Source organism: Peromyscus leucopus, chromosome 3, assembly GCF_004664715.2.
Source record: "Peromyscus leucopus breed LL Stock chromosome 3, UCI_PerLeu_2.1, whole genome shotgun sequence".
NCBI lineage: Eukaryota > Metazoa > Chordata > Mammalia > Rodentia > Cricetidae > Peromyscus > Peromyscus leucopus.
Window position 1 is genome coordinate 126,800,739 of NC_051065.1, and position 58,870 is coordinate 126,859,608.

Below are 58,870 nucleotides of genomic sequence, written 5' to 3' on the forward strand. Positions count from 1 at the left end.
ACAGATGCGCAACCCCAGGTCCACCTGCTCTTGAGGACACATCGCCATGACAACTTATCCTCTAACACTGGAAAACTCCCGGACCACGGTGCTGTCCCCTAAGGAAGTGTTGGCAGACGCTCTCCCTGCCGGACTCCTCAAGTGGCATCCTTCATGCTTCAAGGCCGAGGCTCTGGCCACCACTCCCCACCACCACCCACCACCCACCACACACACATTGGACAGGGTTTCTGTAGCTTATGCTGGGCCCAGATGTCTCTCAAGTGGATCCTGTAGGGTGCTGGCCCTCAACATCAAGGACACAGTGTCAACTCCAGTGGACAGTGGGCTAACACATCCTTATGTACCCAGTCACTGCAAAACCGAACACCAGGCACCTGGCAAGCTGGTGACACTTGCCACTCACAGACCTGACGAAGTTCTGCTTGATCATCTATAGCCTGAATGACTGGCACACAGAGTTCCGAAAGGACACAAGGGGAGGAGCTCAGAGTGCTGTTCGCTGGGAAGATGTAGCTCCACAGAAAAGGAAGACGTGGATCTGAACCTGCTTTAGAGTTCGAGGGCTTCCCTGATCCTCCCCAGCCTGAGATGGCTCAGTGGTTAAGAGAACCGGCTTCTCTTGCCCAGGGACCCACAGGGCACCCATAACTGTCTGCAATTCCAGTTCCAGGGGATCTGATGCCTTCTTCTGACCTCCACAGGCACAGGCATGCAAGTGCTGCAGGGTCACACACGCAGACAAAACACTGATGCACATAGAATAAAACAGAGTGTGGTTCTTCAGGAAGGCAAATAGATAGAATTCTAAATGATCTTTTTATTTTATTTATTTTTAAAGACAGGGTTTCATGGATTGCAGGCTGGCCTTGACCTTCTGATCCTCCTGTCTTTACCTCCTGAGTGCTAGGATTACAGGTGGGCGCCACCACAGCTGGTTCACAATGGTAGGAGCTGAACCCGGGCTCCCGCATACTAGGCAAGCATTCTACCAACTGACCTGCATTCCTAGGCCAGATTTTAAACCATCTTAATTCTTACATCCCTTTTGAACCATCTCTGAGCTAATTACTGTTTTAAAATGTCTTCTAAAATTTTAATTATTACTAGAAAATTAGCTTTTAAGCGATTTTTCATTGCTTTGTGATTTAAAGAATTGTTTTAAGCCAGGAATTGTGATATTTTGCTTTAATCCCAACATCTGGAAGGCAGCAACAGGTAGATCTCTATGGTATCTATATAGGCCAGCCTAGTCTACATAGTAAGTTCCAGACCAGCCTGGGTTACATAGATTCTGTATCAAAAAACAAAAACAAATAAACAACAAAAACAAAACAAAACCCATACAATGAAACAACAACCACTAGCTCCATTTACCATCTGTCTCATGGGCCGGCTGCAGGCAATGACTAACAGCCAATTATCTAGCAGGCTCCAGCTGTCTCCCAGTCAGCTCGGTCACTAGGTAACCAGAGTCCACTGCCTTCACAAACGCAACTGGCTTATATACATTAAACATCAACAACTTAATGTTTAATGTATATAATGAATTTAAGGTGGGACCTTCCACAGGGCATTTCATCTGCCTGGGCCTGTTTTATCCTCCAGGCCTAATCTATCGCTAAGCAGCTTTAACAGTGGAAAACTGCAAGGCAGTTCTAGCTACAGTGAAAATCCTTAGCGGTTAAATATCTTCTTGAAAGGTTCACTGCCAAGATCAAGGGCTCAGGGTCCACCCTCTTCTGTAAACAAAGCTGGAACTTAGGCCTTTTCTGTGTTTTAAGAAGTCCTCTCCCTCGGAGTCCATTGTAAAGTGCTCAAGGGAGCCTCAACATCCTAGCAATCCTTGCCAAGTTCTACAAAGGCTGAATGCACAGTGCCCGTCGTCAGGATGGCCATAAGCTGTGCTGCCCCTTTAAATGTTCAAGTACTCACCACATCCCAGGAGCACCAAGCTCATTTGTCAATTAAGGAAAGGCTTGAGGTGTGGGAATATGTCTCGGCACACAAGCCCACATTATCAGTCTCATAGGCCACAGACAGGGAAAATGTCAGTATATTAAAATTCCCAAGCTCAAAAAACAAAATTATACAAAAAACAGAAGCAAAGCCCAAACAATATGGTTGGCAGCATTTTTTTGGTCAGAACATTTTAGCAAAAATATGGCAGCCTGACCCCAGGCTAGCTCACTGAGTAAAGCGCGTTTGATGAACTTGACTGTTTCACTGTGGAAGAAAACACTCACTCTCCCACAGCCCTGTGAGAGTAAGGTGCAGATGTATAAAAATCGGTAGACTATTAACAAAAGATGGGAAGTATCGACACAGTGTAGAAGAATAGAATGTTTCGTAAATGGGACACTCTGAAATGATTCCCATTTAGTTCAAATGCTAGAGTGTCCACTGGATGTCGCTGAAGGCCCCAGGGTCACCCAGGCCTGCCTCTGCTTCAAGGTAATTCATGAACGCAGCCATGGCTGAGTCATCATTGTCACATAGGGCATCGAAATCCAGCTGGGTACCATCACCTGGAAGTTAGAACACAGGCTTATGAGTAAGTACAGGGAGGCCATGACGGAAGTCATGTGTTAAAATAACTGTGGGCAGTCTAGAAAGCTGGCTCAGAGGCTAAGAGCATGGGCAGCTCTTCGAGATCCTCCACATGGCGGCTCACAAACATTTGTAACTTGGGGGATCTGGTAACCTCTTCTGGCCTCAGTGGGCACTAAACACGCATGTGCACTGACTTACATGTCAACAAGTCTCTTGTTGCTAGAGTTTTCCTGCCTTGCCCACAGTCAGGACAAATCTCTGTGACCCGCCAGTCCCACAGCCGCTCAGACCCAACCAAGTAAACACAGAGACTTATATTGCTTACAAACTGTATGGCCGTGGCAGGCTTCTTGCTAACTGTTCTTATATCTTAAATTAACCCATTTCTATAAATCTATACCTTGCCAGGTGGCTGGTGGCTTACCGGCGTCTTTACATGTTGCTTCTCCTGGCGGTGGCTGCAGTGTCTCCCTCCTCAGCCTTCCGCTTCCCAGAATTCTCCTCTCTCCTTGTCCCACCTACTTCCTGCCTGGCAACCTACTTCCTGCCTGGTCACTGGCCATCAGTGTTTTATTTATATAGAGCAATATCCACAGCAGTCTCTCATACACATAAATATAAAACATAACTGTAGTCAAGAACAGCAAACTAATGGGAGGGCTGAGGGTCTGGTGCGGAAGTGCCTGTCTAGCATTCTCGAAGCCCTGGGTATGATGCCCAGCACTGTACAAGTCAGGTGTGGAGATGCACACCTGTAATCTCAGCATGAGGCAGGAGGACCAGAAGTTCAAGGTGAACCCTAGCTACATACATATTTGAGCCCAACCTGAGATACAAGAGGTCCTGGTGACACTTAGCTTTATTTGTCAACTTGCTACAATCCGTGACCTGGGAAGAGTCTCGATGAGGGAGTGTCTGGACCTGTGGGAAGGCCTGTGAGGAATGTTTTTAAGGAGCCACCCTGACTGCAGGTGAGACCCTCCCGTGGACAGGGCCCTAAATTGTGTCAGCATAAAAAAGCAAGCTGAGCAAGTGAGTGCGCAGCTGTTTCTGCTCTTGATGGTGGATTGGACTAAGCTTCACGTTCTTGCCTGGATGTCCCCTCAGTGATGGACTGTGACGTGGAACTGTGAGCTGAAATAAACCCTTTTGCCTTAAGGCGATTCTTGTCAGGGTATCATATCACTGTGACAGGAAGGAAATTAAAACATCTTAAAAAAAAAAAGATAAAGCCAGGCAGAGGCCACATGGTGTGAATCAGGAAGGTGAAATACATGTCTTAAATTGCAAAACTGGATGTATTTTTATATTATTTTATTTTACGTGTATGGGTGTTTTGCCCACAAGTATGTCCATGCATCATGTACATGCAGTACCAGAGGAGTGGCCATGTGGTTGCTGGGAATTGAACCTGGGTCCTCTGCAAGGGCAGTCAGTGCTCTTGACCACTGAGTCGCTGCCTCTCCAGTGCCCTGACATATTTCTAAAGGAGCGAGTCTTGTGATTTCATAGTAGAAAACAACACTGATGGATGGAGGGCACAGACTCCCGGGCTGTTGGGAGCCCATAGTTATTTGATTCATCTGTACTGAGCAAGGTTCTACTTGCTTAATGCTAAAATGTGAAGATGGAGAAAGCGTCAGATTCCAAAATGCTGAAATTTTCATGTGAGAAACCAGGGACTGAAAAAGGATGAGGATGCAGCTGGAGGTGAGATTTAAATTCGAGATACAACAGGTTCTGAACAACAAAGGTTAAAATACAGTAAGAAGTAATCCAAGTTTTTTGGGTGTTTTCAAAGTCAGCAGAACCTGAGATGAGGAGGTGTGAACCTGAGCTACTGCATTTGGGACAGCAGTGCCTTCAGGAGGTGTGAACCTGAGCGGCTGCATTTGGGACATCAGTGCCATCAGGAGGTGTGAACCTGAACTACTGCATTTGGGACAGCAGTGACATCAGGAGGTGTGAACCTGAGCTACTGCATTTGCATGATTTGGATTTTGCATGAACATCTTAAAGTGAGTGATTAAATCTTACACTTTAAAAAACTTTTTATATTTATTTATTTTATATGTTTGAGTGTTTTGCCTGCATGTATATATGTGTATGCCTGGTGACTGAAGAGGGGGTTGATTACTCTGGACTGGAGTTACAGATGGTTGTGAGCTACCCTGTAGGTGCTGGGAATCGAACCAGAGTCCTCTCCAAGAGCAATAAGTGGCTCCTAACCATTGAGCCATCTCTCCATGACCCCCTACCCTTTAATTTTACTTTTTTTTTTTTAGCACAAGTCTTTACATTTCTTAATTCTTGAAAATGGTCTTTTTTTTCCTAGATGGAAATACTTTTAAGTTTTTATTTGAATTATGTGTATTCAGAAAAGGCCAAAATTGGCTCCATTGATGACTGAATCCTTCAGGTTCAGTGAACGACATACATCTTAATATCAAGAGTAGCGATTGGAGCTGTAGCGATGGCTCAGCAGTTAAGAGCACCAGCTGCTCTTCCAGAGGACCCAGGTTTGGTTCCCAGCACCCACATGGCAGCTCACAACCATCTGTAACTCCAGTCCAGGGGAGACGACACACTTTCTGAGGGGACTGAATGCCTGTGGGGCACAGACATGCATGCAAGACAAAACACATACACATAAAATAAAAATAAATCAATCTTTAAAAATAATACCTGCTGATTATTGTACTAGGATTCTGAGTGGGGGAGTCTTGGGGACATTTCAAGGAGGTGGTGGCTGTCTTTCTCTGAAGCCCTGGCTGGCCTGCTATTCACTATGTAACCCAAGATGGCCTTGAGTTCATAGTAATTCTCTGCCTCAACCTCCCATATTTTGGGATTGTAGGTAAGTGCCACCATGCCTGGTGGAAAAAAAAATTATTTTAAAAACCATTTCCTTTTTCAAACATCTCATGTGCATAAGAATACAACGACAAAAAGGGGACTTGAGAAAGTTCACGTGGTGGCTGGTGACAGGGATAACTTACTGAGGAGGGGCCCGTGACTGTGAGCAGCTTCAAAAGTCCCGTGCTGCCTGGCAGCCTCCAGGCCCCCCGTTTCAGGACTTGGTGAAAAGCACTCCTTTGTGGACACCTGGAAAGGCAGGACAGGGCAGTGAGCAAGCCTTGAGCACAGGAGAACCACTGGGTGATTTCAGCGTGGGCCAGCACCAGAACCTCCATCAGCAGTTCATAAGAACCCACCCCGTGCATCTTCCACATCTGAAGCTTAAAGAGCCAAGAGCTGTTCTCTGTCGGCACCAGATTCCAAACCAAGGCATCTACTGCAAAGCTGAGATCCTTTCATGTGATGTGTGTGTGTGTGTGCAGGTATGCACAGCTATGCACATGCGGAGGCTGGAAGATTTTATTACAATGGCTTATATGTCCATTTCTATGAGATCACTTCATTTGCTAAATGTATGAATAAATGACTAAATAAATTAATAGGAAGACCAGTTATATTGTCATACGAGTATCATGTGATGTTTGTACTATCAGGCCCCTGCTCCCCCGGTCACACATCGTCCTCCTCCTGTATTATGAGAGCACAGAGCTGACCCCCCACCTCACGATGTTTGGTCTACACCACACTAGGATTATAATGTATGGTGATATTTTAATTGTACTGAAATGATATTTTATTTGTATGTTAATAAATAAAGTTGCCTGGGGATCAGAGCTAATAGCAAGCCATAGCAGAAGCTGGGTGGTGGTGGTGCACGCCTTTAATCCCAGCTCTTGGGAGGCAGAGCTAGGCAGATCTCTGTGTGTTCAAGGATACAGCCAGCATGGAGACACACGCCTTTAATCTCAATACCAAGCACAGAAGACCTAGAGGTCTATACAGACAGGCAGTGACAAGGAGGTCATGTGGTTGGGTTTACAACCAATGAGAAGGCAGAATGGAAAGTCTATAAAAAAGACAAACAGACAGGAAGTAGCTCTCTTGCTGAAGAGGACAATGGTAGCAGTGAAGGGTAAGGTTTTTAGCTCTGACCTCTTGGGCTTTCATCTCTGCATTGGCTCTGTATTTCTTATTTAACAAGACCGTTCATCTACATTAATGCATTTCAGACTCCAGATAGCATGAGGTTTAGTGTCCCCAGTTACAGGAATCAAACCCAGGTCTTTCCATATGCTAGGCAAGGGCTCCACCACTAATCTGTATTTCCATTCCTTATTTTTTTTTTTTAATTTTTAAAACTTTTTATTTCAAGACAGGGTCTCACTAAGTTGCCTAAGCTAGTGCTGAGGTCACTCAAGTGACAGGTGTGCACTGCCAGCCCATGCTGTGATTGTTACAGGTGCAACATGCATTTCCGTTGGCTGGAGTATGTCGGTGTGACCACAGAGCCTCCAGGATTTATTTCATGGCTTATCTTATTTAAAGCTCTTTCAATCTACTGGAGTGTTCTTCAGTCACCAAGTTAGAATCTGTGACAATCATAACAGCTAACACCCAGTGAGCCCTTAGTTGGTGTGACAACCACCATTTGAAGAGTTTTTGGTTTTATCTGGTATGGTGGTATATGCCTGAAATCCCAGTACTTGGGAGGTGGAGGCAGGAAAATCAGGAGTTCAAGGTCAACCTCAGCTACACCGTGAGTCAGTCCAGGCTATATGGGACCCTGTCTCAAAACATGTTTTTGGTTTATATTCCATTACCCAATTCTCATATTCATCCAGGGGATATTATTATCATACCTGCCTCACAAGTCAGGGAACTGAGGCAGAGTTCAATTTTGAACCCAAAATTACAAAGACTGGGTATTGAAGCCACAATCTGGAACCCTCCTGTGTTCTTCTCTCCATGGCTCCTATAACCACTGACCTGGTTACCTGGTGACCCTCCAGGCCACCAAGTCAGCAGAAAGGTTCATTTATTTTTCTAGAACAGCCTCTTTCTCAAAGGAAGTCATGAACAATGAACATTTACCTCACTCACAGGCACGCTGGCATTCCTGCAGTTTATACCATGGCTATCTCTCACGACTTCTGAAGGATTTGAATCCTCTGGGGATGAAGAGTGTAACCTAAGAAGGGAGACAAGAGATGTTTATCCCTCTGGCAGGATTCTAGAAGGATTTTTTCTCCTCTGAATGCATCACAAGTGACTGACAGATAAACTACAGCAAGGAACTCCAGACCAGACACCTAAGTCTTCACAACCAGGCTGACTTGTTAGGTGCCAGGCTTGTTTATGACTCTGGAGTGCTGAAGACAGGCAAGCAAACAAGAAATAGTGGCCGTGACCGTGGCTGTGGGGGAGCAGGCCGGGGAGTGGGAAGATTAAATGAAGAAGCCTCAGGTATGTGGTGATGGTTGCACCACAATGCACTGAGTGCTGCTGAGCTGTGCATTTTAAGATTTTGTTTCTATGTATATTTATGTGTGTGTGTGCACATGTGTGTGTGTGTGTGTGCACATGTGTGTGCAAGTGCCTACAGAGGCCAGAAGAGGGCATCAGATTTCCTGGAGCTGGAGTTACAGCTGACTGTGAGCTGCCTGGAGTGGATGGTGAGAACTAAATTTGGGTCCACCAAGTATTCTTAATCACCAAGCCATGTTTCCAGCCCCTGTGTATTTTAAGACAGCAAATGCAGGCAAGTGAGATGGCTAAGGGGATAAAGGCCCCTGTCATCAAGCCTGATGACCTGAGTTTGATCCCTGGGACCCACAGGAGAACTGACTTCCACAAGTAATCCTCTGACCCTGACACATGCTGTGGCATGCACTCACCCACACACATGCACTCACCCACACACATGCACTCACTCACCCACACACATGCACTCACTCACCCACACACATGCACTCACTCACCCACACACATGCACTCACCCACACACATGCACTCACCCACACACATGCACTCACCCACACACATGCACTCACCCACACACATGCACATACACAAAATAAGTAAACAAGATGCAAAAATTTTTTTTTAAAGTAAGACACATAAGCAGATCCACTATTACCTAGACCCCTGATTACAAACCTTCAATGGAAGGAGAAAGAGAACTTGTAATTGAGACTACGATGCCAAACAAGCAAGGTGTGGACTCACATGTACTATCCTTTTCTTCCTATTTCTCCATTTCTGTCCCTTTCCCCATATGCCATACACATTGATGTGTATGAGTGATTCCCTGTATGTATGTCTGTGCACCACGTGCATGCCTGGTGCTTTTGAAGCCCAGAAGAGGGCGTCAGATACCCCAGAACTGGAGGTATAAATGGCTGTGAGCTGCCATGTGGGTGCTGGGAACTGAGCTTGGGCCCTGTTAACCACTGAGCCATCCTTCCCGCCCCACCATGCACTGAGAGCACCGACTGTACGGACGCATCAGAGGGGACGACCCAGCTGGGTAAGGCCCTACTGCAGCGTCGACAGTCTCGGTCTTCCATAGCTGGCCAAGACAGCTTGGTATGAGCCTCGTATTAAATAGACTTTTTTTTTGAGACAAGGTCTCACTCTGTAGCACTGGCTAGCCTAGAACTCTCTATGTAGACCAGGCTGTCTTTAAACTCACAGAGCTCCTTTTGCCTCTATTTCTCAAGTGCTAGGATTAAAGGCTTGCACCACTATGCCCCACCTAAATACATTTTGTTTTAAAGATAAGGTCTCTGAATGAAGCACAGGCTGGCCTGGAACTCGGAAGGATCATCTGGCCTGAGTGCATAACCATGCCTAATTTACCCTAATATTTTTGATGCATCTTGTCACACTTAAAGGTGTGCACCACTACCGCCTGGCTTAATTTATATTTTATAAAGAATCAGGAATCTGTTTCTTTTTCACACTCTCCACAATATAGAAGATTATCAAACTTTCAAATCTTTGATAAGCTAAGTGAAAAAGTACATAACTCATTGCTTAATTATATGTGCATATATTTAAATATGAGTGGAAATGAACAATTTTAAAGTTTCTTGGGCTATTTGCCTTACACTTTTTCTCTTCATTTCCACTATTTAGTCTCAATACAATATGGCTATTCTAAGACATTGTTTTATTTTATTTATTTTCAGTTTATAGTTATGAGTGTTTGCCTGCATCCATATATGTGTACTACATGTGTGCAGTGCCCTCAGCAGCCAGAAGAGGGAGCTGGATCTCCTAGAACTGGAGTTACAGACCATTGTGAGCCATTATGTGGGAGCTGGAACTGAATGTGGGTTTTCCTACAAGAGCAATAAGTACCCTTAACTGCTGAGTCATCTCTCCAGCCACTTACAAAATTATTAAATAATTCTTCTCGATGCTATACATGAAGTTTAACATAAACTATATAAAATTTATATATTTTAATATATTTATGGTATAAAATTCTTTATAAGTTAAAGCTAATCTATTTTATTAAACAAAATACACTCATTTTCCAGTTTATGTTTTTAACTTTGTTGTAATGGTATAGTTTATACTTCAATTTTGAACTTTCATGCAATTAAATTTATCAATTCTTTCTTCTTGAATTCTGTATTTGGTGTAATGTTTAGAAATAACTTGGCAAATTAAGATTATAAAAGTCCTTATCTGGGTGGCTCCCAACTGCTTGTAACTCCAGTTCCAGAGGATCTGATGCCTCTGACCCTGTAGGCATGGCACTCATATGCACATACCCACCCACCCCCCTGCCCACCCTGAATGCTTACACACACACACACACACAGGGGAACAACTGATCTGTGTACTGGTTTGTAGCTAAGACAGCCGTTTACTTGAGAATATTTGCAGTGATAAAACTTTACCTCCGTAGGCTCAGAACCTCGTTTGCTATCTCCGTTCCAATACTCCCAGCATCAAGTACGGTCCCCGTGGTCACGCCAGGCACACTGACGCAGGGCTGTCTGAATGAGTCTAGGCAACAGCACAGGAGAAAACTCAGCCGGGTGTTGAAGAGCACACAGCCCAGCTGGGGCTTTCTTTCTATTTAAATAACTTCCTAGTTTCTCCTGAAAAGAAATGGATGAGCCACACCTTAAAACGCCAAAAAACATCTAACCTTTCATCACATAGTTCCCAGTGCTCGAGACACTGTGAGTAGCACCAAGGGCACAGCCACCACCCATGACCTCCAGCATGGTCTTTTCCCCTTGACCTTTACAGCAGAGCCATAGTTCCTTTTGTGCTGTTGTTTTATTTATGTGTATGAGTGTTTGCTTGCATGTATGCAGGTGCATCAAATGCTGCAGTGCCTGTGGGGTGGAGTCGGGCAGTTGTGAGCCCCCGTGTGGGTGCTGAGAACCAAACTCAGGTCCTCTACAGCAGCAGCCATGCTCTTAGCCATCCAGCCATCGCCCTAGCCCAGGTGCTTGGTTTGTTTATTTGTTTTTACTTTCTGTTTTGAAAAATGATTTCTCTGTGTAGCGCTGGCTATCCTGGAACTCACTCTGTGGACCAGGCTGTTCTTGAAATCAGATCCACCTGCCTCTGCCTTCTGGTGTTTTTTGTTTTGTTTTTTAAATAGGGTCTCGTGTAGCTAAGGTGATTACTCCTGATCTTCCTGACCCTGCCTCCCAAGGGCTGCGATTACATGCATGTGTCAGCACCATATTCAGATACTTGAATATCTGTGGAGAGAGAGAGAGAGAGAGAGAGATGCATAACACACCCTTCGTGTTGTCTCTCATTTGTCTGGTGGTTGTAACGAACACAGTCGACAAGGAGGAATGCTAGCTGCAGGGGACCATGTGAAAACCCCTGACCTGTTCATGAGGAGCTCCGGGCAGTGGGAAAGCATTCATGTGAGCAACTACTTACGTGTGGTGCCATGTTACACTACAGCGGAGACATGAGCTGGTGCTGGGACACCTCAAGGGAATAATGGGGGGTCCTAAAAGTTCCTATGGGACCTATGTGCCCTCTGAACACAGTCTCTTATTATTGTGTGTGTAAACGATGTATGTTGCTGCACCCATGCTACAGCATACACTTGGAGGTCAGAGGACCACATATGGAAGTCTGTTCTCGTCTACCTTGTTGGTCCTGGAAATTGAACTCAGGTTGTCACATTTGGAGGCAAGAACCTTTACCTGCCATCTCACAGCCCCTTGTGTTTTTAGTTTTGTTTTGTTTTTGTATGTGTGTATGTGTGTATGCATGTATGTGTATGACGTGTGTATATGTGTTTATAATGTATGTATATGTGTGTGCATATATGTGTGTATATGTATTGTGTTTGTGTGTATGTGTATATGTTTATATGTATGTATGTATGATGTGTGTACAAATGTATAATGTATATATATATGTGTGTACATATGTATAATGTGTGTGATGTATGTACATGTGTATAATGTATGTGCATTTGATGTGTATGATGGTGTATATGTGTGTATATATGTGTATATGATACGTACATGTATGAAGCATGCATGTGGTGGTGGAGTTCACAGGACAGCACCATGGTATCTTTCCTCTTCTCCACCTTTATGTGTGTTTTCAGGGTTGAACTCAGGTCACTATCTGTGCGTGACAAGTGCCTGGACTCGCGAGTCACCTCTCCTGCCTTGGTCTCCTTCTTCTGTAACCAAACATGCAATGTCTGTCCAGTCAAAATGTCGTCTAACCTCCCCAGAAGTCTCCTCTCTTAGATGGAAGACCATGTATGTATCTTCACAGGAAACACACCAGATGATGAAACTCCAGCTCACCTTCCGAGGACTTGCTGCCACAGTGAAGTATGGATGGGTCCCCAGTCTCGCTGCGCCCCCTGGAAGTCAGAAACAGCACACATGACATCCCTGAGGTGAGGGGAACCTGTGCATCTGCATCGCTCCATGCGTGTGATCACACCTGTGACTGCATCTACATCGCTCCATGCATGTGATCACACCTGTGACTGCATCTGCACCGCTCCACGCATGTGATCACACCTGTGACTGCATCTGCCCTGGCTCCACGCATGTGATCACACCTGTGACTGCATCTGCCCTGGCTCCACGCATGTGATCACACCTGTGACTGCCCCCCCCTGTGATCACACTGTGACTGCATCTGCCCTGGCTCCACGCATGTGATCACACCTGTGACTGCATCTGCCCTGGCTCCACGCGTGTGATCACACCTGTGACTGCATCTGCCCCGGCTCCATGCGTGTGATCACACCTGTGACCGCATCTGCCCCGGCTCCATGCGTGTGATCACACCTGTGACCGCATCTGCCCTGGCTCCATGCGTGTGATCACACCTGTGACTGCATCTGCCCCGGCTCCAGGCGTGTGATCACACCTGTGACTGCATCTGCCCCGGCTCCACGCGTGTGATCACACCTGTGACTGCATCTGCACCGCTCCATGCATGTGATCACACCTGTGACCGCATCTGCACCGCTCCATGCATGTGATCACACCTGTGACTGCATCTGCCCTGGCTCCATGCGTGTGATCACACCTGTGACCGCATCTGCCCTGGCTCCACGCGTGTGATCACACCTGTGACTGCATCTGCCCTGGCTCCACGCGTGTGATCACACCTGTGACTGCATCTGCCCTGGCTCCATGCGTGTGATCACATCTGTGACTGCATCTGCCCTGGCTCCATGCGTGTGATCACACCTGTGACTGCATCTGCCCTGGCTCCACGCATGTGATCACACCTGTGACTGCATCTGCCCTGGCTCCATGCATGTTATCACACCTGTGACCACATCTGCCCTGGCTCCATGCATGTTATCACACCTGTGACTGCATCTGCCCTGGCTCCATGCATATGATCACACCTGTGACCGCATCTGCCCTGGCTCCATGCATGTGATCACACCTGTGACCGCATCTGCCCTGGCTCCATGCATGTGACCTGACCGTTCCCATTCATTTGTATCTTATTGTTCACACCATCGGATAAGACTGGGATCTGTGCCAGATGCCACCCTGGCGGGTCTATTTTCAGAGTGACGTGCTCGGTTCCTGTCCAGTGCTAAGGTCCGCAGCTGTGTCGGGACGCTGGCAGGGACACAGGCACACGTGCCTCCTGGTGCTGCTTAAACTAAGGTTACAGACCAGCAAACGGAACTGGTGTGACATGAAGCGCTTACATAATTATTCCTCATCAATAAACTCAGGAGTCAGATGTCGAGGTGAGAACCTGACTGATCAGAGAAACAGCAGAGAAGCAACCACTGACCTCCTCGCTCCCCCCCCCCCATCCAAAAGGGCCAAGCCTTTCTCTCAGCCCCTCCCTGCTACTTCCTGCATCTGTCTGCACTCGGTCCTCCAAAACCTCTATGGCTGATTCTGGTCAGCTAGTAGCTAGCTCCACCCTCCGATTCAAAGTAAACTTTATTGGCAGTCTTGGGAGTGTCAGAGTGTGATCAAATATCCCAGCACAGTGACGGAACTTTACACCCACTAATAAACTAACAGAGCAACAAAGCTCAGGCCAGGCTGAGCTGACTAGAGGTAGGCGCTTCCCTCAAAGACACGGGCCAGATTTCTGTTCACTCTGTGGTTGTACCGGCCATAGTTCTATGCCGGAAACAGGTATAGAAGATACATCCCTCTTTTTTGTTTTGTTTTTGTTTCAAGACAGGGTCTATGTAGTCCTGGCTTCCTGTTCATGCTACGTAGACCAGGTTGACCTCAAACTCAGAGATCTGCCTGCCACTGCTTCCTTAGTACTGGAATTAAACGAGTGTGCCCAGCTCCCCCCCCCCCCCCAATGCTGGGGAGACTGAACCCAGGGCTGTGTACATGTTAGTCAAGTACTCTACCGTTGAGCTGTACCCCAACCTAAAATTAGAAGTGCTGCTTCTTCTTTTCCTCTTCTTTGTTGTCATTTTGAGACAAGGTCTCAAGTAGTCTAGACTGGCCTCAAACTCTCCATATAGCTAAGAATGACTTGGAGTTTCTCATCCTCCTGCCTCCACCTCCAGAGCCAGGATCATAGGTGTGCAAACCACACCTACCTTCACCACCAGACATTATACCAAGCACACAGGGTTTCATCACATTACATTACAAAGGGCAAACTTTCAGCTTCACTTGAGCAGCTAACATCAATGAAGAGTAAAGGAAATTCTCAGACACCACTGGCCACCACAGACTTGGGTTTTGTTCTGTGGAGTCACCAAATGTGGACTAAAAATATTTGAGGGGAAAAACTTGTATCTTTCCCAAACACATAGAGGCTTTTTTCTTATTATTATTCCTAAATGGTCTGGTACAACTACCATTTACATGACTTTACGTTGTCCCCTGGGTTGTAACTAATGATGCTCTGGGGATAGACATGGGAGAATCTAACACCTGTGCTAGATCCTGGCATCCATCCCCAGACTGAGGATCCATACAGCCAGAGGACCATGCAGTTTTAATGACTTCTTGGGAAAAGCAGAGATACTCATCTGAAATTAGTTCAAAGGTTTTAAGAAGACAGAGCACTACTCACAAGACCAGTGTGTTGACAGACACGATGTACTCCAGCTCTTTGGTCCAAGGGTTAGTAAAGCTGAACCACTGGCTTCTCAGGGTTACAAAGGAGCCATCCTTCACTCTGAATTTGTATGAGTCTGTAAGTATTTTCTCCTTACTCTGCAGAACTTCATAAGAAAAGACAAGATCAACAGAGTGGCCTTTAAAATCAAAAGCCTTCAAGCTGGGTGTGATGGCCCCTGCCTGGAATCCCAGCACTCAGGAGGCTGAGGAGAGGGTAGCTGCTGGTTTCAGGCCAGTCAGAGGCCCATACTGAATCCCAGACCAGAAGCAAACACCAAACCCAAAACCAGCACCTTGAGAATCAATTTGAGTTTGGGACTTAATAAGGAACAAGAAATTGAGAGTTGATGCTACAATAATTTAATTATTTATTTAGTCAGGGTTTTGCTATGTAGCCCAGGCTATCCTGGAACTCCTGCTCCTTCTGTTTCTACCTCCCAAGTACTGAGATTTTGAAAATGACCCATCACACCTGGCTGAAGTTGTCATTTTAAGTTACCCTCAGAGCACCTCACTCAGTGAATTACCCACCTGCTTTGTGCTTGTCCGTCAAATTACTGTGGTCATCTTGATGAAAATATTCATAACAGGAAGTTCCCAAAAGTTCCTGAGGCAGGTATCCTAAAATTGCAGTTGCCCTGGTTTTGAAGAGAAGATAAACATGTCACTTGCTGAAGGTGAGGGTTCCCAGAATGCTGCAAATCCAGCGCAGGTGGGACTTGTGGCCACAGCCCGGGAGAAGAGCTACTCACGTGGACCAACGGGCACGTGGACCACCGGGCTGCTATGGGCTGCCCTGGTCCTCCCCAGCCACAGGCCAGAGCTGCAAACAGGCCAGCCAGGTGAGGCCCCATGAGGTCCAGCTAATGTCCTCACAAAGGTGCCACCAGCACTGGCCATGAAGCACGTCCATGTTTGTCCGGCTTGACAAAAATCACCAACACAACCATATCCATACGTCACTTAAACCATACTTCCTATTCTCAAGCCCTAATTAGAAGAAAAATCCAGTAGAGCTACCGAGCCACAACTTGAACAACCTCAACTGCCTCAGTGGCTTCTAACAACCACCGCCTGAGTGTTTACCTTTGATCAACGTAGACAAATTTTCCATTCATTGCAAAGCGGGTTACGAACTCAGTTGGCCTCAATCTGATCTTGCCGCTCTTCTGAGGGACAGAATACGGATGTAACTGTCCCAGGGCTACAAGGCAGGTAAGAGGGCCACTATCTTTCTCATTGTCCCTCTCTTTCTCCATGCCAACAACATTCGGAGGCCAGCTTCTCAAGTATCCAGTGCAATGGACAGTGTAGAATTTTTTGTGGTCTAATGAAAAACCATAGAAATACACTTAGAACATGAACGCCAATGTTACCACCATTCCCTTTTCCTTTTTTTTTTTTGAGACAAATTCATCCTGTAGCCCAGGCTAGCTCCTAGCTCCCTATGTATATCAGGCTATCCCTTAACTCCTGAATACTATTGCCTCAGCCTCCTAAGTAGTTAACAGACCTGCACTACCATGTCTGTCTATTATGAAGAAAATTTCTTATTGTTGGTTGTGATGATGATTAATAGACATATATTGTCATAGTAGGACCACTGAAATACTTGATGAGCATTTGGAAACACAATAAAAGTTTTTTTAAAAGGACTGAAAACGTTGACTTTTCAGAAAATTCTAAGCCATTAATTCCCATGAAACGGCTTGTCAAACCAGCCCACCAAAATGAAAAACGAGACAGAAATCATATGCTCAAAATGGGAAAAGTTTAGGAAAACAATGAACTATCACACGGGCTCAGAAGATGGGTGGTGCTCACATCACACACGCCTAGAAAAAGTGACTTAATGTTAAAAAGCAGAGAAAACCTAATACAAATTCTGTAAAACATTCTGTTGTGTTGCAGAAGACCAGACCGCCATTGTTTTCAAGTGCAGTATTCGGGAAGACTGACAGGACAATAGATTTCATCATTCCCATTATCGTGTGTATGATATGTGTGTGGGCACATGTGCAGCAGCCTGCCTGTGGAGCTCAGAGGACAGCTTTGAGAAGCTGATTCTCTCTCTCCACCATTATGTGGGATTAAACTCAGATCACTGGGCTTGTGCCACAAATGCCTTTACCTATCACAACATCTTGTTCGTCCCCAACAATGAATCTTTTTTTTTTGTTTTTTTGTTTTTTTGAGATAGGGTTTCTCTGTGTAGCTTTGCACCTTTCCTGGATCTCCCTCTGTAGACCAGGCTGGCCTCAAACTCACAAAGATCCTCCTGCCTCTGCCTCCTGAGTGCTGGGATTAAAGGTGTGCGCCACCACCGCCCAGCCCCCAACAATAAATCTTAAAAAAAAAAAAAAAGTTTGTTTTTCTTTTAACAGAAAATGCTGCATGTTGTCTGAAGGGTTACAGTTATAGCAGGGTAGAGATGAAGAGGGCGAGCCACATGCCAGATGATCTTATGGCTGGGAATGTATAACTCGTCTAACATCCTTAATAGTTTTGTGAGGTGCTCTAATAGTCTCCATTTGCCTTTGGAAACAGGTAAGGGCTACAGTCACAGCATGTTCAGGGTGGAGCCGAGGACCAAGTGTCGACAGGCTGGCTCCAGAGCTCATCCTCTGAGCCTCTGTGCTGTTCACATTCTTTTCATCTACACGTGGAATTGTCTCTCAAATAGACTGTGTGTTGGGCCACAAAATGATCTTAACAAATTCGTGCAGAATTAAATCATATCCTGTATCTTTGCTGGCACAATGGGATGAGCCAATAAGAACTAAAAAGTGTGTATCTGCGTCGAGGCAGGACAGTGCGCTTTCATTCCGAGGGGGATTTAAGACGTTCTTGAAACAGACAGAATGGAAATACCTGTGGTAAGGGAGCAGAAGAGGACTGACAGGAGAAGGAAGGAACCTAGGATGGGAGGGGCACGAGGAGGAGAGGAGCAAATGGGAACAACCAACGTATAATGTATACATGGGAAAAGATGCACAATGACACCCGGTACCTTCTATGTTAAGGATTCTTTAAAAATTAAAAAAAAAATACAATGGGCCAAACTCTTTGGCATAGAACAAAAAGTACTGAGAAGGAAGTTTATAGCAATGAGTGCTTACATAAAAATAAAAGGTCAAGAAGACAGAATTCAAATACAAAACCTAATGATTCATCTTAGAAAAGCAAGAACAAAACAAACCTCAAATCAGAATAGCTCCACTTATGTTCTTTTGGTTCAATTCAATGCAGTCTACAGATTCGAGGCAGTGTAGCTAGAGTTTTCCTGCCTTGCCCACAGTCAGGACAAATCTCTGTCACCCGCCAGTCCCACAGACGCTCAGACCCAACCAAGTAAACACAGAGACTTATATTGCTTACAAACTGTATGGCCATGGCAGGCTTCTTGCTAACTGTTCTTATATCTTAAATTAATCCATTTCTATAAATCTATACCTTGCCACGTGGCACGTGGCTTACCGGCGTCTTCACATGCTGTTTGTCATGGCGGCAGCTGGCAGTGTCTCCCTCCACCTTCCTGTTTTCTCTGTTCTCCTCTCTGTTAGTCCCGAGTATACTTCCTGCCTGGCCACTGGCCAATCTGTTTTATTTATTGACCAATCAGAGCATTTGACATACAGACCATCCCACAGCAAGGCAGTCCCCGCATCAGAATACAAACGACACCCTCAACAGAGCTGAAAAAAATACCTAAAATTCTCATGGAAGTACGAAGGGGCCGAAGAGCGAAGCTGGAGGGTCTAACTTCAGAATGTAGCTAGCACTGCGCCCCAACAGCATGGTAACGGCACAGCAATGCACACACGGGCCACAGGACAGAACGAGGAGCCAGAAGAAAACCCATGTCTGCAGCCAGCTGATTCTCAGCGCTGGTGTGGAAACAACAGCGTCATCAACAGTGCTGGGGAAACTGGACATCCACATGCAGCACTGAGACTCAAGCCCTGTCCCTCACCCGGCACAGAGGTCAACGGGCACACGCGTGAAGACCTCGGTGTAGGACTTCCACAGCTACTAACAGGAGACAGAGCAGGTGCCTCAGATGGGGACAGGCAATCTTTTCCTGGACGGGACCTCTGGGCTCAAAGTCAACAAAAGAAAACAACACAGAAGCTGAGAGACTATGGCTGGTGACTCGTCTGACAAAGGGTTAATATCTAGCATATATGAAGAGTACAAACTTAACAAAACAGAAATCAGTCCAAAGAGTCTCCACATGTGCTGGGTAGTTTTGTGTCAACTTGACACAAGCTAAAGTCATCTGAGAGGCAGGAACCTCAATTAAGACAATGCTTCCATAAGATTGGGCTGTAGGCAGGTCTGTTAGGCATTTTTAAAAGATTGGTGATTGATTGGGGAGAGTCCAGCTCCTTGTGGATGGTGCCCTCCCTGGGCTGGTGATCCTGGGTTCTATAAGAAAGCAGGTTGAGCAAGCCATGGGGAGCAAACCAGTAAGCAGTGCCCCTCCAGCACCCCCCACCCCATGGCCTCTGTATCAGCTCCTGCCTCCAGCATCCTGCCCTGCTTGACTTCCTTCAATGATGGACAGCAATGAGGAAGTGTAAGCCAAATGAGCCCTGTCCTCCCCAAGTTACTTTTTGGTCATGGTGTTTCGTCCTAGCAATGGTAACCCTAACTAAGACACCATCCGAAAGAAGAAATACAAATGGCCAAGAAATATATAACACAGTGATCAGTATCCTTTGCCACCAGGGAAATACAAACTCCAAGGTCAATAAGATTCCGACTCACCCCAGTTAGAACAGCTGTAATCAAAAGGACAAATAACAAAATGCTGGGGAGGCTGTGGAGAAAGAGAGCCACACAGTCATGGGGAATCCTCACTAGTAGCTTCTGTGGAAAACAGTATGGAAATTCTTCAGGAAGCTATAGCATCATGAGATCCAGCTACCTAACTTCTGGGTGTATATCTAGAGAAACAAAGTCAGGGTACAAAGAAACTCCCAAAATGCTCATGTTTAAAGCACATGGTCACACCAGTTAAGATAGGAATCAGCCTAGGAACCCATCGACAGACAGGTCCAGAGGGTATATAAACAATGGAGTGATGTGCGCACATAGCAGAAAATGGAATCCCGTTATTTGCGGCAAAATGAAAGAAATCAGAGAACATTATGTTCTGTGAATTCAGAAAGACAAGCAACATGTATTCACTCTCAGACATGAAAACAAGAAATAACTGCTCTCCCTGTAGTGAAAAAACAATTACTAGGGACAGCCCCTGCCTTAGGCTCTGCACCACACAGAGCCATGGCAAGAAGGAGGTGACTGGGTGTTTATTAAGCCTCTCAAGTGTCTCCTCCTTGATTCTAAGACAGATAACAGAATACTTTCATGAGAATTAAAAATTCTCAGCACAGTATCATGAACAGAGTAAATGCTTAACATGTCAACATGTGTGATTTCCTTCATATCTTTTTTTCAAAAAAAAAAAAAATTTGGACTAAAATTTATAAATACACAGAACCACACAGTCCTATATAAAGATCACTTTTTAGCCAGTGAGGTGGCCCACACCTGAAATCTCAGTGCTAGGGAGGCTGAGGTAGGAGGATGAAGGCTGTAAGCTCTAGACCGGCCTGGACTCAGAGTTAGACTCCTCAAAAGGCAACAAGCCAGAGGCTGGAGAGGTAGCTCAGTAGTCTCAGTGCTTGCTGCCTTTCAAAGGACCCAAGTTCAGTTCCCAGCATCCACATCAGGCAGCTAGCTCACAGCTGAGTGTAATTCCAGCTCCAGGAAATGTAATGGGCTCTGTGGGCACTGTACACACACACACACACACACACACACACACACACACACACACACACACCCCTAAGATTAAAAATTACTTGAGGGCTGGGCACAGTAGCATGCACCTTTAATCTCAGTGCTTCAGAAGGCAGAGGTGGGTAGATCTCTGTGAGTTTGAGGCCTGCCTGGTCAACATAGTGAGTGAATTCCTGGCCAGGGTTATAGAGTGAGACCTTGTCTCAAACAAACAAACAAACAAACAAACAAAAAACAAAACACAAGCAAAAACCACAAAAAAATGTTAAAAAAGAGATCAAACTTTGTCGTCATTTGAGTTTGTTGTTCGAATCTTAGATGGTCTTATTAATAAAAACAAAAACCCAGAGCCAGATATCAGGGTGAAAGCTGAATGATCAGAGAAGCAGAGCAGCCAGCCACTAGTTCTTACCTCTACGAAATCCTCAGCCTAAAGAGAGTGGGTTCCTGTTTCCTCATACCTTATATGCCTTCCTCTGCCCTGCTACATTGCTTCCTGGGATTAAAGGCGTGTGTGCTTCCCAAGCAAAGGCATGAGATCTTAAGTGCTGGGATTAAAGGTGTGTGCCACCACTGCCTGAACTCTATGTCTAATCTAGTGGCTGGCTCTGTTCTCTGATCCTCCGGCAAGTTTACTAGGGTACATAATATATCACCATATGAGTTTTTATTTTATTTTTAAGACAGGGTCTTGCTATGTAGCCCTGACTGGCCTTGAACTCATAGAGATCCACCTGCCCCTTTTTCCTGAGTGCTGAGGTTCAAGGCCACCAGATCTGGGCCCAAATCGAACTTAGGCTCTTCCTACTACAAGTTTGGTGGCACCAAGGAAATCCTGGGCAGAAGAAGGGGTGCCTTGTGGTGAGCCAATACGGACAATCTTGGTTTAAAACGATCTCACTCAGACGTTTGCACCTCTCTTTGCCTTGACTGTGAAATGTACTTTTTCTTGTATAGAAGCTAATTAGGACCTTGTGTTTCACGCCAGGCTCTGAATCACCAGCTCTCCCAAGAGTCCCACCTTTCTTCTTTGAGCAGGGTGAGCATCGAAGCTCTTCTTTGACAGGGATTTTACAGCTCTTCATTCTGAAGAAGAAAGATCGTCTGGAGCCAGAATGCATGTGTGGTCGCCCAGTGTGGCCGTGACCGTAAACCTGCAGAGGGGCTTCCATAGCATCAGGAACAAGAACAGAAGAGTCACAGACATGCTTAAAACCCACCTCCTCCCATCCTGTCTTCTTTCCTTCTCTTAAAAAAGAAAATAATCACAGAGTATGCCTTTAAACCCAGCACTTGGGAGGCAGAGGTAGGAGGATCTCTGAGAGTTCAAGGCTAGCCTAGTCTCCATAGGGAGCTCCAGACTAGCAAAAGCTACATAGTGAAACTCTGTCTCAAACAAACAAACAAACAAACAAACAAAACTTAAAAAATTAATAGCTGATTAGATAATTTTCTTCCCTTAATTTTTAAAAACAATTTATTTTTATTTTATGTATGTGTGTTTACCTGAGTGGATATATGTGTACCATGTGCACACCATGGAGGCCAAGAGAGGGCATCAGACCCTCTGGAGCTGGAGCTGCAGGCAGGTGTGAGCAGCACTGTTCATGCTGGGAACAGAACCTGGGCCCTCTGCAAGAGCCGTAAGTGCTTTTAACCGCTGGGCCACCTCTCCACCCCAAACCACTGTTTCTATACCATAAATAACTGTTTGGCACTAAGCATTTTCACAAGTCAAGTATCTTTGGATAATGAATAAATATACTTCCCAAGCCCAGTTGTACAAGATCTTTCATACCAGAAAAATCTGGGCCACATACGAAAGAGAAGAAAACTCCAGCAACTTTTTAGCCTCAAATATTGTCTTATGAAAGTTTCATTTCGATTGAAAACTATAAGTGATCATGTATTTCCACACATCACGTTCATATGAATACATTTATTGTATATGTCTGTAAAGGAATTTTTTTTCTCTCTCTCTCCCCCTCTCCCTGTAATCGGCCTGTTTCCTGTCCCTGCCTCCACCATGTCTTTCCCACCATGACAGACTAAAAGGGTAAACTTAAAAAAAAAAAAAAAAAAAAAAAAAAAGCCCTTTATTCTTAGTTTGCTTTTGTCTATGGTAATTTACCATAGTGACAGAAAATTAACCAGTACTACAGAGGTGAGCACCCTGAAGGGAGAACTCACTTTTGGTGTCTAGAGATTTCTCTCTTGGGAAAACATCACAAGAAAGTTGTTCCTTTACTTTGGCAACATCTTTTGGGTGTAAAAAGTCAAACAAATTTTGTCCCATCAAACTGCCCTGTTAAAAAAAAGCAGACACACATTTAACATCAGTTACGACATTTTTTAGACATTTCTTCACACGTAAGATAAATACCCTTTCCTTGTTAGAGGTTGATCCCCCCCCCCCCCCCCGCCGCCCCTCCCACGCTGGAGATCAGACCCAGGGCCTTGTGTGTGCCTGGAGAATGCTCTACCAGTGGGTTTTCCTTAAGCTTAAATATACATACATCTGAGGGGCTGGGGAAATGGCCCAGTTGTTAGGAAGCACATGCTGCTCTTCCAGAAGACTCAGGACTCATAGGGCAGCTCACAGCTATCTGTACTCTAGTCCCAGAGGATCCGACACCCTCCTCTGGCTTCTGTGGTACACATGCATGCATGTGGTGCACAGACAGGCAAGCAGGCAAAACACTCATATATAAAATAATTTTTTTAAAAAATGCATTTGAAACTGTATCAGGAAAGATACATATAAACCACATACGAACACTGACTTCTGGTTTTCTCTTAAATCCTGTTATTGTGTAAACCTACTTAATATCTCCAAATTCAGGGTTGTTTCTAAGGCATTAGGATTTAAAGTTCATCTTCATTTTCTGCATATGTATGTGTCTGTGTGAGTGTGTCTATCCATTCCTCTGTGTGTGTGTGTAAATGCGTGTGCACGCGTGCATGTGTGTGCACACACATGTGTGCACATTGAACCTGGAGCTGACTGATAAGGCCAGAAGAGCTGGCCAGAGAGCCCCAGGGATCATCCTTTCTGCCTCTTCAGTGCTGGGATTACAGGTGCACACGGCCACACCCAGCCACACGGCCGTGGAGATCCAAACTGAGGGCCTTGAGCTTTCACAGCAGGCACTGTGCTGACCGAGCATCTCCCAGCCCATAAACCTCACCACTTTCAATACAAGGCAACGGATTACATTACTGTAGAAAATGAAGCCCAGAACATCTGCCACATCACAACTCAACACGTGAAGAAAATGCAAATCCAACATTCAGCCCGCTTCCCACTCCACAAATCCCAACAGAAAGGCACGTCGTCTCCTGTAAAATCCATTGTCCTTTCTAAACTCAGTCCAAGGTGTGTTTTTCCTTCCTCCCTCCCTCCCTCCCTCCCTCCCTACCTCCCTCCCTCCCTCCCTGCTGTGGGATGTTCTATATGTTAAATGTGTTGCTCTGATTGGTTAATAAATAAAACACTGATTGGCCAGTAGCCAGGCGGGAAGTATAGGTGGGACAAGGAGAGAGGAGAATTCTGGGAAGTGGAAGGCTGAGGAGAGAGATGCTGCCAGCTGCTGCCATGAAAAGCAAGATGTAAGGTACCAGTAAGCACGAGCCACATGGCAACTCATAGATTAATAGAAATGGGTTGATTTAAGATATAAGAATAGTTAGCATCAGGCCCTTTGAATAGGTGAGACAGTTGATTGGCTTGATCAGTTTGGGAGGCATCTAGGCAGTGGGACCAAGTCTTGTGCTCATTGCATGAGTTGGCTGTTTGAAACCTGGAGCTTATGCAGGGACGCTTGGCTCAGTCTGGGAGGAAGGGACTGGACCTGCCTGGACTGAGTCTACCAGGTTGATTGCAGTCCTCGGGGGAGGATTTGCCCTGGAGGAGGTAGGAATGGGGGTGTGGGCTGGGGGTAAGGGGAGGGGGTGGGAGGGGGGAGAATAGGAGAATCCATGGCTGATATGTAGAACTGAATGGTATTGTAAAATAAAATAAAAACTACACCCACATCCCTGCCCCCCCAAAAAAGAACAGGTAGCAAGAAGCCTGTCACGGCCATACAGTTTATAAGTAATATAAGTCTCTGTGTGTTTACTTGGTTGGGTCTGAGCGGCTGCGGGACTGGTGGGTGAGAGAGATTTGTCCTGTGGGCCAGGCAGGACCAGGAAAGCAATAGCTACACTTCCCTCTCTCTCCCTCCTTCCCTCTGCCCTCTCTACATTTCTTTTCTTTTTAGTGGTATTTTTCTTTGCCTCTAACTATTAACCCAGGTTGACCTCAAACTCAGGCTCCTCCTGCCTCGGCCTCTGAGCACTGACCGGGCTCTCAGGCATGTGCCTCTCACCCATCCTCTCGAAGCTAAATTCCGTGGCTATGGCTGCGCAGCCAACTGTTTCTTGGACTCTAGACACTTGACTCACAGCCTGAAATTCCTGTCCTCTTTTCACCCTAAAGACCCCCCTACACCCCACTTCGATGAGAAGCCCATCCTCTCACAAAGTTCCCCAGTGGATGTTCTGCAGGAGACAAAACCAGTGGACCAGCCAGTTAGAGAGCTCATACTGAAGACCCAGTGATCCGCCTTTGGAATCGTCTATCGTATGCTTGGTTAATACGAGTCCATGTCGGGAACTCACTCAGCAGCGCCAGGTTTCTGATTCTGAAAAGCCAAGAACTAGACCTGACATCCTCCTGAGCAGGCAGGGAGAGTCTCCAATGGCTGCAGATATTCAGCCAGTCCCAGTGGACATCAACCCATGTCACTAATCTGGAATTTAAGGCTGTCTTGAACTGTTAGTTACCTATGTATCTGTGCATTTGTGTGCACATGTGTGTATGCATGTGTGCACGTGTGTATAAGCATATATGTGTACAAATGTGCATGTATGTATATGTGTGTATGCATGTTATTTTCCAATTAGAAAGAAGCTCCAGTTAGAAGATGGATTATCCGTTCTTACATCATTTTTGTTCCCAGCTGTCTCCAGCTTGGGGTTCTTTAGTCTCAAGCCTCCCGCACAGAGGCTCAGACTTCCCCTTCTGCCATTTGTCTCATTACCTGCTAAGCTAAAATTGAAAGCAGCAGAAGCCAGAGGGAGGCATTCCCCATCAAAGCCGTACTCGCCCGGGTCCTACAGCAGAAGCCAGAGGGAGGCATTCCCCATCAAAGCCGTGCTCGCCCGGGTCCTACAGCAGAAGCCAGAGGGAGGCATTCCCCATCAAAGCCGTGCTCACCCGGGTCCTACAGCAGAAGCCAGAGGGCGGCATTCCCCATCAAAGCTGTGCTTGCCTGGGTTCTATAGCCACACGTGTGCTCTGCAGGCCTGCTTTGGGGACAGCTCCCGAGTGGCTACCTAAAGCAAGTGGAGTGTAACTTGGAGGAGATGAGTAGCAGGCTGTTAGATGAACATGACTTGAGTGTGTTGTCAGCACAATGAGCAATAATGTGACTGTTGGAGGGGACCAAGAAGGGAGACCAACACTCTGCAGAGACTCCAATATGACATCTTGTTCGGTCACTTCATCCTGACCGCAGGTACCGCTCTGACAGCGGACAAAGCTAAGGTTCAGAAAGTGACATCACCTCTCAATGTCTGATGAAGACACAACGATGGTCATGAGAATTCACCCTTCCTTGTCTTCCAGCTCTCCAAGCTCTAACTTAGCACAAAGGGAAGGGAGGAGTCAGAGACAGCTTCAAAGTAGGATTTGTTAAAAATAATCAGGGCCACGTGGAAAACAGTGGGTTGATACCTGGTCATACTGCAGTGTTTTGGAGATGGACTTAGATACAAAGAGAATTCTCCCTTGTTCACATCCGACCACGAACAGGAAGCCTTCTGCTGTCTAGGATTAAAACAAAACCAAAATCGGGTCATTTCTCTTATACTCCAGGTCATTTCTCTTATACTCCCTCAGCTTTTGAGGCAATCACTGTCACTGAAACTCACAGAGCTGGTAAGATAGCTGGCAAATCTCAGCCTAAATTTTTTATGTGATGTATAGAGAATCTCAAATTCAATTCTAAAGTTTTTGACATGAAAAGTTTAACTATAGAATATTTGATTGGTATCTCATTATCAAACTACGTGTGTGCAGGGTCACGGCACATGGACCATGAGAGGGAAGCAGAGACATTAAGGGTAAAGGGAGAAAAAGAGAAGGTAACGGAATACATGTGACGTGAAGATGGAAGTGGGGACCATTTGGGGTGGGAAAGGATAAATGAACAAAGTATAAACATATATATGTGAAGACGTTACAGTAAAATCCATTACTTCATATGATAACATTTTAAAATAAATTCGCCCTTGCCAAATTCCACTCTGCTACGAAGAGAAACCCTGTAAAGATTTCAAAATACATCATTTGCAGCAGCTGCTGTGCAAATTGGGAGAGGAAGGGCCTTGTGTGTGTGTGTGTGTGTGTGTGTGTGTGTGTGTGTGTGTGTGTGCGCGCGCGCTATGTAGTCTAGGACAACTTTGAATTCCCAGTCTCCTGATTTCACCGCCCAAGTGCTGGGATCCCAAGCATTCACCACCACACCTGCTTTGCACAGAGCTGGGGCCACGAACCAAGGGTTTTGTGCATGCTAGGGAGGAACTCTGCTAACTGAGTCACCTTCCCTGTGCTCTGACAGTGACAAACAGGTGAAGAGTTAGGTAGACATGTGCCGGGGAGAGCTGCGGGAACAGGAAGTAATGAGCGAGAAAACCCTCGAGGGCTAGTGCTTCCAGAGCACTCTGTATGATTATACAACTTAAAGACTGTTCTGTGTCCACAAAATTCATTGTTCATGGCCAGCAAGGTGGCTCAGTGGGAAAGGACACTGGCTGCCAAGGCTGATGACCTGGATTTGAATCCTGAGACCCACATGATGGAAAGAGAACCAGTTCCCACCAGCTGTTCTCTGGTCTACACACGCATGCACATGCCATGACATGTATTCTCCCTCCCTCCACAAATCAGTATAATAAAATGTTTTAAATTAACTGTCCCGTGCTGTGGAATAATCCTTCTGTACAGTGTGAAAATGTGTTGCTCTCATTGTTAATAAAAAGCTGATTGATGGATAGCTAAGCAAGATTTCTGGAGCATAGAGAATACTGGGAAGAAGGGCAGAGTCTGAGGAGTCTCGAGCCAGGCTTGGAAGAAGGAACATGGGAAGTTCATAATGATGTAAATGAGCCTCAGAGCAGCACATAGATGAATAGAAATAGGTTAATTTAAGTTATAGCAGCTAGTTAAAAGCAAGTCTAAGCTATTGGCCAAGCTTTTATAATGAATGTTAAGTCTCTGTGTGGTTATTTGGGAACTGGTTGGTGGGACAGAAAAGTCTGCTTACAGTCCAGGAACTGGGGATACAATTCAACAGTTAAAATCACTTGCTGTTCTTTCAGAGGACCAGAGTTTAGTTTCCAGTACCCACATCAGGTGATTCTATAACCTGTGCTCCAAAAGATCTTCTGTCCTCTGGGGACACCCCCCTCCCACATATACACATGCAGACACAAACACATATGCATGAATAAAAAGTAAACCTATATACAGTTATATAAACAATTACATAGTTTTAAAAAATAAAATCTTTAAAAAAAACAATAAAATTAATATAAAAATAAGCCACGTAAAGATAAATTTACACAAAAAATCTAGATTGTGTTGTCTTTGGGATTTTTAACTACAAAAAAAACATTTGATCATAAAAGATGTTGAGTTAAACCAATATGTATATTTTAAAGATACCTTAACTTTAAAATTTAGATGTAAGGATGTGTTGCTTTAAAAAGGAGACTCTCTGCTTTTGTTCCCACAGAAAGCCAGAGGCTATGGATTTGTTCCAGATTAAGATACATCAGGTTTGACCAGCCAAGACCCCCTGAAAGGTCTCCAATGACACCATGGCCCAGATGATTCAACATCCAGAATAGTTTAAAGGCAACTGGCTCAGACAATACAGCCTCATGGACTACTCCATAATCCTAAAATTTTCTTTGTGTCCCCATAAGATACAGCACCCCCTCCAACAAAAAGTAGTAAGAGAAGCTACGCCCAAATTCCCAAATTATATGTAATTTTACTATGTTAAGGTTAAAACCTTTTTAAAAAAGAAAAAAGAAAAGGGGAAGTGCTGTGGGATGGTCTGTATGTCAAATTACTCTGATTAGTCAATAAATAAAACATTAATTGGCCAATGGCCAGGCAGGAAGTATAGGTGGGACTAACAGAGAGGAGAAATAAAAGAACAGAAAGGCAAAAGGAGTCACTGCCAGCCGCCACCATGACAAGCAGCATGTGAAGACACTGGTAAGCCACCAGCCACGTGGCAAGGTATAGATTTATGGAAATGGATTAATTTAAGATATAAGAACAGTTAGCAAGAAGCCTGCCACAGCCATACAGTTTGTAAGCAATATAAGTCTCTGTGTTTACTTGATTGGGTCTGAGCGGCTGTGGGAATGGAGGGTGACAAAGATTTGTCCTGACCATGGGCCAGGCAGGAAAACTCTAGCTACAGTAACTTTTTTCCAAAGTTAAAGAAAAATGAACAAACATGAACCTATGTCATAGCACATGGCTGTCAATCAGACACCAAATTTTCTGCTGTGGGTTCTGAAAGCCCCGCCTGTGAGAAAATGAGGCCATGACAGCAGAGCTCTGAATGACTCCTTCCCTAAGCTTCAGATGACAGATCCGCAAGAGCTGGACTCCAGGGGGGTGGCTCTGAGGAGGTGGTGACCATGGCTGATCCTTGGTATGAGGGGGTGTCTCAGGTGTGAAGGGGTGTCTCAGGTGTGAGGGGGTGTCTCAGATGTGAGGGAGTGTCTCAGGTGTGAGGGGGTGTCTCAGGTGTGAGGGGGTCGTCTCAGGTGTGAAAGGTGGTCTCAGGTGTGAAGGGGTGTCTCAGGTATGAAGGGGGCTGTCTCAGGTGTGAGGGGGTGTCTCAGGTGTGAGGGGGTGTCTCAGATGTGAGGGGGTGTCTCGGGTGTGAGGGGGTGTCTCAGGTGTGAGGAGGTGTCTCAGGTGTGAGGGATCCACAGTGGACATGTCCACTGCTCTTCCTTTGGGAAGTGTCCATCCTCCTAAACTAGTGGGGTATTAGTTCATCAGGCTATTTCCTCACCTTCAGTGTCTAAGCTAAGGAAATGTAGACACAGGCTCTCTGATGTCTACAACAGGTGAACTCAATCCCTCCCCCAACCCCATCCAAATCCATGTCCAGCCACTTACCTTGAGGATTAAATGACTGAGCTCCTTATCATGAATAAATGAGGGTCTAGAATTTTCTTCCAAGAAAGACTCTGTCATGCCTAAAAACAAATAGGCCAAAGTGAGTGAAAATACAGAGAAAGGAACTTAGTGATCGCTCAGCGAACACTGCCCAGGAGCTGCTGCTATTACAATGAGGGTGCAGTGGAGTTTGCAACGCCCCACTCTGGCGACCCTTCCCTCTTCCCCCTTCCTTGCTTCCTTCTTCCTCTTCCTCTTTCTCTTAAATAGGGTCTCGTGTATTCTAGGCTGGCCTTGAACTCACTAAGTAGCCCAGGATGATCTTGAACTCTTGATCTTCCTGCCCCCACTTCCCGAGAGCTAGGATCACAGGTGTGTGCTACCATGCCCAGTTTATGTGGTGCTGAGAATCCAACCAGAGCTTCATACATTCCAAGCAAGCACTCTACCAACAGAGCTACATCCCCAGAGTCTGTCTCTACAGCCCAGGCTGGCCTTGAACTCAACAATCCTCCTGCTTCAGATTACAGAATGCTGAGGTGTGAACCACTAAACCTGGGTATTTTTAATATTCAAAAACATGGAGAGTAAGAGCTTGAGAGAAAAAAATGCAACCACACCTATAGTTGATGATTTCTTAGTTTATTAAAGCTCAAGGGGAAAATTCTGGAACTCTTAACAAACATGGATTAATAGACAAAAACAAAAAACAAAACAACAACAACAACAAAAACCCAAGCGTGCGGTGGTGGTGGTGGTGGTGGTGGTGGTGGTGGTGGTGGTGGTGGTGGTGGTGGTCGCCTTTAATCCCAGCACTTGGGAGGTAGAGGCAGGCGGATCTCTGTGAGTTCAAGGTCAGCCTGGACTACAAATTGAGTTCCAAGACAGCTAGGGCTACATAGAGAAATCCTGTCTCAGAAAAAAGAAATCCCTCTAAAGACTAGATAGAAACTTCTGATAATATGCAAAACTATATAAAATGTGTCTGAAGTATCATTTGAGACCTTAGTTCAGAGCTCATTATATTAAAAAGAAACAACTAGAAAGTTGGCAAAAAGCTAAGGAGTTCATTAGGGCAAAGTTGGGTCATGTTTGGCCTGTGACAAGCAAAGGACAGAAACATCCTCAAAACATCCAACCCTGGGGCTGAAGCCAGGACCTGGGGAGGGGTAAGGACGTAGTCTGGGAACAAGACAGGCCTTGGCCAGTGGCACATGTCAACGGAACACACCGCAAAAGTGAGTTACGGAACCCAGAGAGGGGAGCTCCGAACCAGGAGCGTGAGCGAGGGTATCGTAGAGACAGAACAGGGCTGTCTAGGCAGGCAGGCCTGAGGCTGTGGGGAAACTGGCCACATATGCGGATACTAGGGACTTAAGAACATGCTCTTAGAGGCTGGAGAGATGGCTCAGTGGTTAAGAGTATGGACTGCTCTCGAAAAGGACCCAAGTTTGGTCCCCAGCAACTACATTGGGTGGCTCACAGCTGCCTATAACTCTAGCTCCAAGGGGTCCAACCCTCTTTTGGTCTCTGCTCACATTACACACACACACACACACACACACACACACACACACACACAATTTTTTAAATTATTTTTTTTTTGTTTTTTTTTTTTAAAGCAGGTGTGGTGGCGCATGCCTTTAATCCCAGTACTTGGGAGGCAGAGGCAGGTGGATCCCTGAGTTCAAGGCCAGCCTGGTATACAGAGCAAGATCCAGGAAACCCTGTACTAAAAAGCCAAATCACAGTAATAGTAATACCGATAACAATAAGCTATTAGAGCTGGCTATTGGGTGCATGCATATAATTTTAGCACCCAGGACACAGAGATAGGAGAGGTGGAAGTTCAAAACCAGCCTTGCTACATAGTGAATTCAAAGTTCAAATGAAAGCCTGTTGCAATAACACAAAAACAAATTAGGGCTGGAGAGATGGCTCAGAGGTTAAGAGCATTGAGTGCTCTTCCAGACGTCCTGAGTTCAATTACCAGCAACCACATGGTGGCTCACAACCATCTGTAATGAGATCTGGTGCCCTCTTCTGGTGTGCAGGGATATATACAGGCAGGACTCTGTATACATAATAAATTTAAAAAAACAAAAAACAAATGATCTAAGAAGTGTTTGAAACATTTGTGGGAATGCAACCATTTTCATGACATCCAAGCCCTTGATTAATTTTTCAGTAATCAGGTGTATTTTACCAGGCACTGAGCGGGGGTAGGGGACAGGGGGACATTTGATCTTGGCTTCCTTAGTTTGAATATAACTGCTGAGCAGTAGGGGCAAAAACATCTCATCAGCCCTTACAGTAATTCACCTGGGACCCAAATAACACAATCCACAGGCCGCCCTCTGACTGTGTGTCTATAACACAATCCACAGGCCTCCCTCTGACTGTGTGTTTATAACACAATCCACAGGCCGCCCTCTGACTGTGTGTCTATAACACAATCCACAGGCCTCCCTCTGACTGTGTGTTTATAACACAATCCACAGGCCAACCTCTGACTGTGTGTCTATAACACAATCCACAGGCCGCCCTCTGACTGTGTGTCTATAACACAATCCACAGGCCGCCCTCTGACTGTGTGTCTATAACACAATCCACAGGCCCCCCTCTGACTGTGTGTCTATAACACAATCCACAGGCCTCCCTCTGACTGTGTGTCTATAACACAATCCACAGGCCTCCCTCTGACTGTGTGTCTATAACACAATCCACAGGCCTCCCTCTGACTGTGTGTCTATAACACAATCCACAGGCCGCCCTCTGACTGTGTGTCTATAACACAATCCACAGGCCTCCCTCTGACTGTGTGTCTATAACACAATCCACAGGCCGCCCTCTGACTGTGTGTCTATAACACAATCCACAGGCCTCCCTCTGACTGTGTGTCTATAACACAATCCACAGGCCTCCCTCTGACTGTGTGTCTATAACACAATCCACAGGCCGCCCTCTGACTGTGTGTCTATAACACAATCCACAGGCCTCCCTCTGACTGTGTGTCTATAACACAATCCACAGGCCGCCCTCTGACTGTGTGTCTATAACACAATCCACAGGCCGCCCTCTGACTGTGTGTCTATAACACAATCCACAGGCCGCCCTCTGACTGTGTGGCTCTAACACAATCCACAGGCCGCCCTCTGAGGGTCGGTATCTAAGCGTTTGCAGAGTAAGTTTGGCTGTGCTGGAAGAAGCACCCTGGAGCACAGGACCAAGTGTCGTAAGCCATGCCACTAATGTGCTGACTGACTCAGGCTTGGTCAGGCTGTGTGGACAAGCAGCTGGCCACATGGTGACTGAGAACGGCCATGACACCGTATACTTCTGCTCCAGGAATGGCTATGGATTTAGCGAACGTCTCCCCTGCTGAGTTCCCATAGTTCATTTCGGCACATACACACCTCTGCCGGGACACATCCCACACTAGGAGCTTTTTTTGTTACATATTAAAACATTTATTTATTTGTGTGTGCATGGAGGGGTCGGTCCCCTCCTCCTACCGTGTGGGTCCAGGGACTAAACTCAGGTTGTCACGCTTGTGGACAAGCATCTTTGCCTGCTGAGCCACCTCACTGTCCCCACACCCAGGTGACAATGACCTCACTGTGGGTCTGCCCCTCCCCCCAGTCAACAGCGACATCCATCCAGAGTGCAGAGACTTTGGCTCATTCTAAGTTTATAGCTAGTGTTCAATTCATATGTGTTGAATTAGCTGACTGACTCATGGTTTCTCATGGCTTCGCTCCCTGTCCCCCTGGGAAAAGGCTAAAGTGAAGGTACTTGGGTAATCTCTGGGATGGAATCAAATGACCTCGGGGGAGCCTAAAAGTTTTTGTTGCTAAAGACTCAAGGGAATCCCAAGTAACTTACGCAAGCCTCAGGAGTGGGTAAAGGAGACTTTCATTTCTCAACAGACTAATGGAACCCGGATCTCCAAGCACAGAAAAGGAAGTCCCAGACAGCTCTGCTCTCTCCAGCAACCACTGCCTAGTAAGGTTGCTCTGTGGTCCCTGTTCTCTGAAATCCTTGCTCTGTGCTTGGATTTACAGGTGGAGATATAAACAGGAACCACAAGGTGGCAGTGTGCATCCATTTTATACTTTGTTTGCTTTGAGACAAGGTCTCAGGTAGCCCAGGCTGGCCTTGAATCCCCTATGTAACCAAGGATGGCCTTGAGCTCCTAACCTGCCTGTCTCCACTTGCATCTGAGGTTTTTGGTATCTGACAGCCTATCTGCTCACATGAAAAGAAGGGGTATAATTCTGCGTGGGTGCGGTAAGGTGGACAGACATATCAAAGCCAGGACCCACCACAAAGTAAGAGTGCTGCTCTGATATGCAGACAATGCCCAGCCTGGAGCAGCCCTCGTCTTACCTCTCAGGGACCTCAAGTACTGCACCGCCCTCCTCAGAACACTGAGCTTGTCCAGTTTTGGGGTTGCAGGGCTGAGTGGAGGGATCATAGACGACAGCTCCTGAATCAGATGGTTCATCTTGTCTCTCCGCCGCTTTTCCATCTGGCTGTGTGCTTCCCTGGGAGGGAGGAAGAACCTCCTTGGCTAATGCTCGCCCTGTCGCCCAGAGGCACTTGAGGGTGTGGAGCCTCGACACTCAGGATGCTCTTCCTCAAGGCTGCATTTACGTGAGACACCAGAGCTTCTGGGAAAAGTGCTTGTAAAAGCATCTTACCTCCACTGCGTCCAACGGCTTTGACCATGAACGTCCTAAGCTAGGCCATCTGTGGTCTGAGGGCTGTGGTTTCCTTTCTCCCTCCCTCCTGTGGAACAGACCTGACATTTGCACAGCTGTCATCCTCATTCCCACCCAGCTCCTGACTGCGTCTAGAAAGTGCTAGAGCCCAGCTCGGAAGACACCGCCGTGAGTTCTAGTACTGCCGCTGAGGTTTTTGACACTCAGTCTTCCGTTTCCACCTGGTCCTCAGAAAGCCCATGGTTTCCACTGAAGTTTCTCCATGTTTAAAATCATGGGGGCCCAAGCCTGTAATCCCCACATTTTGGAGACTGGTGCAGGAAAACAACTGCAAGTTCAAGGTCTATGCATCCAGACCCTGTCTTCAAAGCACAAACCAAAGATAAGCCTATGCTTCTACCCACCGTCCTAGGAAGGTTTTTATAATTTCTATTTCAATTACTACTATTTATCATCATCATCACCATCACCACCACCACCACCATCATCACCACCACTGTCACCATCATCACCATCATCATCACCACCATCATCACCACTATCACCATCACCATCATCACCACCACCATTGGCGCTCACGTGGGGCAAACTCCAAAGGCCTGGGCGGCTCCCGCCGTCTCCTCCCTAGCTGGCGGGTACCTAAACCCGCCTGCAAAGTTCCATATAACCAGGGAACACCTACACGGTTCCATTCCCGAAAAAGGGAGCAGCTAGTCCTATCTCAATTCCCTAGCTTAGCCCCAGACCAGCGAAAGAGGCAGGAGAGTGCTAGCTCCGATTTCCGCCATTCCCGAAATAATCTGAGTGATTATTTTATAAGTGGATTGTGGGACTAAGGGGCTTGGGGAACCTGGAGAGAAGCCCTCCAGCTACAAATGGCGCCCAACGGCTCGAGTTTCCACCTTAAACCTGAGAATATTTAATAACCAATTCTAAACAGAGCCAAAACCAGGTTCCTGCTTCTTGTCTCATATGAGCAGCTAGACGCCGCAAAACGCAGGTTTGAACACTGGCGGGTTCCTGGCGGGTGCGTTTGACCGGCAGTATGGCGGAAATGAGGCGTCTGCCAGCGGCACATTATGCTGCGTAGTAGATTTAGTCTTTACTAGTATTTTTTTAAAAAAAGGTTTCTGGGCTACATGCTGCTTTGATAAAAGCTTAGACCCACTATTTCTGAGACTTGATGACTCCCAGAGCTGGCGGAAAACGTACCACTGCCATGTTGGGAAGCTGAAGTGGGCGGAGCCAGCAGCCACAGCGCTGTTTCAGGCTTAGAAGGATGCAGTTTAAAGCCATAGGCTCACAAAAAGACTGATTCAGTTTACAATGTGTGTAAAATATACGTAGGCTTAAAAGAGACAAAAAATTAATGTAAAAAGACACGTAAAGATGAATATTACACAGACAATCTGGATTGTGTTGTCTTTGGGATTTTTAACTGCAAAAAAACATTTGATCAAAAAAGATGTTGAATTAAACCAATATGTATATTTTAAAGGTAACTTGACTTCAAAATTTGGATTTAAGGATATGTTACTTTGGAAAAGAAGTTCTGCTTTTGTCTCCACAGAAAGCCAGAGGCTGTGGACTTGTTCCAGATTAAGATACATCAGGTTTCACCAGCCAAGACCCCCTGAAAGGTCTCCGATGACACCATGGCCCAGATGATCCAACATCCAGACCGGTTTCAAGGCAACTGGTTCACACAATACAGCCTCACGGACTACCCCATAGGTCTAAAATTTTCTTTGTATCCCCATAAGATACAGCGCCCCCCTCCAGCAGGAAGTAGTAAGAGATGCTACGCCCAAATTCCCAAATATACCAAGCTGGCTTTAGAGGTGGAATTGGCTCACTCCCCTCTAAACCCAGACATATTGCTTTAAAAAAAAAAAATGGTTAAAAGATTCTTGTGTCCCAAATCAGAAGAGCCCTCTGGTGTGGGACAGAGAAAAACCAATATTTTTATTTAAAACAGGTTGATTATAAATGTGATCTCTTTCTAAAAAAGAAAAGGGGATATAATATAGATATATAGGAGGATATGGAGATGATAAGATAAAAGGGTAGATTAATGAACCTACTTTTAAAGAACAACTTGTTTAAAATGTTTTACATTGGTATAGATTTTAGTTTATGTTTAAAATGTTTTACATTGGTAAAAATTTTAGTTTATTAATACAAACTTGAAGTTAATTTTGTTATACTGTATATATATATTTCTATTCTTGTTTGAGGTATTATGTTTAACTCATTTAAAATTGTAATGGATGATTAAAAATAGATTAATAATCAGTCATCTATGATAATCATATTTGTAGCCATGTTAGTTAAGTCTTCTAGGTATACATAGATATATTTCAGATAGATAGGTAATCTTCAAACACTTCATAGACCTAGAGAATATGGCATTTAAATAACTTAGAATTCTGTTGACGTGAGACACAATTGCTCCTGGCTGCACCAATTGATCCCGAGAGAATGTTGGGCTTCTAAGACATTTCCATTTGGAAGTTTGTCTTTTTGGCACAAAATGGCCTACTGGGCAAAGAACTGCCCTTGCCTTGACGGCTGACAGTACAAATGCAATGCTGTCCTTTCTGGACAAGCGGGACACAAGGAAAGCGACCACTGTACTCTGCCAAGACAGGGTAAGATGGTCTCTCAGAATTCCTGCTTCTGAAAATGGTCTGTCAGATACTCTAGGCCTGTAGCCAATTTAAATGCACCAACAATGCTGAGAAACATCAGGTGACTGTCCAGGCTGCCAGCTGTCTTGGTCTACTCTTGCAAGATTCCCGAAGTTGCTTGCATCCGTCTACCATTTCTCAGGTACCATTATGTTCCTTCTCAGGTCTTTGATGTGGTTGAAGGCTAGATAGTCGTATTTTCCTCAGTTATGATAAAAGATAAGTTAGCTATAAAACCTTAAACTCACAAATATAAGATAGATAGGACATCTTCTTTAATATTGTAACTATAATTCTTGCTCGGTAATTGTTTTGTTATATGTAATTTTACCATGTTAAAGTTAAAACCTTCCTTTTTAAAAAAAGAAGAAAGGGGAAGTGCTGTGGATATCACTCTATGTAAATAAAACACTGATGGCCAATGACCAGGCAGGAGGTAGGTGGGACAAGGAGAGAGGAGAATTCTGGGAAGCGGAAGGCTGGGGGGGAGAGACACTGCAGCCACCGCCAGGAGAAACAGCATGTGAAGACGCCGGGAAGCCACCAGCCACGTGGCAAGGTATAGATTTATAGAAATGGGTTAATTTAAGATAAAAGAACAGTTAGCAGGAAGCCTGCCATGGCCATACAGTTTATAAGTGATATAAGCGTCTGAGTGATTATTTTATAAGTGGATTGTGGGACTAAGGGGCTTGGGGAACCTGGAGAGAAGCCCTCCAGCTACAACCATCATCATCACCATCATCACCACCACCATCATCACCATCATCACCACCACCACCACTATCACCACCACCATCATCACCACCACTGTCACCATCATCACCATCATCACCATCATCATCATCACCACCATCATCACCACTATCACCATCACCACCATCACCACCACCATCATCACCACCACCACCATCATCATCACCACCATCATCATCACCACCACTGTCACCATTACCATCATCATCATCACCATCACCACCACCATCACCACCATCATCATCACCACTATCACCACCATCATCATCACCACCATCATCATCACCACCACTGTCACCATTACCATCATCATCATCACCATCACCACCACCATCACCACCATCATCACCACTATCACCATCATCACCATCACCACCACCACCATCACCACTATCATCATTGTCACCACTATCATGGTGCATGCCACAGCACAAAGACAGAGTTCAGGCGACAGCTCTTGTGGAGTCGGTCACTCCCCACATTTCATGGGTTCTGAGGCTGGATCTCAGGTAGGTTGTCAGGCTTGTGAGGTCTCTACCCCCTGAGCATCCCACTAGCTTAGAGGTCTTCCTTCACCCTGGCTTCTGTATTCCCTCCTGCTCCTCGTCCTCCTTGGTTCTCCATGCCCAGCTCAGCACAGAGACAATTCACTCAGCTTCCCTTCTCCCTAAATACTGGTGTAATCAGATCCCCTGCTCAGTGCCTGTCTCCCCAGAGCAGAGCACCCTGGGAGAACGCACCCTTCCCAGGCTCTGCATGGCTCCCTGACTATGCACTATAAAAATGGTTCTCATACACACCCCCTCCAGCCCTTGGAAGCAGACTTGTCCCTGAACGCTCCCCACTGCAACTAAAGAAATTCCAAGCCAAATGCATCCCCCCACCTGCCTCCTTCAGTCTCCTTCCCCCACCCCTGTGTGCTCTTCCCTCCATGTGGTGGGCCTTGGCTGGCGACACACACACAGAGATTCATTCTCAACCTGTTCTTTTCCTCAAAGGGTCAAACAGCCATGAGGCTCAGTAGAGTCTAGTTTTTATAATATTCCGCAAGCATGTCTCCTCCACTTCAGCCACCATCAGCCTCACTCTGGGGCCCTGCACTGCTCCCAAAGCCTTTCAAACCAAGCTTCCTTCTAATATTTTCCTCAGCTGGTCTATGCTACCCACACTTCCAGAATTACCATTCAGCAATCCTCACCCACTGATATTGCTCTCTATTCGAAACACAATGTGTCTCATCGGTTTCTCAGCCTCTTACTCTCCAGATGTCACATAGTACGGTTTTTTGTTTTTGTTTTGTTTTGTTTTGTTTTGTTTTTTGAGGGCTAAAGAAATGGCTCAGTGGTTAAGAGCACTGCTGTTCTTGTAGAGGACTTGAGTTTAGTTTCTAGCATCCACAGGTGACTCATAACTGCCTGCAACTCAATTTCCAGGGGATCTGACACCCTCTTCTGGCCTTTGTAGGAACTGCACATATGTGGTGCACATACATACATGTAGGTAAACACTCATATACATACATCTTTTTAAAAAGATTTTATTAGTTGTTTCTCTCTCTCCGTGTGTGTGTGTGTGTGTGTGTGTGTGTGTGTGTGTGTGTGTGTTGGAGGGGGTGCCCATGGAGGCCAGAAAAGGGTATCAGATTTCTTGGAGCTGGAATTACAAGCAGTTGTAAGTCATTTGTGGGTGCTGGGAATCAAACTCAGGTCCTCTGAAAGAGCAACAAGTGTTCTTAACTGCTGAGACATCTCTTTAGCCCCATATAGTAGGTTCTTAATAAGTGTTGGATGATTATATAGCACAGGATCTTGGCCACAGTTCCTTTGAGAGAATCAACTATCCACCCAAAGCCAACAGTGCCATAAGAAAGTGACAGTTATCACAGGGCCTTTACCAGTGTCAAACAGTCTATGGCGGTGGGAACAAGACTGCCCACATGTCACCCTAAGTGAGCCATTACTCATACCCAATACTTAGCAAGAACTATACTTTGAAAAATCATGGAAAATGGTAGGAGCAAAGGAGAACTAGGCCAGGGCAAACCTCTGAGGAGCACAATGAGCAAAGCCTGCTTCCTTCACACACTGCACCCTCGTCACAGAGCAGAGAGACCGGGCTGATTACCTTGCCTGCTGCCACTGGGTGCCACTACTTCTAATCTTGTTGAAGAAGATGGGTAAAGGGGTCTGGGGAAGGTTTCCCCATTGCTTCTGTCATGACCTCTGACCTGGAAGGAAGGAGGCCTTGGGTCCTCCCTGCGATGGTAAAGCTCATCGTCACCTGATAGGATTTGGAATTACCTAGGAGACACACCTCCAGGTATGTCCATGAGACTACTCCTAGAGGCTTAACAGGGGAAGGAAAACCCTCCCTGAATTATGGAGTTTAAAGCCAGCCTGAGCTACAAGTCCTACAGAATGAGTTCCAGCCTAGGTAGTGTTACATACAGAAATTATGTCTCAAAAAGCAAAAAAAGACCACCATCCTCCACAAAAAAATAAATAAATAAACATAGTAGGAACTATCATTTGTTATCAACTAATAACTCAAGATGAAGGTGACTGTCCTTGGCAGCTGCTCTTCTACTGTACATCTTGTTAATGGGGAGAAAATGGGGGTACAGATAGCCAAGTAAGAAGGAAATCTCCCAGGCATGCACAAGTGGCCTGGGAAGTACTTTGAAGTTTATGGTTGAATCACACCAGCGCCATTGTCCTGGGGATCAAAGCTGAAAGATGGAGGATCCTTGTGAGAACTGACTTAAAATGATCTAGAAGGCTTATTTGTTTTCTCCTCTCTAGCTCAGAACTTTCAGGTATGGTGGGAAACTGTCCCCAGCTTTCCCACTCACATACAGTGCCATCCTAAGATCTGTCCCAAAATTTTACTGTATAATCCTAGCTTTGGGGGAGTAATAAAAGAATCTCAGGCTACAGGACGCATAAGGGGGTGGAGGGGGGGACGACAGGCTGAAGTGTGGCTCAGTGGTGGAGCTCCTGCCTAGAATCCTCCAGCAAGGATCTGGGGTGTGGCTCAGAAACGCAAATCTTGCCTAACACACTTAGGGTCCTGGGTTTATTCCCAGCAACACAAAAACAAACAAACAAGTAACAAGGGTATCATCTCGTTATCTACCTGGCTTAGTAACTATGGAAACAAGAGCTTCATATGATTAAACTGACCACAGATCACCAAGGCCTGGTTATTCTATAACTGGTGAGTTGGGTGGTCAGTGAAGTGACCAGAAGCCAAACATGCATGAATGTTTTGCTCCTGGTGCAGTATGTTGGTGAGGAAGGAGGGGAGCTGTGACCATGAGCATTACGTACTGATAGTGATTGTGCACCAACATCTTCAGATTCTAGCTGAGCCTCCTGGACATCCATCATCACCTGGAAGGCAAGGCCAGTGGCAGGTAGCAGTAGGCAGTGACCAGCTGCTTTGCTGCCACAGACTTAGAAGTAAAGATGTAAGCATGGTCTCCTTTCGCCGACTGACGGATTTCAGGGGTTAGAAGAACACACACTTACTGGGCGGGCTCCGAATCATTTCCTTTGCGTTTCCTTGGAAACTCCATTACAAGAGAGTTGACAGGTCCAGGAGCTGCGAGCTTTGTCCCTGGGCTCATGTGACCAGAAACCGTGAGGGCAAGGCTCTGGCTCTCTATCAGCCCTCTACCTGTGGGCGAGAAAGCACAGAAAGACACTAACTTTCATCTGACGCATTATCACATCACAATTAAAAAGTAGTGCTGTCTTGATATCTAAAAACTCAGCTAAGAAAAACATGACAGGAGGAGAGAGAATTCAAATATTAGTTTGAAATATGTGTGTTCATCCATCTCTGAGGGTTTATTGTCCTCCCCTGACTATAAGAGACGGTAAAACAGTGTATGAGGGCATGAAGCCCAGGGGCAGCCAGAATGGAGGGAGCTGGGGATACCAGGAATCGGCAACAAGGTCAGAGAAATGGCAGCCTTGCTTCCTAGCTCTGAAATACACAGCTGTGATTGGCTGTGCCAACTGAGGGCTGACTGGGAATTACTGAATGAGACGTAGGGCTAGGGGTATAGCTCAGTAGACAGGTTTTCTATTGTGGTAATATCCACCAATCAATTAATACTAAAAAATACAGACCAAGGTGCTTTAAGGAGGCTAGGGGGAGAAAAGGAGGCAATCCCATCATTTCCCACGACTCTGGTAGAAGCAGAAATTGTTGTAAATGTTTAGACAAAGACTTTCCTCCTACAAATTCATCAAAATCTTTCAACAATGGTTGAGTGTGACTCAAACACCTCTAACCCCAGCTCTCAGAAGACAGCACCAGGGAGGTCACAAGTTTGAGGCCAGCCTGGGCTACAGGAAATCCCATCTGACGATCAACTTTGGGACCAGATCCTCTACATCCTTGGATAAGCCACAGAACCAAAGGAAAAGTCAAAACCAGGCAACCTGTGTGAGCCAAGTGGGGCTGTCACATCCAGGACAGTGGGAGGAAGTGAGGACAGACCCTCACTCGGCGTCTTTGATGCTGAGCGTCATGGAGGCAAAAGATGTGTCCAGGACTGCACCGGACCCGGCTTCACTGATCTCGTTTCTCACTGACTTGGGCCTTCCCTCCCATTCCACACCACCAGTGTGGTGTGCAAGCCGCTTAGGAGCCAGTCGGGTCAGAAATACACGAAGGAGCTGGGTTTGGTCACACCATACACACTGGGTTTGGTCACACCATACACACTGGGTTTGGTCACACCGTTCACACTGGGTTTGGTCACACCGTTCACACTGGGTTTGGTCACACCGTTCACACTGGGTTTGGTCACACCTTCACTGGTTTGGTCACACCGTTCACACTGGGTTTGGTCACACCGTTCACACTGGGTTTGGTCACACCGTTCACACTGGGTTTGGTCACACCGTTCACACTGGGTTTGGTCACACCGTTCACACTGGGTTTGGTCACACCATACACACTGGGTTTGGTCACACCATACACACTGGGTTTGGTCACACCGTTCACACTGGGTTTGGTCACACCGTTCACACTGGGTTTGGTCACACCGTTCACACTGGGTTTGGTCACACCGTTCACACTGGGTTTGGTCACACCGTTCACACTGGGTTTGGTCACACCGTTCACACTGGGTTTGGTCACACCGTTCACACTGGGTTTGGTCACACCGTTCACACTGGGTTTGGTCACACCGTTCACACTGGGTTTGGTCACACCGTTCACACTGGGTTTGGTCACACCGTTCACACTGGGTTTGGTCACACCGTTCACACTGGGTTTGGTCACACCATACACACTGGGTTTGGTCAAGTACTTCAAAAGAGGCCAAGCCTGCGTCCCGTCCAGTGGCCTGTAGCCATGCCTAATTGTTTGTTATGGAAGGGGAGCTAATTGGTGGCACGTTGGCGGACAGTCTCATAGAAACCTTCCTTAGCAATCTTAACCTCGCTCAGTGTACCCCTCTGCCTCAAGCACACCTTTAGCTGAATTCCGTTTTTGTAACTCAATCTTCCCTAAGCAGGCTTAGTAGATCCTGGGTAACATCACTTTATCACTCTCAGTCTCTCCTCAGTCAACCCACGGGCACTCGCTGTCTCTGACACATGAGAAGCAGGCAAAGAGAAGTGAAAGCTCACCAGGATTGGGTGTCTGTTGTTTGTTTTGCTGTGTCTGCTTGTTGACCACAGTTCTCAGCAACACAATGCTGTGGATATCGCTCTGTCTAAATAAATGCTGATTGGCCAGTGGCCAGGCAGGAAGTATAGGTGGGACAAGCTGAGAAGAGAATTCTGGGAAGTGGAAGGCTGAGGCGGGGAGACACTGCCAGCCGCCACCATGACAAACAGCATGTGAAGATACCAGTAAGCCACGAGCCACATGGCAAGGTATAGATTAATAGAAATGGGTTAATTTAAGATGTAAGAATGGGATAGCTAGAACCCTGAGCCATTAGGCCAAACAGTTTAAATAATATAAGCATCTGTGTGTTTATTTTATAAGTGGGCTGTCAGACTGCCGGGGCTTGGCGGAACCCGGAGAGAAAACTCTCCAGCTATAACACAATCCAACAACCTTTGTAGAAGTCACTAGTTCTCATCACAGGTGCATCTATCAGCCAGGAAATGCTCCCAGGCAGACTGGAAGGGCCTGATCCATCAAAGGGCCTGAGACACACCTGAGGCTTCCCTGGAGAACAGCGGACAGCAGCAGCAGAGCCCCTTGGCCAGCCTGTGGACAGTCCACCCTGCAGGTAACAGACTGGCCTCCGTAGCTGCACCACTTTGCATGCCAGCTCCCTGCTGACCAGTTTAAGAAGGCTCGTACACCTCCGCTCCTCCGGCTGTGCCCTGATACTCACACCTGCCCAACATTACTTAATTGCCAGGTGAATTGTTCAGAATTCCTCAAAGTCATGGAGGCTGGCACTCCATTTCCCCTGCCAACAGACAGGTTCCATTTTAAACATCAGCATGTCACAAAAATGGCAACATTGGAAGGACTGCAGGTATTGAAGAAATGCAATCCAAGCCCAGGCAAAAAGGTTACACGGTCTGGAGGCCAGATGGCCTGGGTTCAAGCTCTGGTTCAGCAGCCTTCCCCTCAGGCAATGAGCCTAAATTCTCAGCTTATGCATCTGGAGCCCAGAATAAAACAGCACTGTCTACGCAGCTGCTGCCGAGTCCGTGAGTGGAGCATGGCAGGTGTTTAGAACTTCCCAGGAAAGCACAGCCTGAGTGTTCCAAAGGGGAGATGCGGGGTCAAACACCAGTGATGACTGAGGGAACTGAGTCACGAGAAACCGCCAACTGTGACTCAGAATATAGTCAGAGTGACACAAGCCCAAAGACTATCTCTCCGATGATGAATTTTAGAGAAAGCATTCCACCTAACCCCAGGACAGATGAGAACAGGACAAAGCAGGTCCTCAGAACCTCAGAGAAGCACTCCAACCTGTCCCAGACCTGGTGAGCCTCACACTGAAGAATAGAGGCATGGCAGGGCACCTCAGCAGGGTTTCCCCAAGCAGCTGCTTCAGAAACCCACAAATCAAGTTCCCTCAGGTTCTGAGTGAATAGAGGTCACTGTAGGCCACTGGGATAATTAATGTTAGTGAATCGGGCCCCAGTAGCCACACCAGGTTCAGAACCCATGAAGGATTGCTCTACCATGCCATTAAACGTCAGAGGCAGGAGAGGGACTCGTCAGTGCTCATAAAAACAATCGCATGACTTTTCAAAACTAATCAATTATTATCAAAATATGAAGGAGCCTGAAAAGAAGAAAATGAAACCTCCACCCTCTGAAACAGTGGGAATCTTTTTGTGTTTGTTTTGTTTTGTTTTCAGATAGGATCTTGTGTACAGCAAAACTTGACCTTGACCATGAACTTGAAATCCTCTTGCCTCAGCCTGCTGAGTTCTGCACCCACGGGTGTGTGCTTGCAGGTCTGAGTCACCAAACTCAGCATAATAAACACTTTAAAAGCAACAAAATAACCTTATCATTTATATTCTTAATGCCACTGTTACCTTAGTAACAGTGATGCCCAGAATCTAAAATTCTTATCAGCTCCTAGAGAAATCAATAACAAATCATTTCTAAATCTTTCTCTAAATAGCCTACCCTCAAAGTATTTTAAATTCTGGGGTACGGATTTGTTGCCCCCTTTCCATCAGCCCTTTTGCTTCCTGTCACATGGCCTAGAGGTAACTGTGGTAACTGTGTAAATGAAGTAATAAGGACCAGACAGAGGGCTCCTGGGCAAAAGTACCTGCTGCAGCAGCCTGAGACGTGAGTTTGATCCCTGGAACCGTCAGTGAAGAATCGACTCTTGAAAGTTATCCTCTGACCCCTACCAGTGTGCCATGGCATACAGTGAGTGTGAGTGTGAGTGTGTGTGTGTGTGTGTATATGTGTGTAAATAAATACACTAATTAAAAATTTAAAGAAGAAGTGCTAACCCTTTAAGGGAATGTTAAGTGCTAACATTTAGGGAACCCTGAAGCACCATGACACAAAGAAGCTGGGTCTGGTCTCTTCTCTAAGTCAGCGTGGTTGCCTGGGAGACCTGTAAAGCAGTGGTAGCCTGGTCCTGTTTGTCTCCATGGCAACACAAATGTAACTCAAACAGGAAGTCTAATTCTCCAACCAAGGAGCTGGTACACATCCAGAGAGTGAAAGCTGACCGGGGGGCAGGGGTCTTACGAGGAATATTTCATCAGATCACCCCTAGGGCCCCAGCCATGTTCTGTACCTTTAGATGTCTACAAAGTACTCAATCAACGTCAACTGCATTCACTGCATACTAGCTTCAAACACCTGACCCACCAGATGTGGTGGTGAACACCTGTAATCACAGTATTTGGGGGGCGGGGTCAGGAGGATCTGGAGTTCAAGGCTAAGCTGGGCTACATTATGAGTTCCTGGACAGTCCAAGAAATGTAGTGTGATCCTTTTGAATAAGAAGAAATGAGGGGGTGGGGTAGGGAACTGGTGCCTATTGTGTATATATGTGTTCAGGGGCATTTGTGTTTGGAGGCCAGAGGACAACCTCAGGTGTCCTCAGGAGACATCACCTCTTAAGACAGTGTCTCTAGTCTGGAACTTGCCAAGTTCGCTAGGCTGGTTGACTGAGCCTTTGGGAGTGTCCTGGTTCTGCATCCTCAGCACCTTCCATCAGGCCTGGCTTTCCCCCATGAGTTCTGCCATCAAAGTCCTCACACTTGCAAGCACTGACTGAGCCACTCTCCCGTCCCCAGATCTGTATTCCTGTGAAAGACGCCCATAGCTCGGACATCTCTCTGAGCACAGCAGTACAGGGTCCCTAACAGCCTTCTACTACAAAATCTAGATGAAGATGAGTTGTGATGCTTATGGTGATTTGTTCATAAATACTTAGGGCTTTTTGGTTTGTTTCCTGTTTGAGAAAAGATATCTCGGAATAGCCCAGAGCCGCATCTGAACTCACCATGTAACCTAGCTTAGACTCAAACTTGGAGTAACCCCTACTTCTTGAATGCTAAGATTACAGATGTAATTGAGCCCCCATACCCCTGCTCTGAAGTAACCTGTGAGCCAAACAGTCCCTGGCCCGAAACTGATACAGGAACATCTGATATCACAGATGGGGTTTCCACGTGTGCTTCTCCCACATCAGGAGCACACCCTGAAGGCCTGGGCTCCTTGTTTATAAGCCTTCATTATGTGTTTATATTAGAAGTCAAGGCTGAGGGTCTCAGCTCTGTCTACAGAACGCCACGGGAAGGGTCTTTGAGCACCATGTGCTTGTTTTTTCCACTTTCCTGGTGTGTGCCCAGACCCTAGAACCACACAAGGAAGTCAGAAGTGATGGCCACAGTGAGCCAGTGTGATGCGGACAGACAGGGAGGGGCGGGTACTTGCTTCCCAAAAGGCTGTCGTGAGGGCGAACTAAATAATTCTGAGAATGTTTTTTGAAAGATGGAGTGTGAGGTAGCTTGAAGTCACAAGGAGCTGCTTCTTCAGAAAACAAAAGAGAATGAGAGAAGGACATGTGTGGAAGGGAGGCAAGGCCACCCGGCCCACCCTCTGTGAGGCATTCCTCTGCTTTCCCGCCTTCTCCCTCAGCCCAGGTCCAGCTCACTCCTCTTCCATGGTGATGAATGTGCTGCTGCCAACCAGGAACCACAAAATAAAAGATGCATGTGTCTTCAATCTGGAAAAACCTCTGCCCCTCAAATGGACTTTCTGTTTAACTGTCCACATGGCCAGGGGAGCTAACACCACACATTGAGGCAACCTCAGCAAAGCTGGCCTTCCTTTTCCAGATTCTACTCAAGTCAAAGACTCCAAGTGTCACATCCTCCGGTCACCTGCCATTCTCCACTTTTGTTTCTATTCTGTCCCCTGAAAGACATACCACCGCTTCTGAGAGACACCCACCCACAAATACTAAAGTGCTCCCTCTTCATAAATTAGACAGTGTCCCCCCAGTTGTGAGAGGGGCCTCATTCTCAGTGGTTAGCCTGTTAACACAATGCAATGTTGCAGCCTGTCTCTGTTGTGGTTTGAGTGTGAACCGTCTCCCACAGGCTCATATGCTTCAACGCTCAGTCCCCAGGGGGTGGTGCTGTTTAGAAGATTGCAGAACCGTGGGAGGCGGAGCCTCACTGGAGGAAGTGGTTCGCTGTGGGAGGGCCTTCCTGTCTGCTGTGTGCTTCTGTGGACACAGGTGACCAGCAGCCTCTCTCTCCTGTTACCATGTCTTCTCCACTGTGGAGGGCTGTATCCCCTTGAACTGAGAGCCAGAAAAAACCTGTTCTGAGTCACTTCTATGACACATTCGTAAGGAGAAAAGTCAGGCACGTAACCTGTCACCCAGACTAAGCCACTGCTGACTTCTCTCCCCAGAACTCCGGTTTCCACGATCTGTTTGTCTAGTCAACAGTAAGCACTCGGTGGGTCCTTTATGAATGAGTCAGCCCTGTGCACACCTTAAGCAAAATCTCATTTAAGAGCTACAGTCTTTACTAGGCACTTAATAGGAGAAGGAATCAGAGATGGAAAGGACGGGTAAGGACCAGCTCTGCTCTCCCAGGACCACAATGCTGAAGGCAGCGCCTTGAGACCAACACAAACAACATGGACAAACAGACAGGATTGCTCCCAGAGACAAAACACTGCAGTGTGAAAACAGGAATTAGGGAGGGCTTCTGTGATAGAGACAATGTCCTGGGAAAGGTCATGAGGAAAAAGGGAAGTAAGTGTGTGTGGAAGTTGGACGACTCCACAGTCTGTAGTCATTACCTCCATTAACTGCCACCACCTGTTGTCAGGGATTTTTTAGCCCAATTTTATAAATAAGGAAGCTGGAGCTCAGAGAAACTAAATAATTTGGCCAAAATCACAGCTGGTAAACAATGATTTTCCTAACAGATCTCCACCATAAACAAATAGGAAAGAAATGATGCTTGTGGCCCAGGATTCAAGTCTGATAAGATTCCATAGACCTTGGGAATGGATCTCCTGGTGGGACAGGTACAAGGTCCTGGGTTTGATCCGCAGCACCACCAAACACACACACACACACACACACACACACACACACACACACACACACACACACACACCACATACTCAGAAAAAAATATCCAACAGGTTCTCCAAAACTGTGTGTGAGTTTTGTGTATGAGTGTTTTGCCTGTGACCACAGAAGCCAGCAGAGGGCATCAAACTGCCTGGATCTGGAGTTACAGATGGTTGTGAGCTACCACGTGGGTGCTGGGAACTGAACTCAGGCCCTCTGCAGGAACAGCCAGTGCTCTAACCACTGAGCCTTCTCTCTAGCCCCTTACCATGCACCTCAATCTCACCTAATCCTAATCAAGCAGAAGCTCCCATTGTCCCCATCTTACAGAGGAGGTGCTAGATGCTGAAATTGGGCAGGAGCATGGGACAGATTGGCAGACACTAGGGCAGGAAGAACCTTACAGGGCAGGCTTCCCCGGGCCATGCAGGCTAACACTGAGTCCCTGATAATGCTGAGTGGGTTCAGGGGCTGACTAATGACCTAGATCCCACGCACAGGAGAAACTCAAGCTTTCGCCATGCTGAAAGCACCAAGCCCATCCTGGATTAGCTTGTGTGAGGCATTCCTGGAAGAAACTACCAAGAACACAGGCCAGGAACAAGAGCTTATGCAAAGCAGGATGGGACACCAATTGGGTTTCTGAGTCATGAACATGGATTTAAGCCAGTACAGTTGTGGGCCCTCTCCCTAGCTCCAAAGGTTCTGGAACCGTCTTCCAGGACGATGCACAGCCACTGGGCAGCAGGCTTAATCCCAGCATTTACCCCACAAGCTGGTCTCATAAAACGGTGAGTGAGCAATTACGTTTGACTCCACCTTTCTTTTTGTGGACACCTTCAGAACAGCCCTGTGGTTAAGTTTTGTGTTTTTCACACAGTGTAAGCCCAGCTGTGGGCTGCCCACTGCCACCAACAGCAGTGGTTTTTAGATTTTTGTTTTCCCATGAGCACCCAGCTCCAAATGGAAGGACATGCAGGTAAAAATAGCATGGCCCTGGAGTCTGATATAAAGACCTTTTTTGTTTTGGGTTTTTGTTATCAATTTTCACTTTCTTGTAACCAAACAAGCCCAACTATCCACAGTGTGGTGTTGTTCGAATCTTAAATGGTCTTATAAAAAAAAAATACCACGAGCCAGATATTGGGATGAAAGCTGAAAGATCAGAGAAGCAGAGCAAGCCACAGCCACCCTCACCTCGCCAACTCCTCAGCCAATCCTGTTTCCATGAATCCTCAGACTGAAATCCTCTGAGTCCTCACCCCTGAGGGTCTCAGCTGAACTACCTTTTTCCCGTTTCCTCACACCTTATATACCTTTCTCTGTCCTGCTGTCACTTCCTGGGATTAAAGGCACGTGTGCTTCCCAGTACTGGGATTAAAGGTGTGTGCCACCACTGCCTGCCTCTGTTTCCAGTGTGGCCTTGAACTCACAGAGATCCTGATGGATCTCTGCCTCCAGAGTGAAAGGACTAAGGGTGTGTGCCACCACTGTCTGGCCTCTATGTCTAATCTAGTGATTGGCTGTGTCCTCTGATCCTCAGGCAAGCTTTATTAGGGTGCACAACACATCACCACAGTGTAGCCAAACTGTCACCACCCTTAGGTGATTCTTGCGTAGTGGGGTGGACAAGTGTCCTTAAACTAAAGGGTGTGTTTAGTTGATGTTCATGGAGACTCCTGAGACTTAGACTAAGCATGCCAAACGCCTTTTAGCTTGTTAATCTTCACAGCTGCGAACTGTAGAGGCTGAGGTGGTTACTACTCCATTTTACAGGGAGGAAACTGAGGTACCCAGAGGAGAGGGAAGCAGAGCTCAGAGCGAGAAGGGATCCTCTTATCAGCCAAACAGCTGTGAGCACCTTGTAGAAAGGGCACACAAGCCTTTGAAAGGCCACAGACAGAAATCCCCACCGTTTGTTAAAATTACACCCGTTTAGTTGAGACAAGCTTAAAGCCAGCACTTGGGACGCAAGTCCAGGTCGAGATGGTCTTACAGTAACTTCCAGGCCAGCCAAGGGCTGCACCGCGAGAAATCAATCCGGTCAGTCAATCAGTCGATCAAAACTAACTGCGGCCTGACTTTTGTGCCTGTTTTTACTTACTGTTTTTTTTTTTTTTTTCTCTCCTGCCTACCACCTGCCTTAAGTAACGGCGTTTTACGATTATCCTCTGTGAAGTAACGGCCACAGTCTCCCAGGGAAGACTCCTCCAAGTTTATCACTGAGAGCAAGAGAGGACAAATGAGACAAAACTCCCAACAAGACCGGCAAAACCGAAAAGGAGCAAGCTGAGGTTACAGCGCTAGCCTGGAGTCCCGGGGTTCGGTCCCTGGCGGGAAAGATAAGGGGACTGTTCCCCCACCCCCCACCCCAAGTCCACTGCTCGCTTTGCTACCGAGGCTGTGATGAGAATGAGAGGGTACCCCCTCTCCCCACGCTCCCCAGGAGGGACTTGGCCACTGGGACGCAACGAGGGCCTCCGGCAGCACCCTGGAACCCGCGGCTTCTTCCAGAGAGGAGCAAGCCCGAGCCGCTGGTTGCAGAGCACGAAGACGCGGGGCGCCGGGCGACTGTGCACACAGCTCACCCTCTGTAGGCGCCGCCGCCGGGACCCGACCCCACACCCGGGACTCAGTCCCCAAAGCGGTGCACCTGCTGGGGCTGCGGGGACCCACAGCCTGGACCCATTGCCACCAGATGAGAAAGACCCTGGCGTAGCCATGCAGGAACCCCCAGCATGGGGTCGGGGTCCTGACTCGCCATCGGGGACCCCCGGCGATGTCGAGGTCTCCGCAAGCTACTCACCCGGCACCTCAGCCCTGGCTGCCGCCATCGCGCGCCCCGCAGCCCCGCGACTCCCCACACGACCCGGGCGCACGCGGAGCGGGGCGCGGGCTCGGCCACCGCAGCCCCGGCAGCCCTTGCCAGCCCGGGGCGGGACCAGGCTCCCGCACAGGCGGAGCCTCAGCCGACAGCCCCGAGCCACCGAGCTGCAGCCGGCGCGCCCTGGGAGGCGGTGGGGCGCCCTGGGAGGACCGCGAAGACCCCTGCGTGGTGCGAGAAGCGCCTAGCTGCAGAGTTCGGGTGTGGGTGTCAACAGCCGTCTCAGGGACTCCTGTAACAGTTAGGCAGGCATGTCATCAAGGCTCCTCAGAGCTCTGGGCCTCCCTTCCTCCTACTGCGGTTCCTCCAGAACACACTGACTGGCTCCACTGGTCGCGAGGTGGGTTAGGGTTACAGTTTGCCTAGGTAAAGCAACAGCAGTGAGAACGCCAAGGTTTCGCAGGAGTCACCTGGATCTCCAAGGACTCAGTGGCAGACTCTTCTTGTTGGGTCCAGAAGGCAGAGGGTGTGGCCCTTCCTAGTTACCATAGTGTGCAAGTCGGTGCCCAAACTGTCGCTCCTGTCACACACAGACAACGCCTCATCAAAACTTCTCTCCAAGTTCCAAATGCCAACAGCCGTTTTTACCTCTGCCATCCGGCCACTCCCTTGGTGCTGCTGTAGCTGAGTGAACATCCATTCATTACTGTTTTCTCAGTGGGAGAGGCTCATGCAGGAACACCATCAAATAGGAGGAAATCTGTACTAAGTAAACATCTGACAAGATTAGTGTGTATATCACATAAGCAATCCAAAAGACAAAATGCCAAGAAATCAAAAAACCTAATTAAGGGGTTAGAGAAATGGCTCAGTGGTTAAGAGCACTTGCGGCTCTTGCAGAGGACTCAGGTTCGATTCCCAGCACCCACATGGAGTTTACAACCAGAACGCCAGGTTAGGGAGATCTGTCACACCCTCTTCCGACCGCCACAGCGTCCTGTAGTACACATAAATATCATGCAGACAAAACAAACACCTAAAGAATCTTTTTTAAAAAGCCCGATCAATAAATGGGCTCATGAACAGTCAGTTTTCAAAAGATGAGGCACAAATGTCCAAGAAACATGAAAAAGTGTTCAGAAATGCAAATTCAAACTATGCTGAGATTTCCAGCACCATTAGAACAACAAACATTAAGAAAACAAGTGAGGACTGACCCTCAGAAGGGTGTGGACAAAGGGGCCCCCAATATACTTCTGGTGGAACCTAACTAATCCAGCCAATATGGAACTCATCATAGAGATGCCTTAAAACTAAAATAGAGCATCTGAATGACCCAGCTACCGCCAAGTGAGCACATCACCGAGCCCCTGGAACATCCATGTTTACTGTAGCCTTTCTATAGCTAAGCTTTGCAACCAACCTGTGTCAGCAGATGAATGGGTAAATGAGGTACACACACATAGTGGAGCTCCATCCAACCCACAACAAGCAAAAGTATGTCGTTCTCAGGAAAGCAGATACAAGTGGAGATTATGGTACTGCATGAATGAAATCAGGCTTAGAAAAATATCGTGAATCTAGATTTCATGACGTGTATGTAGACAGTAAGACTGTCTACAGGACAAAGGGGACTGAGGCAGAGGTGGGACAGCAGTCAGGAGAAGGTGATCGGAGTGATCTGCGTACTTGGATAACAGTGTCCTAGGAACCCAGCGCTATGTGCAATGAATATTCTCCATTAAAAAAAGAGAGAGTATTTTGGCAAGGTCCTTTATAGATAACAGAGCTGAGATTGTAGGTCAGGTCTCCTCAAGAGTTCATCCCCTGCATGGCAGCCAGTGAGCTTGCCCATGAGTCACCACAGGCCTCACTTCCCTGAAATGATGATTCATTTCTCCCACAGCCTGAAAACAAAGGGAAGAATGCAGCCACTCCCCCAGGACCTCAGGAAGCTGTGGGCCCAGGCCAGGCCAGGTTCCTGGGGCGACTGTCCTGTGTCTAGTGTCCTCCGCCCCACTATAGGGTTTATATCCTATTCCTGTTTCTTTATGCCTGGAAGCTTTGCTTTCTTTCTAGACAAGGGGTTTGTTTTTTATTTCTTAAACATAATAGCTGGGCTACACACTTGGAATCCTAGCACTTGGGAAGTAGGGGTAGAAGATTGAGTGGTGGTCAAGGTTATCTTTGGGTCAAGTCCATTTGGAGGCCAGCTTGGGCTGGGACTGTCTCAAATAAGCCCCAGAAGGTGGGGGATGTGGGGAGGGCTGGGGATGTCGTTTAATCTTCAGAACCCCGAGAAACCATCATGGCGGTGCACATATGCAATCCCAGTGCCTGAGAGTTGAAAGCTGGATGATGGGGAGCTCAAGGTCACCCTCGGCCGTACAGTGAGTTCAAGGCTGGCCAGGGCCGCATGAGATCCAGTCTTAAAGATAGAAGGTACTTTCTCATTTGTAGCCAGTAGTAGCCCTTACTTTCTCCTTGGGAAATTTCTGAGTAGATTTGAAACCAAATTTACAGAATCCTGGCTAGTTCTTTCTCATCAACATCAGTTGGTCCCCAACTCAGAACCCAAAAAGGGCTGTATGTGTGCATGTGCACAGTGGTGTGTGTGTGTGTGTGTGTGTGTGTGTGTGAGAGAGAGAGAGAGAGAGAGAGAGAGAGAGAGAGAGAGAGAGAGAGAGAGAGGGAGGGAGGGAGGGAGGGAGGGAGGGAGGGAGGGAGGAAGGGAGGGAGGATGTGTACACCTGAAATAATACTTTTCCAGGTTTGGAGCTCTGAAAGCAGCCATGGTGTTCTGGTTCCCCCTAGAGCCGGAACCCTTGCTCACCCCAAGTGGGCAATCATTTTGTTTCACTGCTAAAGATCCTGTAAGATCAGCTTGCAAGGCACAGGCAGTATTCTTTTGCCCACCTGGGAAGAGCCGGCTTTACAACCATGAATGGGGCCTATCCCAACAACTGGGGTCCAACAGCAGCAGAGTTAATTAAACCTAAGATATTTTCCAAGTTCATAAAAACAACAAATATCCATTTTTGAGCTCTTTAAGAGGTTGAAGAGAAACAACCATACTAATAATACCTTAGATGGCCTTTTCCTTCTGCTTCCAGTGGTGGTCCAGGAAGGAGTCTCTGAGGAGACTCCTGGGCTTGTGCAAAGAGTTGAGAGGACAGTGTGGAGAGTTGGAAGCACTAGTCTTCAGTCTGTCTACACTGACAGACCCACTATGGGCTTCTGGGACAAAAAGATGGGCTTGGGTTTGACCTATGACAGGGAGGTATGGAAGAGAAGACCAATGTGGAATAATCCTCTTGTACACTGTAAAGATGTCACTCAAATTGGTATAATAGACAGCTGATTGGTCAGTAGCCAGAGGAAGTATAGGCGGGGTGACCAAACTAAGAATGATGGGATGAAGAAGGGCAGAGTCAGGAATCACCAGCCAGATGCCGAGGGAGCAGGAGATGAAGTGCCATGCAATGAAGGTACCACCCCGTGGCAGAGCATAAATATGGGGTAACTTACTATGTAAGAGCTAGTTAGTTCGAATCCTGTATTGCTTGCTAACCTAAACAACTTCAGCAAAACTTCAATGTTTTTTGGAGTTGTTTTTATTAAAAGTCAAAACATTTTTGAAACTGGTTGTCGTCGTTACAAAGGAGGGCTACCCAGCGCTCACCGTGTGCTGGGCTCTGTCGTGCTTTGGCCTTCACCTACTGCACACCACCTGTTCCTTTATATGGTTCTTCACACAATAACCAACAAGGAACATATCACAAACTCTGCAGAGTTTACCAGTGGCCTTTCTACAACTCAGTAGCCCCAAATCCAATGATGAGAGTCTGGTCTCAGCTCTGCCGTACAGGTGCTGGTCTGAGGGTGAGACACACTCCCAGTTCTTTCAAATAAGACCCAGCTGCTGAGTACTCTACTCCAGGATGCAGTGCTTCGTTAAAGATTGAAATTTCCTACAGCTAGGTTGTGGGTAGAGGAAGGAAAGATTACTTCTCCAAGCAAGAGAACAATAAAATCCCGAGAAAACTGTAGTCAAGTACAGATGGGACAAAAATGATACAATCTGGCTGGTGACATGGCCGAGTGGTTAAGAGCAACTCTGGCTCTTCCTGAGGACAGAAGTTAGGTTCTCAGCAGCCACCCTAGGCAGTTCATAACCACCTGCGAACTCCAGGAGGCCTGACGCCTTCTTCTGGTCTCTGAGGGCACTGCACTCTTACGTACAAACCTACACATACAGTTTTAAGTTTTTCTTTTAATAGAATGAGGAAATCATCAAGAAGGGCTCTGTGTGTGTGTGTGTGAGAGAGAGAGAGAGAGAGAGAGGGGAGAGAGAGAGAGAGAGAGAGAGAGAGAGAGAGAGAGAGAGAGAGAGAGAGAGGAGAGGGAGAGGAGAGAGGAGAGGGAGAGAGAGAGGAGAGAGGAGAGAGAGAGAGAGAGAGAGAGAGAGAGAGAGAGAGAGAGAGAGAGGAGAGGAGAGAGGGAGAGAGAGAGAGGAGAGAGAGAGAGAGAGAGAGAGAGAGAGGAGAGAGGAGAGGGAGAGAGAGGAGAGAGGAGAGAGGAGAGGGAGAGAGAGAGAGAGAGAGAGAGAGAGAGAGAGAGAGAGAGAGAGAGAGAGAGGAGAGAGAGGAGAGAGAGAGAGAGAGAGAGAGACTGAGCACAAAGCACACGTGTGTACCTCCTGAAGTAATACAGTAATACTCTTCCAGGGTTTGGACACTCTGAAAGCAGCCATGGTGTCCAGGTTCCCCCTAAGGTAGAACTGTACAGAAGGGTCAGTCTTGCTCAAGACAATACTTAACCAGCAAGACCAAGTACAGACAAAGCTAGGCCTGACAGCAGTCTCCCTTTCTGTTAGTTTCGCCCTAGGGAAAGGACTTAATAGCCATCTTTGACCACAGATGTTTCAATGAAAAGATTAGTGAACACCTTCCTACTAATTTAGACACAGCACCTGAGTCAACAGTTAGACTACCCACCCCTGACTGGGCTGACAACTCTGTATTTGTTTATAACCACTTTAGAGGGAATGAGCCTTGGAGAACAGCAGCTGGGAAGACAGGAGCACAAGAGGAAATATGAGACTCCCCAGAGCACAGGAACCTGGGATCTGAGCGCCCAGTACAGTGGTTCTCGGTGCCCCAGTCTCACAGGTGGGTCAGGATGGACAAGGAGCCGGCCTGCAACTCACTGACCATGATAGAAGTGCAGTGCTGTAGACTAAAGACCAGTATTGTTGTCGTCTCCTCCCATCTTCCTTCTCCTTCAGGACAGGGTCTGTGTAATCCAGGTCAGGCTTGCAGAGGACATGTTTTAAGATTCTTAGAAGAACCCTAATTTGGTTTCAGGTACCCATGGATGTGTACAGTAAGGCCTACCCTGGTACTAGAACATGAATTGTATCTAAGTCAACCACCAGGCCAGGTACCAGTTAATTAACAGATAGTTGTTATAATCACAGCCAGTAACACATGGGGGCACTGTCCAGCAAAGCATTCTTGTTTTTGTTTTTCGAGACAGGGTTTTTCTGTGTAGCTTTGCGCCTTTCCTGGATCTCACTCTGTAGACCAGGCTGGCCTCAAACTCACAAAGATCCACCAGCCTCTGCCTCCCAAGTGCTGGGGTTAAAGGTGTGCGCCACCACAGCCCGGCTCAGCAAAGCATTATTATCATTATGTCTAATTATGTGCATGTGTGGCTGCAGATGCCAGTCATCTGATCCCCTGGAGTTTATAAGTGACTGTGAGCCACCTGGCATGCGTACCGGGACCCAAATTCAGGTTCTCTGCGAAGGCAGTACTCACTCTTGACTGCTCAGCCATCTCTCAGCACCTCCAGGCTCTCTTAAAAACTTGGGCCTTCAAGCTGTATAAGGACTGACACTTAATTCTTTGAGTGTCTAGCTCTCTCTGACCAAGGACAAAGCAACATGACAAAAGTAATAAGATGGAAGGGGTTCATATAGTTTGTGGGTTTTTTTGTTTTGTTTTGTTTTGATGAACTGACTATCCTGGAGGAGAACTTGTGACCTTGTGTGATATGAGATCATTTCCTTACCGGTGAAACCACTTACCTGCCTTGTGGTCATTCCTGTTCCCAAGTACTAACTGTCATCTCACCCGCTTCCTCTGAGGTTTTAAAAGCATAGGGGGACAATCTGCCAACGGAGCATGCTCTGTGTGTGCTTTGGAAGCAAAAAGTACTGGCGCGGAGCTCTGGGTGTCTCGTGTCCTGGTGATTCCATTTCTTTACAGAATAGTTTTAAACAGTGCATCGTGTAAATCAAAGTGCGATTATAAATGGAAAGCTGTCTCACTAGACACTTTTGAGAGTTGGACTTAAGAGTTTACAAGTTTGTTCTCCCCAGCTCTGACCTCCAGTGTTCTCAGTCTCACATCACTGAAATGGTGCACGCTAGGTACTGTGGAGCACAGGGGGCTGGAGCGGTGCTGCCTAGGGCCCAGGGGGTTCTGCCTGGCTCTTTCTGGGCTCAGTGGCAATTCTGGAGTTGTGACTTCCATAGGAAGGGACACAGCGGGTAGTGGCTGAGTTGATTTTATCTCTGAACTCCGAGTATTTTCAGTGTACTGATGTACTCAGGTTCTGACTCACTGGAGAAGCTGCATTTAGATCTATGCCCCGTATGCCCTTAAAATGACAACTTACAAAGGTGTATGTTTCCAGCTATGGATCTGAACAATTTTAAACC

General features: G+C 46.7%; 1 protein-coding gene across 5 annotated transcripts; it reads right to left on the minus strand.

Annotated features, from left to right (window-relative positions):
* Window positions 1-2,038: 2,038 nt before the first annotated feature.
* On the minus strand, window positions 2,039-52,244 carry Arntl2 (aryl hydrocarbon receptor nuclear translocator like 2). Of its 5 annotated transcripts, none has more exons than XM_037203985.1 (15): window positions 52,126-52,244; window positions 41,773-41,920; window positions 34,462-34,619; window positions 30,073-30,152; window positions 26,596-26,688; window positions 23,007-23,121; window positions 21,838-21,981; window positions 16,095-16,335; window positions 15,540-15,646; window positions 14,962-15,112; window positions 12,228-12,286; window positions 10,323-10,431; window positions 7,513-7,600; window positions 5,553-5,658; window positions 2,039-2,528 (listed from the first exon to the last, which is right to left on the minus strand). In XM_037203985.1, the coding sequence occupies exons 1-15, from the start codon at window positions 52,151-52,153 to the stop codon at window positions 2,392-2,394; spliced, it is 1,764 nt and encodes a 587-aa protein (XP_037059880.1). In that variant the 5' UTR covers window positions 52,154-52,244; the 3' UTR covers window positions 2,039-2,391. The 5 variants fall into 5 exon arrangements, with proteins under 5 accessions (XP_037059880.1, XP_028747501.1, XP_037059881.1 ...); XM_028891668.2 differs by having other exon boundaries at window positions 7,504-7,600; XM_037203986.1 differs by lacking the exon at window positions 52,126-52,244 and adding an exon at window positions 41,572-41,634 and having other exon boundaries at window positions 7,504-7,600; window positions 41,773-41,863.
* Window positions 52,245-58,870: the final 6,626 nt, after the last annotated feature.

Bases quoted from the DNA above. Each gene is read 5' to 3' on its own strand.
- Arntl2 (XM_028891668.2), bottom strand. From the start codon at position 52,153: ATGGCGGCAGCCAGGGCTGAGGTGCCGG. The intron at 34,620-41,772 runs GTAAGTGTGTGT...CCTCCCTCCCAG, and splicing joins AATGATTCGGAGCCCGCCCA to GGAAGCACACAGCCAGATGG. The intron at 23,122-26,595 runs GTATCAACCCAC...TTTTTTTAACAG, and splicing joins AAACACTGCAGTATGACCAG to GGCAGTTTGATGGGACAAAA.